Source organism: Heloderma suspectum, chromosome 1 (genome assembly GCF_057233095.1).
Source record: "Heloderma suspectum isolate Gila_16-S chromosome 1, 16-S_ref, whole genome shotgun sequence".
NCBI lineage: Eukaryota > Metazoa > Chordata > Lepidosauria > Squamata > Helodermatidae > Heloderma > Heloderma suspectum.
The window spans coordinates 130,509,315-130,581,050 of NC_139458.1; the positions used below are offsets into that span (position 1 = coordinate 130,509,315).

The following is a 71,736-nucleotide window of genomic DNA, read 5'->3' on the forward strand; positions in this document are numbered from 1 at the left end:
TAAATCTTTTCAGGTCCCCAACCTTTTTGGACGTGTGGACACATTTGGGAATTTGAGAAACTGCTGTTGGCACCACCGCAAAAATAGTTCCCACGGAAGATGTGGCTAGTCATGTAATCGCTGCCGTGGGGGCCTGGCTAGTCAAAAGGCAAGTATTTCACCCAAGAAGCTGAATACAAGCAGAGGAAGGGTCTGAACTCCAAAACCAGTCCACATATTTGACCCCACAAAAGCACAAAATAACCATTTAAGGTTGCAATCCTATGTATGTTTAAAAGGAACTCAGTGGGAATTACTTCTGAGGACTACCTAGGATTTTTCTGCTTATCCTATCTGCACGCAAACTTACACACCTAGCCCCAAAGGAAAGGAAAATGCCCCCAGCCTCAAAAGAAAAAAGTTTTCCCTACCTCAATCCCAGGCTCACCAACTCTGTTGCCCACCTGGCACTCCCACCTCCTCCTCTGCCATCAGAGCCCCCGCCGGCTTTGTGTGTGTGCGTGTGTGTGCATGTGTGTGTGAGAGCGAAGAATGAGAGAAGGTGCTGGGAAGGGAGAGAAAAAGAGCAAACAAGGAAGGAGGAGAAATAATGAAAGGGGTGAGAGGGAAAGAGCAAGGCCCATCATAGAATCATAGGGTTGGAAGGGGCCTACAAGACCATCAAGTCCAACCCCCTGCTCAGTGCAGGAAGCCTGATTCCCAGGCGGTCTCCCATCCAAGTACTAGCCAGGATTGACCCTGCTTAGCTTCCGAGATCAGACGAGATCGGGCGCATCCAGCCCTTTGCTCATATTGTGATATCACAATATGGAGTAATTCAGCCTTCCCCAACCTGGTGACCACCAGATGTTTTGGACTTCAACTCCAATCAGCCCCAGCCAGCATGGCCAATTGTCAGGAATTCTGTGAGTTGAAGTCAAAAACATCTGGAGGGCATCAGGTTGGGGAAGAGTCAGGTAAGTGATCCTGCAATGTCATTGCTATTTCATGGTACAGCCATGGAGAAGCTTGCCACAGATATGGCAAGGATGTTTTCATTGTCATTTGCCACACAGTGGTTCTGGACTGATATAAGGGTACAATCCTATGGAGATAGGCGACCACCTATCCAGTGCAGGGTGAGCGGAGCTCGGAGGGGATCCATGGTCCGGCTGCCCTGCATTTGCCACTAGACGGCCGATTTTGACTATCTAGATGCAGCACTTTGGAGTGGGGAGGCCAGACGATGCATAGGAAGCATCATAGGGGCACTTCCACGCTCCCTGCCCCGGGAGCACTCCCTTTTGCCCTGCTCCACACTGCTCTTCCAAGCATGGAGACTGGGGATGATCCCGCTGCCGGGAAGGCAGTTTTCCGGGAACCGACCTTGGAGCACAAACGCCGAGGTCAGTTCTCGAAAACCAAACATTCCTATGGCCGTCTAGCCACTGTCTAGCGGGCATAGGATTGCACCCTAAGAGACCCACAAGTTGGTTGTAGTAAAGTATATGGAAAAAGAACCAAAGACAGAAACAATGTGGTCTCTCTGAAGCCTATGGCTCCCTGCTCACCACAAAGTTCTTATGCCCTGTTACATCTAAGCCTTTTACTAACCCCACCATGTAACTGCAACAATGGCATATTCTTTCCCCGTTTACACCAGTTTCCCCTTCCTCTGGTCTGATCCCATTTTGATTTTTTTAGATTGTAAGCTCCTTGGGGCTTACAGTGTGTGTTCTATAGGAGCCACTTCAACTCCTCTAACAGACTTGGACGCAGCCTGCTGGGTCATGCTGGAGCTGCTAGATGGAGTGGCTAGAAAATTATTGATACTTTTACACCTGCCTACCTGACATTTTTAGGTGAGGTTCTTTTGCAAATCAAGCTTGTTTTGCACAATTTATTCAGTCTCTGCAAGGAATGGAGAGGGACAAAGATTGGGGTTGCTTCTCCTTGCAGGAGAACACAGCCCCAGGGAGCCAGTCCCTGTATATCCACCCCACCCCCACCAGTTGCTTGATGGGAAGGTTCAAGGGTGAAAAGTGGGAAGAGAATGTCTCCCACCTTCATTGCCACTCCCTTCTTTGGCCTTGTATTAACTCAGGAAAAGCCAAAAGGTAGGACTACTAATGTTCTGTTGGGCAAAAGAAAAACACACACACCAAGGAGTATGTGGATGGGTGGCAAATAAATCTTGATTCTGCTGTTTATTGTACAGACCTCCCAAATAAGCTGTGATAGGATACTTCACTGTCCTTCGCACAACCTCTTTCAAATAAATTTTAGCATGATGTACTTCCCAGGGCTTTACATAGTAGTTACAAACTGTAGTAAGCTCTCTCTTTTTAAGGGTTTTTTTTTTTAAGTAGCTCACAGAGCAAACCTAGGCATTTCTACCGAGAAGTCCTATTGAATTCCCTGTATGTAGGATTGCAGTCTAAAGAAGACTCCTCTATTTCACTGTAGCTATCAGGGTGTGGGCATTTCCGGTTCAGGGGATGGCATCCTGCCTCTGTTGTCGAGGATCAATAGAGCAATTGTTTGTTTTTCACTTATTATTTAAGCAATATGTGCATATACGCTCCTTTGCTATTTAAAAATTCCAAAGCAGCTCAAGAACATAGGAAGAGTCGTGGTGGATCAGACCAAGGGTGTATCTAGTCCATTCCGGGCACACAGTGGCCAGCCAGCTGCCCATGGGAAACCCACAAGCAGGACATGAGTGCAACAGCACCCTCCCACCCATGTTCCACAGCAACTGCTCTACATAGCCTTACTGCCTCTGATACTAGAGGTAGCACACAGCCATCAGGACTAGTAACCACAGATAGTCTTCTCTTCCAGGAATGCGTCAACCCCCCTTTTAAAGCCATCCAACTTGGTGGCCATCACTACATCCTGTGATAGTGAATTCCATAGTTCAACTATGCGCTGTGTGAAGTACTTTCTTTTATCTGTCTTGAATCTCCCACCAATCAGCTTCATAGGATGATCCCATTAGGTTCTAGTATTTTGAGAGAGGGAGAAAAATGCCTAGATAGCATCACTGATGCAATGAATATGGACTTGAGCACGCTCCAGGAGAGAGCGCAGGACAGGAAGACCTGGCGTGCTATGGTCCATGGGGTCACGAAGAGTCGGACACGACTGAAAGACTGAACAACAAAGCCACATTCTCCACCCCGTGCATAATTTTGTACTACTCTATGTCTCCCTTTACTCGCCTTTTCTCCAGCTGACAATAAAAAAAATCCAATTAAAATGCGCGCACACAATAAAATCAACAGCCAGTCAGCAGAGGAGTTCGAATGACACAGATGATCCGCTAGAACCACGTTGTTCTGTACAGCATCCTCACTGACTGGAAATAAATGTTATATAATTGCGCCAATCATGCAGAAGCTTAAGATCACCCTTGGGCCAGCATTTAAAAGCCGCTAGTGCAGATTTTTTTTGATGGCTTTAAATTCTGCATATTTAGATAATGTTTGATAGGACTTCTTAAAAATGCTGTTTTCAGGGCTAGGCGCCCAGATCCCTCACAATTGGGTGGGATTAAAAGGTCCTATACAAATAAAATACGCATGGGGCTCTCCTCTGTTCCCCTCTCCGCCCCGAAAAGCCGCTCGCGACCCGCAAGCCGCGCGGGAACGCGGCACACCCTCCAGCCTCACACGCGCTCCCCGGAGAGGAGGCCGCTCAGCCTCCACCGCCGGCCTCCCCTTTCAGGGACAGCCCCCGTATTGCGCGACGCGGCCCCTTCCCGTCACGCAACGCGACTGGCGAATGAGGCGTTCGAGGGGGGGAGCGAGTGTTCCGGGCCCTTCTCTAGCTCCGCAATCGCCGAAGGAGAAGCCATAACTTCCGGGTTCCCGCGGATGACGTTTCGTCGGAGGAGAATGGAATGGGAGGAGACGATTGGGCGTGGCCACGGGAGGGGGCGTGTCTGCTGCCCCGAAGGCGCCCGCGCTGAAGGGGCGGGGCGGGGCCAAGCGAGCCGAGGGGCGGGGCTTCGCCGAGGCATGTGGCGGGCCCGCAGCGGCGGGGCTGCCGTGTTTCGCTCGGCCGCTCGCCTGCCTGCTGCTTCGGTAGCGGCATCCTTTCCAAGCGGGCCCGGCGGACGGAGGTGGGATGCGGCGGCGCCTGCTTCGGGGAGGGTAGTGCAGCCTTCTTCCTCCGAGTTCTGCCTGGGGGGCGCGCGGTACCTCCCTGTGGGGGCGCTTGGGGGGGCGCTGGAGAGGGGTGGGGGGTCGTGCGTCTCACGGGTTCCGCTGCACTGTGCCGAGTTTGTGGGTAGCCAGGGAAGAGACGCCTCCTCGGCCCCTGGGATGCATCCCTGCCCCCTGCAGGGCGAATCATCAATCCTGGCAATGCTCTTTCCCCCCACTTTTCTTCCCCCCCCCCGGGACGGGGGGGTATCAGTATCCCTCGGGGTGTCGCCTGCCCTCTGACTCAGCTTCGCGGTGCTGACCAGCCTTCACCCTTTTCGCCTGGGAGGAGTGGCTGTGAACGTGGAGTTTGCACCGTTTCGTTCTTGCGCTGGCACAGGGCGGAGCCCAAGCTCGGCTGGACACAGGCGCTCGGCTGCTGTTTCCTGGCCGGGGGGGGGGGGGGATAGATGAGCCCAGTCATCCCAGCCCCCTTCACTTCTCTTCCCCACACTCCTCTCTTCCCCTCCTTTGAAATGGAGCCGCCAAGTACTTCTGAATGGAAGTCGCAGCCCAGCACATCTGGAAGGCACGGGACTAGGGAGGGCTGCTCTCAAAGAAGCGGGCGGGGGTCTGTGGTTGGGGGAACGATGACGGGCCTGCCGATTGGAGTCCTTTGCCTGGAGCTCCTCTGGCAGCCGCTGAGTGAGCGTTCTTCTACTGCCTCGGGATTGTGTCACTGACCGCAACTCTGAAAGTAGCAAATCACAGGTCTGTCTGTTACTGTTGGAATGCTATTTTATCTGACCTGTATTTTTCTTCCCTGTGCAATGGTTGGTTAAGTACCAATAACAGTACTTGGAAGATGGTGGTGGGTTGAGAGGTATATGCTAACATGATATACTAAAAAGGCATCTTCTCATTACTCAGTATCCTTTCTTTGCCTCACCAGTGGCCTGGGCATGCTGGCTATTAAGGAAAGCTTTTGTGACTCTGCTAACATCTTCTGCAAAGAAATCTAGTGGACAGTGTCTCTTGATTTTGTTTCTAGTGGGGTACCCATGCTAGTGTGTTGCAGCAAAACAACAAAGTCTTATGGCACTCTAACAACTTAGCAAGTTATGGCATAAGCTTTCATGGGCAAGAGACCACTTCATCCTGAGTTGGCAGATACACACATGGGTGTAGGGGGAAGAAGAAAAAAGTGTACTCGCAATTCAAGGCACACATGATTGAGTCGAACTTTGCGATAAGTGTTAGCTTAGCAGTTTCATGCTGGACTCTGTATTTCTTCTTGGCGTGTTCTATCTTTAGTTTTATTTTAAATGACATATCAAAAATAGCCAGCTATATAAAATCAGTTTGTTTACAGAGACTGGCATAAATGCAAGTGTAATCTAGTGTTTAGCCATATAGGATTACATATGGAATTATGGCGTGCCTAGCAATTATTCAAAGTTGTGGGTTTTCTTCCAGCATTTTATAAATTGAGGCCAGTCTGAATCAAATTCTTCCTTTCTCTTTTCTGCTTGGTCCTCTTGCATTCCTGAACTTCATTTTCTAGGAGCAGTGATGCTTTCACCTAAGGGCCATCTAAGTTGGGGCCTTCCCTGTAATCACTTCACAACAGGAGCATGAGAAGGGTGGCAACCACTGCAGCTTCTGTATTGGGGTGCAATTGACTCCATCTGCAGTGCAGGTTATTGCCTCTAACTGAGAACGGGGTAGCCATCCAGTCTGCCTCTCAGACAGACCTAAACTGTATCTAGGGTGGAACCATAGTGGCCAGTTCACAATAAATTTGTGCTTGCTTCCATTCTAGGCTCATTAAGATCATATGAGCATAGACCTTAATCTTGCGTTCCACTGAAAAACGTCCTGATGTGAACAGATTAGCTTTGTGTTAAGCTGTGGTCCGCATTTGTGACTAATGCCTGTTCATACAGTGTTTTTTCTACACGTGAAGAATGCAGAGTATTCTTGGGCATTTGCATGGGGAGAAATGTAACATGGGCATAGCCAGCAGTGATTTTTTTTATTTCTGCAGCTGAAAAAAGGGGCTGCTGTGATTGTTTGGAAATTCCTGCTGGCTACTTCTGTGATCAGGTGCATTTCTGCATGGCAGTGTGGATATGCATTTGCCTGACAGCCAGTTGCGATTATTTGTGTACGTAGAAAATATTGTTTGAACTGCTCCCAACTGCTGACACCCATCAGTTCAACAAAAGTATATCTTGCATCCAGACAGAAAATGATCCTCGTGCTTGCAGCGTGTCTCTTTGGAGACTTCATGTGTGAATTGCCCTTTTACATAACAAAAAAGGTGGATTTTTTGCATGTTGGTCTCTTTAGCTAAAAGGCTAAGAATTTCTGTCCATCTGCTTTCCAGCTTGGACCCCCCCCCCCTTAACTACAGTCAAAGCTGCTTCACATCTGTGACCCACCCACAAGCCCTCTTGGCCATCTCACATTATTCTATATATTGGATTTGTTTTGCCTTTCTTGTAGCACGCGACTTGGCTGGCTTACTTTAGTCATCTAGAGATAAGTGCCCACAAAGTGGACTTCCTCCCCAGAGCATCTGCTGGATTGTACCAGTTGATCAATAGGGGTGTGGTGTTAGTATGTTACTCACCTTGACTTGTGGCAGAAGGGTGGACTTGGTGGCCTCTTGGCTTTAATTTAAGAGGAACTTTGAACAATGAGGGCAGTTAGCACTATGAATATCTTTACCAAGGGATTTCTTATCTCAAGAGATATTTAAACTGAGATTAGATGCCTTCCTGAAAGATACTGGCTAATGTAGCACTATTTAGCTTCAGGTGCATATGTTCTGTTTTGATGTGTTTCCTCAAGACTTGTGAAATGGGAATGTTTGCTGGGATGTTTAGCCCACTCCTATCTCTGCAGGCACAGGGCAGGCACAATGGCCTCTATGTCTCTGACCTTCTGGAATGGCCCGAAACCTCTGATATGTGTGTTACAGTGTATAAGCATTTTTCTTTAAAAAGAGACAAACACTATATCCTCTTATATCTGATAAGCACAAAAATCTCTGTGATTTACAGGGCCAGTTCACAAGACACATGTCTCTAAGCCTATATTGTTTGTGTGTGCCGACATTTTCTTCACCAAAGATAATTCTCTCTCTCTCCTCTTTATTTCAGGATTTTAAATATTCAGAAGTTCCTTCAGGCTCTGAAAAATCATGTTGCTGCTTGTGATTAGTGATGTGCTTTTTGTCCCTTGTGATCTAGTGTGGGGCTGGGAAGAGGAGTGTGTGACTTTTGAAAACACACTTCCTCCCACCCATGCCTCTTAGCTGAGGCTTGTGTTGCAGAGTGTCAACGAGGAGAGAGAAAACCTTCTTCCGTTCCTATTGTGTAGTGTGTTCAAAGTGCCGCATATCAGTATGGTGACTAAAGGGTTGGCCGTGCACTGGGGGAACTCTGATTCAAGTTCCTACTCATCTACAAACTTGGGGGTAAACTGGACGTCACTCTGGGAGATCGACAGTTGGAATGCTGCAGTTGGTTTAGCCCTCCTCCGACTGTGGTGCGGTCCCAATCAGATTCAGGGAGTCCCCTTTTTTCTCAAAAGTTTAATAGCTGCTGGCTGTGGGACCCCTTGAGTCTGATCAGGAGTGCAGCACAATGGGAGGCGGGTTTAATCTTTTCCTCCTGCTCAGTTTCCCCAGTGGAAATCTCACACACAGTAAAGCAGCCATCTTCCCTGTGGTTCCAGGCCTGCAGCTTCAATTGATTAATCAGTTAAACATATCAATTCTGATATGACTAAAATAGTATTAAATCCAACAATAGGCTTTGGAAATGTGTTATTAATTAAGTACACAAACTGCAAATGGCAAGCACTATAATCAGAGAGGCATTCTGTCTCAGGAGGGAATGCCCCTTCTGACATAACATTTCATACTTCTGCAAACCTTGAGCTTGTCCTGAGTGTGTGGATGCTTCCCTCTTCTTTCTCATTGGCCCTGTTTTGGCTACAGTCCTGTTGGCACTCACCATTTGAGTTAGCTGTTAGAGCTAGTAACCACATCATTTGTTTGATACTGTAGTATTGAGCCTTGCCTCCTAGTTGGCGGGTACTTTGTTCACATTTCTAATAGTGGTTTCTTACTGTCAACCTTTCAGCTGATGGATGTTTCTGCCATGTTTAGAAATGGTAGCTGTGCAAGGCTCTGATCTCTGCGTACTTTGATGCATCTTAAAACTGCTGTTCTTGGGATTCAGCAGACAGTGTTCTGCTGTCACAGAAGGCTTTATGTGGGGGCTCCTTTTTAACACTGTTTCTATAACTGTACTACGCTGTGTATTTCTGTGTGTGTTGTGAGTTAATTGGGAGCCAAAACCAGACCCTCCTTGTGTTCAGAATCCTGTTGAACTTGTCTCATCTGATTGAACTTGTCTCATCTGGTTGAGTCTTATCACTCCACGCAATACTCTTTTCCTGTGGTGGGAGTCACAGCAAACATTGGACGGTGCTATAAGTGTGGCTACCAGAGCTTTTTATTATTAACATTATTCATATCCTAGATAATTTCAGCTTTTCCCTTTACTTCCATTCAAAATGGTCTCCATCCTCCCACATACATCTGGTGTTTGTCGCTGTGAACCTGCTTTGCAGAAGCCAGAGTATTTTTGTACTGTGATTTTTAGATACCCATATTATTATGCAGTGCTAAGAAAATAATCCTCTATACCAGCCTTCCTCAACTGGGTGCTTTCCAGATGTGTTGGACTACAACAACAGTAATCCCCAGCCATTATTGAAGCTGCTTCAAAAGGAGGGAGTCATGCTGTTGTATGCCACAACCATAGTTTTTACAGTTGAGTCTAACAATGCTGTGAGGGTCAGCTAGAAACGGTTTTGCAGGAGAGCATATTTTCTCCCATGGTGTGTGTGTGAAAGTGTCTTTATTTGGATAACCAAGAGAAGGAGAGAGAATTATCTCTTGTCATCCTGCAGATAAAAAACAGGGTGAGGATGCTGCACCACATCCAACTGCCAGCAACTAAGCATGGCATATACTTGCAGGTAGGAAAATACAGATATCCAGAGTTAGGGTGTGGGTGATAATGTCTGGAGAAGAAGTGCTGGATGCAAACTTGTTATGGAGCAGCAGAAATCCTTTTGAAAGACTTTCTGTTGGAAAGATGTTTTGGCATAACAAGATATTTGGTGGGCTGCTACCAAGAACCCGGGACAAGGAAGAAGTGGTGGCCTCAAAATCCGGCACACCCCTTCTGCAAACAAATTAATGTCAATATATTTAACTTGTTCTAGGAGCTCAGGTTCCCTGACCAAACTTTCAGATATGTTTGCGGTTTGTTTTGTTCTGCAAAATCCATGAGTAGTCTGCAATTGCCATGACTAGGTTTGTGCTCCCTCTTAAAAAGGGCCAGGTACATTCATGGTAAAGTTTCTGGCTAGCTGTCTTCAGCTGATGAGGCAATTTCTCCCAAGGCTATCAGGTGAACACCAGGACTGGGATATTGCCCTTCCTATTACTGGATGTGGGAGGCACAGTTATTAAGGCAATTCTGTGAATGAAGTTGTCATCTTGATGCCACGGGAGAGATGCTGTTAGCTTTTCATATACAGAGTCCATCACCAGTAACTGCAGAGAGGAAGACCTAATTTTCTTGGAGCACGGGAATTAAGTCTTAATCAGTTTTGGAACCCAGGTAGATGTGCCTGACCTTGCTGCCACTTGCATGGATCTGGTTGCTGTGCTATCATAGTTTGGTGAATTGGGCTGCCATCTAGTACGGAAAGGAAGCTGTAATGGACAGAGGCTGGTCTTCAGGGTTTAATTGCTGCTTGCCAAATGTGCTTTTTGATCTGCATCTAGCCTTTCATTCAGCATGTTTTTGGTTAAAGAGCACCATACGGGGAAGGAGATATTCCTCCACAGGTTTGTAAAGTGCTCAAGGGCTATAGAGGGAGCTCATGTGCTTGCAGTTAGGTTTCTTGACCCTAGTCCTTTGTGATTGCAGAATCCTGCATCATTGAAGCTATCCCTGAAATTTAAGGGACCTTTAGAAGCAGCCTCTGATGAAACATGAGATGTTGGGGGGTGGGGTAGTGACTTGCAGAAGTGCATACTTGAGCCTGCCAAAGGGATTCTGGGGACCAGCTCAGTTCTCCTAAATCAACTGTCCTTCTGTATCTTGTCTCACACGCCCCTTTCCTCAAGGAAGGCTTTGCAGGGAAAAGTTCTGAACTGCCATCGCCTTGCCTTTTCTGAGCCTTCTGTTATGATAACTCTCCCCATGTTCCCATCCCCATACTGCCTTTTTCCTCACACTCTCAACCCACCGCCCCCGTACAGACATCTGTGCTTGCCTTTCTTTCTGCCATCTAACCAGAGGCAGGCTGCCACTAGGAATGGGAGGGTGGCACCCGACCTGTGTTCCTGACCTGTGTCACTACCCTACAAGCCAGCTGAAATTTTAAGAAAGGAACCCTTCTCATGCTGCTGCATACACGTCCACATCCACTGACGAGTCTCACTTGGAGTCAGGCAAATGTGGCTTCAGAGGACTGCTTCTGTGGTCCTTTATGGGTCAGACACAACCCCCTTCAGCCCCCGTGTTTTGAACTCGTGCTCTAGTTGGCGCCCTCTGCTGTGACCCGTTGACTCTGCTTAATGTTAGCTGCTCTGCTCTTCACCACATGTGCCCCAGTGGGTACCAGCCGCCACTGCATCTAACTAAGAGCACAAGCTCTCGTGTCGTGTCACTCCAGCTCCCAGCACTTTGACCTTCGTGCTAAAAATATTAATGTTTCTAATTTGTGTATGTATTTTGTTGCTTTTGGCCTTTTATATTCAAATCGGATGCTTTGCCCCAGTATTCTGAAGGCTCTTCCGTTTTAAAACGCTGAGTGAAGCTCTTCTACTTTATATGCATGTATATAAAATAAAATAATTAAATGAAAACAAAGTTCTTCATAGAACTGTTTAGAAGGAAGACATTGGTCTGCATAATGGAGACATTACATGAGTACGTATAGGTCCACATCTGTGTGATGCTTGCCACTGCCAGCACCTCCCGCAACCACTCATTGAGGGTGTTCAGACAATTGCGTAGGTAGAAGAAGCCATTGTGGCTTCTCTGTCCGCCCCCGTGCGTGCTGCATGCGTGACCGTCATTTGCATAATTGCCCATGCGGGTTAGCGTGTTGTTTGAAGCCAGCGTGCAGTGGGAGTGGCGTCATACCCACCCTACAACCCCTACTGTAAGTCATGGGTTGTAGGGTGGGTACAAAGCTGCACCTGCCACACCACATGCTGGGTTTGGATGACACACACCCCGGGCTTCATTGCGGGGAATTATGCAAATGGCAGTTGTGGGGGTGGGGGGGGAGAAGCCACAATGGCTGCTTCTCCCTACGTGATCGTCCGAACCTAATCATTGTTTCAATAATTACCCAGTCATTCATCTGTGATTTCACACAAATTTTGCTCCTATGTTTAGGCATGCCAGCAGTGTTCTCTACCTGGCTGTGCCTGCAGCCACCACCAAAAAAATTTTATGTAGAACTCGGTTAACTAGAAGTGGTAGGGAAGTTGTTTCAGGGTGGATAATAAGTGATAATTTTAGTGGGTTTTTAAATGTAAATCGGATTTTAAAAAAAATTAAATTGCATTTTTTGATTTAGAAAAAAAGTAAGTAAAATACTAAATTTCTCTCTTAAAAAAATAGTTACAATTAAATTTCATCATAAATATGATAAACCTAAACTAGAGTCTCATAAAAATGAAGTTACCCACTACTCAAACATGGGCATTAATTTCAGCGTTTCCATCTCATGAAAGCAGCTCTGTGCAGCCTAACTACCAGTTCTTGCTTCTTGAAAGTTCTGGGCTTGTAGGGTAGTATTCAGTGTTAGTCCTCCTTAGAGCAGACTCATGGAAATAAATAGATCTTGAATTAGTCATGACTAACTTAAGTGCCATTCATTTCAATGGGTCTACTTTATGTTGGACTATTATTGACTCCCACCCGGAGGGCACAATCCTATTGGGATAGGTGGCTGCCTCCGAACCCGGAGGCGACTGCCTATCCAATGCAGGGCAGGAGTAGTGCAGAGGGGATCGCCCCCTCTGTGCTTCAGCTGCCCTACATTTGTGGCTAGCCGTGGGAAGTCAGAGCAGGGTGGTGGTGGACGCTGGACAACGCATAGGAAGCGTCAGAACGGCACTTCTGCCCTTCCCGCCCTGGCATGCCCCCAGGAACACCCCATTTTCGCTGCTCCGCACTCCTCTTCCGAGTGGGGGTAGGCAGCGCGGGAGTGAGTGGAGGTCAGTTCTCAGGGAGCCAACCTTGGAGTGCGGGCACCGAGGTCAGTTCCCAGGAACAGACCTATGGCCATCTAGCCGCTGACTAGCGGCCATAGGATTGCGCCCTTATTTTCTCTGACTGAACTATTGTGTGCAAAGACACAAGCTAGATAGGATTGTTGTTCTGTGCTTATGTGGTGGTGGAGCTGGGCCAAGCAAGGCGGAATAGTTAGGTAAGACAGAAAGACAATATGATAGGGTGAACAAAAACAGGTGCTTAAAAGATTTTTTTAAATCAGATTTTTAACATTTTAAATTGGATTTTTGCAGCCTAGTAACTGTCAGACCTTGCTTTGGCCTTTCAGTCATGGGCATTTCATGTTTGTTTGCTGCTTTGTTTTTTGTGAGGGCAAGGCTGGCCTGAGATAGAGTGAAACAGAAAAGATCAAGACTGGAAAGAAAAACAGAAGACAAAACTGTCCAGTGTGCATTTTCCTGTATTCTCATACTAAGTCTGCAATCCTGTACCCACTTTCCTGGAAGTAAGCCCCATTGAACTCAGTGGAACTTATTTATGAGGAGACATGTATAGGATTGTGCTGTGAACCGCAAACTTTCATGGGTGCTGATCATAAGAAAGACTTTATATGGGAATATCTTAAAGGGATTCTCTCTATAGGTAAAAAAGGAGAGCATGCAAAATACATACAGAAAGACATAGAAATGCAAAGCCTGCTTGCAATAAAGAAACCGTGTAAATAATTTCTTGTAGATTAACATGGCTTAGTTGTCAGATTTGTACCAGGAAATATATGAAAAAGTTTGAGTAGGAAACTTTATTAGGTTAGTGATTTAAGTCTACCTTTTTTCTTCTTGATTTAAATGTTTTCTTCCTGAAATTAAATCAAATTTCATTGATTGAAATCAACCCACCCTGGGTTGTATGCCTACTTTAGGGAGCTTCTGATTATAAGGAGTTCTCTACAAGTGCAACGTCTTTGTCATCTTTTGTAGCATTATTTTGGTTGTCAACTAAACGTCAGCATTAACTTATTTTTCCTCCTCCTCATTCTGGTTTGCAATGAGTGAAAAAGCCCTCTGCAAGGGCTGACTTGTGTGTTTTCTTCTTTTTCTCTGCTGCAGGACTGATGGTTCCTTCAAGAATTGAGAATGCCTTTTGCAAGTGCTGATATGGTAAGTGCCTGTATCAGGTTGTTTTGCAATGCAAATAAACTTGTCATGAGCATTGGAGAACTTAAACCAGGAGACCCTTGGGGCCCATTATGCGATCCCTTAAAGAAGACCACATATTTGGTTAGGGAAGTTCCTACTTGTCTTGACAGGGGCGGGAAGGTACTCTGCTCAACCAGGTGTATCAGCTTGGAAAGGCTGGTATGAGGTGTGGGATAGAGAACCCACACTAGGGACTGCTTTACGTACTTACAGACATTTCTTTATTTTATTTCTTTTTTAGTAGTACTTCTATCCCGCTTACTATAATAAAATCCCTAAGGAGTTCTAATGTCAGTTTCCCACATAATGCACATTCAACAGGGTGACACAGCCAATCCCAGCTCTCGTGGTGTAACTGTATGATGCAGATGTGTTCAAACACGCACTGATGGGATAGATCCAGACTGACTTTTCCACAAACAGAAGGCCTCCTTCGGTATGCATAAGGAAGGGATGCTCAGCATTTTTGGATTGGTGGACACATTCGAAATCTTGAGAGTGTGTTGTGGCTGCCATTGGGGCTTGCCAGTTCATAAAATGGCTGGCATGGTGGGAAGGGCCAGTCACAAATCGCTCATTTCCCAGAAGGCAAACTGGTAAGACTAAAAGAAACTACTTAGCTTCTTTGGAAAGTAAAAGGCAGAGGTGAGGGTCTGATCTCTAGAACACAAAATCACTCTTTTGAACCCAAGTGGAGATGATGCTGGAGGGCAGCACTTTGCTCTGCAGCATGCCAGTGTCCCGGCTTAAAAAATAAAAACAATCTTAAGAAATGAAATAAAAATCAGGAGGGGCACTGAGCACGGCGGGCACCAAGAAAGGTGTCTGCATGCACATGGGAGAGCCCAGGCATAAGGGCCTGAGATACAGTGGGGGCTTCTGCTGCAGGAAGGAGGGGAGGGATTTTTTTTTTTTTTTTGCAGATTATTCCTCCAACCTCCTGTACCACCTCCCACACTGTTCTGGAGGGCCCCCCAACCCTCAGGAGCAGCATTTCAGGAAGCTGTTGGAGGGAGGAGGAATTGGCAGCAGATGTGGTTGCAGAGGGTTGTTTCTCCAGAGCTCCACAATTAAGTTTGTGACATGCATTACTCACACTTTCACTGTTCTCAGCAGGAGAGGAGGGATTTACTATGTCTCTCCTGCCCCCGTTGGCCTCCAAAATGTGTTCCCCAGGAGCCTGCAGCACAACAGGCTGGCTGAAGGTTCACCCTTCCCCTACTATGCCATGAGCAGAGAGAAAGAGAGGAACACCAAGTGAGTTGCAGAGAATACACTTCACCCAAGGCTCACTCAGCGACCTGGTTAACCCACGATTTGTGGGAATGTGCGCTGCACGTGAGCTGCTTCCAATTTGCATAAATGTGATGTCAGAACCTGGACACTTTGGGTTGTTTATGGGTTAAACACCTTGGAGTTAATGTAAGATTTGTTAGGTTAACTCTGGATTGTTTAACCCTTAAACAATACAGAGTATCCGGGTTCAGATCTCATACTGACAACCTATGAATGTCACGCTGCCAGCCTACGTACAAGGCGTTCGTAGGTTGTTCATGCAAACTGGAAGTGGCTTGTGTGCATTCCAGCAAATTGTGAGTTAATCCATGATTTGCCACCATGACATGCCAACTGCCCATTGGATATTATTTCCTTATCTATCTCGGGTATTGTTAGGCTTGATGGCTGTATGTATGTATTTCATATTCCACCCTGTAACAAAGTTCTGAGTGCCTCACACAATAGAACAAATTAAAAACAAAACTATAATAAAAATCTAAAATGCCTGGGAGAAGAGAAGTACCTTTGCCAGGTGTTGAAAGGACAGTGTGGGCACTAGGCAAGCCCCCCTGGAGAGGGCACTCCGAAAGCAGGGTGCCACCACTGTGAAGGCCCTCTCTCTTGTAGCCACTTGCCTAACTTCATTTGGTGGGAGCAGCTGGAGGAGGGCCTCTGAAGATGATCAAAGGGCCCAGGGCAGATGCATATGGGAGGAGATGTTATTTTAGATCAAGGGTACAGGACCTTTCAGTCCAGGAGATGAGGGGTACAGAACTTCTTCCAGTCTATTTCAGAGAAGCTTGGCTTATTTCAGTGGTGGGTGGGGGCTGAAGGCAAAAGGAGCATGACCTATGTCAAAGGGGCTGGTCCAAAAATATCAAAAATACCAGCGTATTGTAGCTTCAAGCTCTTACTGCCAGCAACTCAGTTTGAAAGGCATTTCAAACTTTTAGACTGGGGGAAGGGACTACACAAAAAGCTGGGAAACCATCAAAGATTGGTGGTTGGAGAAAGGAGATGTGGCCATCTGGGGAATCCAGGCAGGCTGGATTTGGCTCGTGGGGCTGAGGTTCTGTGTCTCTGCTTTAGATGGAAGTAGGCAGTTCAGTGAGGCATCCAGCATAGAGCCAGTTTATGAGCAGCTCAGCCCCTCTTGCTCAGAGCGAGTTGCTGAGCCACAGGAAACCCTGTTGACTTCTTGTATCACCTGATCTTCACTGGACTGAAAAGCTCCATCCATCTGCACAGGCGGGCAGAGCACTGCTGTGTGAGTACCCTAAGAGGTCAGGCCAGAAGTTGCCTCTGCTTCCACACTGTCGTGGTGGTGCAGGGAAGGTATGAGGAGTTGAACTACAGCAGCAGTTTTCTCTCTGGATTATAGGTGGAAGAAGTCTGCAATAAACATGTGACTCTTAATCTATGTAAACAGACTGTAAAGCAAAGATGCAACCTCTGGAGCTCAAAGTGCACAGGCAAAGCCCTTGTCTGGAGGCTGTTCCTTTGGGACTGGGAGGTTTCCCTTCGCTTCAGAATTTGCATGTATGTTAATTTTAATAATTCAGACAAGCTTCTTTTTAAAAATGTTTCATTCGAGACAAGAATGCTGTACTTTGTAGCAACATAAAAGTGGTCCAGAAAGACTTTTACTACTTAATCTTATCCTAAGCCAAAGTAGGAGGAAACATGCATAACCCCAGCTAACCCATAGTTAATTAACCCATACTTAGTCAGGGCTGTGCAGGAGTGAGTACACAGCCTCTGCCTGCTCGCTGCTTCTGCTTTGCATTTGATCTAGAAAACAACCCAGGAATGCCCCGTTCCTCGGTTGTTCTGGGGGGTCACATGAACCTGGAGCTCGGGGTTGCTGAGGGGGAAGCAATCCAGAGTTTTAACCCATGATTTGTGAAACAACCCATGGTTGTTACATGCAAACCAAATCATAATCGCTTTAAAGCCAGCTCCATTTTTCCATTTGAAACCTGTAAATGGCTGAACTTACAGATTTGTCATGCACCTTCTCAACAAACCTTTCCCAACCAGGTGCCCTCCAGGTGTTCCCATTCTCCCCAGCCAGCTCAGAGATGATGGGGGTTGTAGTCCAGCACATCTGGAGGGCACCAGGTTGGGAAGGGCTGCTGTAGTGGCACATTTGCCTGTCTCATCAGCCTGCAGAGATTTTCCAGGAAGCTGCTACCACTGAGTAGATCCTTGGCATTGGCTACTGTGTCTTTCAGACATTTAATCAAGTGCACTTGGGTACTATTTTCTTTTCTAATGCTAGTTGGGTCTTGTGACTTTATAATGTGTATTAGCATTTTGTGAGTTTTTACAGTAATTTCAAGCACAATAATACAAAGCATACATGCTGCACTGGGAGACGTTTAAGTCTTCTGTAGGAATGCCTGTTACCCACATTCCTGGAGCCCAAAGACTTGAACAAAACAGCTGTTCTTGCATTGGGGAACATCCAGTTTTTATGCTCTCCTCATGCCTTTTCTTTGGCAAAACATCCACCACAGCCCCTACAGTTCTTGCTTTTTTCCTCTGTAGTGATTGGAGGCACTGAAAATTTTTAGTACACTTTAGAATGTGCAGCTATTTTTTTTAACATGTAGAATTGAATTAGGGCCCCCAAACTGCATAGGAGTTGATGGAACTAGGTGAGCTTACCTCTAAAAATGTGCACATCATTAAATTTGCACAAAAAGGTAGATAGGCAATGACGGTGGCAAATTATCTAAACCTGTGCAAATAACCTTGAGGTATCAGACAGTCCAGTAGGGGAAAATATTCCAACAAGAGTAGTTATAATCCCTTCTCCCTTCTGTTAAGCCCAGTTTAAAAAACACAAAGCAGTGAGCTAGTTTTTGAGGGATTCTGTGAAACTCAAAAGCGACCTCACTTTGTGATGTTTAGTTGGTCCTAATAAAAGGGTATTTGATATCTCAGGAACAGTGTTGTATGTGGCTCCTGAAATGCATCTACCCCACCCCTTCCTCAAGAAGCACAGAGGGAGGTGTATATTTTATAATTGTGAGGAAGGTTCGTCTAAAACAGTGACTTGCCCAAGACTGTGCAGTGAGCTTCATAGCTGAGCAGGGATAACCCTGGTGCCCACAGTCCAAACTGTACATAAATACATTATGTACAATGTACAATGTACATAAAGGCATAAATACTGCCTTGCTGAATTGGATTGTAGCCAGCATTGCACATTTAATAGCAGTCAGCCAAATGCCTTTCGAACAGGGATGGGGAGCGTGTGGCCCTCCAGATGTTGTTAGACTACAACTCCCATCATCCCTCACCATTGGCTATACTGGCTAAGGCTAATGGGAGTTGCATCTGGACGGCCACATGTTCCCCACCCCTGCTTTAGAAGCTCACAGGCCAGGCACTGGAGGTGACATTCTTTCCCTAAACCGAAAAGTTGGAGCGTGTGGTGCATTAGCCAGCCACACCACAAAGAAGCAGGAACTGTTTTTGGAGTACAAGTGCACAGAAGCAGTGCATCTCTTGGGTGATGGCCTACGATGACATGAGTGCCGCATCCTGGATCTTCCCACCAAGACGCATGTTGGTCATTATTTTTATCCTCAAAACCTTTAATCCATTTCTTTTGCTTTTCAAGTTTTCCCCCATTTCTGTTCTTCCTCCCCCTGCCCCACCCAACAGCTGTATCAACATTCCATCATTTTTAAAGTGCAAGCTATGCAGAGCGTTCACGTCACTTTTGCAGATGCTGCTGTATCTAGACCATATACAAAACATCCACTTAATACTGCTACTTAACTCTAACGCAAACCTCTTCAGTGGGCCAGGAAAAGAGAATCTTTGAAGACAGTGGCTTTGATTTGCCCAGGGTTGTCAGGTTTAGCAGAGAGAGAGAGAGAGCGCATGTAGCTTAAAATGCACACAGCTGCTTATAGGTCAGAGAATGCAACTGATGCGCTGTAGGGGTCTGAACACTGTACTTTTCTGCTTTGCACATTGTATTTCAGAGTTATAGAAATGGCAGTTTATAGTTAGGCACTTGTCAAAAATATTATGAGCCAACTTGGAGGCTAATTCACAGATTTTTTTAAAGTGAAGTCAGGTTTTTCTAATGTCTTATTTTAATGGAGTAATTGTCTGGTATGGAATTTTGCGCCAACAGCAAGCTCTCTGTGTGTAACACAATGCCCTACTTGTAGCATTGCACCAGCATCATTTGCAAATCCAGCCTGTCACAGTAGCCCACCAGCCTGGCATGGCATCACTGCACAAACAACAGCCACTATCACTAAGTGTGGGGTTGCTGTACTGCACAGAGCCCTTTGGTACAGGAGCATGGTGAGGGCAGGGTTTGCAAGGTGACTTGCTTATGCACCATCCTAAGGACTTTACAGTCACCACAGTCCAGCTATAGTGATACCAGTTTTGCAGTCTACATGAAAGAGGTAGGCAACTCGGTGCCCTTTTGGGCTACAGCTCACATAATCCCTGACCATTGGCCATGCAGGCAGGGGCTGATGGAAGCTGTAGCCTAAAATATCCGGAGAGTACCAGGTTGGGGAAGACTGCTATATGTCGTTGAACAATAGGATTACCACTTTTATAACATAGACCTGGTTCGCATGTAACTGCAACCCATCAGTTCAACAACCCATGGATGGTTGTGCACGAGTGGGGATGAGTTACTTTTATTTTACTGCACAGCCCACGATTGGTTTCTTCGTAGGTTGTGGAGTGTGATGTCTGAACCCAGGGGCTAAACACCCCAGTAGTTAACCCCACTTGTGCATTCATCGGTTCTTTAAGCGATGAGTTGTTGTTACATGTGACTTCCCTAGATTGCTTCATGAAAGCTGTTTCTTTAGGTACAACTGTATCAGCTGCTTTGTGCAACAACAAAGCTGTGCATGACTTGAAAAGCATTCATGAACAATTCAGATAAATTCTAAAAGTATTACTAAGATCTCCAAATACATCTAGGCACAGGGAAGTTGGTAACATAGCACTAAAGCTTCAATTTGAAGCAGAGTTCCGTAGCCCAATCCTGTTTATGTTTACTTGGATAGGAGAGTTGCATCCAATGATTACCTGTTTTGATTCTTGAACTGAAAGTAGTGCTGGGGTGGGGGACACCAAAAATACATCCTGAAGGAAGAATGTTCATCTGTCTGCTGCTACTTGTGTTCAGTACTTATTGCTTATTCATATGCTTGTGGTATTTGTCAATTGTAAAAAGGAGTTGCTGTTCCTAGCTTTGTACTGGGCTCTTAGAGAAGCAAGTTAATTTTGAGAGTAAAGGCACCAGATTTCATCAGAAGCCAACAGCAACATGTATCCTTCCCATGATATCTACCTGTTGGGTTTAGGAACTGGAGCTCTCTGGGCCAGTTCCTGAGGGGTGTCATTTGGCCCTTCAGTTGCCAAACAAACAGCAGGAAGAGTATGGTGATACTGAGGTCTACTGCAGTGGAAATTTTGGAAAGGGGGGAGGGTCTTTAGTCCCATCCACTCCCCACTCTCACATTTCTTCTCAAAGTGACCCTTTGTAGTAATTGAAGTAATTGCTGAACAGAGCTGTAGGTTTATATTGGGCGAATCTAAGCAGCACACTTGCCAAATGGCTAAAACAACATCGAATGGTAAAATAAATCTGTTGGTGTGGCACAAGATTCTCTGTTGCTTTTGCTGAAGCAGACTAACATGTTGATGCCCTACAGTTGATGCCCTACAGTTGTGTAGCTGATTGATACCCTTTGAGCCTTGCAAAGAGAAAAAAAAATTGTAGGGAGATCACCTCTGTGTTTATAGCTTGCTTGAACACAGACTTCACCAGGCACCCCTGGGGATCTAGGCTTTGAATTGCAGCTTTTTAAAGTTCTGTTAATCTCCAGCAGTGTGTGAAAAGCAAAGAACTCCTCTTGTTCCCACATGGAGACTGTGCATTTACAATTTCGCTTGTGACTTTCAGTCATGATTAGGTCCTGGAAGGCAACAGTGCAGTTTCAAGGCAGATTTTTTATTCCCCGGAGGTGTTTGCATTGACAGATTGATCATCCAATCCTAACTTTTATGCTGAGGTGCTTGGCAATTCATTTTTCTTTATATTAAACTTAATTTTTTCAGATTTTCCAAACAAAGTGACATTTCACAAATGGACCTGCAGCCTAGTCATTTTTCATAGGGAAGACTTCAAAGAGCAATGCAGTCTACCATAGCCGCTTCTAGAATGGGTTGACACACAAAGGTGTGTGTGTGTGTGAGGGAGAGGGAGAGGAAGAAAGAAAGAAAGAAAGAAAGGAAGGAAGGAAGGAAGGAAGGCGGGAGGAGAGCACAATTTTAAACAAAATTAGAGCTTGACATTTGCAAAGCCTTATACACATCCTCCCTACCAAAATGAGTAGAGGTCCCATACATCTCACATACACAATCAGTGTTTTATTCCACTGATAGCATTGCACTGTTTTTGTTATAAGGCCGAGTCATGCTGTGTTCAGTCGTGCATGTGTGTGTCAGTTGTCCACCTCTATTTCATTCTTGGTGTAACTTAATTATTATCCTTTCCAAAATGCAACTTGTTTACATGTACTTGGGGAAATTATGAGTGTTTCTCAAGTTCTCTTGAGATCTCTTCTCAATCATCCCAGAATGCAGGACACGGAATAATGGGCTCAAGTTACAGGAAGCCAGATTCCAGCTGAACATCAGGAAAAACCTCCTGACTGTTAGAGCAATGTGACAACGGAACCAATTACCTAGGGAGGTGGTGGGCTCTCCCACACTGGAGGCGTTCAAGATGAGGCTGGACAGCCATCTGTCGGGGATGCTCTGAATTGGATTCCTGCATTGAGCAGGGGGTTGGACTCGATGGTCTTGTAAGCCCCTTTCAGCCCTACTATTCTATGATTCTGTGATTCTATGATTCTAAGTTTTCTACTTCTCTTGCAACCCTTTATGTATGGATTCATCTGCTGAGGAACATTTGCTGCATAAATGGAGTGCATTGCAGAGGATTCTGAGACCTGCCTTAAGACACATGCTTGCTTTTCTAGGCCTCATCGCTAACTTGTGTGAACTGACTGTGCCCTAGAATACATGCAGTGCTTTTTGGCAGCTACAACTGGTTCACACATAACGCTAACCCATGGAATGCTTTGTTGAATTCTGGGCTGTTGTAATGTGTGAATGCAGCCGAACCATGATTTGTTAACCATGAACAATCCAGAAAGAGAACCCATATTTTGTTGCTGGGTTCTGAACTCTGTTTTATTTGAACCATGGGTTGTCATTACATGTGAACCCAGAACTGTGGGTTGTTCATGGGTCATTTTGCCAGGCTACAGAGGAGGGGGCAAGAGCAGTTAAAAACACCAGCCACTCTACATGCCAATATTACAGTGCCATAAAGGCATTTGGGTTACCGGGAGAGAGCAGGTGAAGGAGGAGGGAAACAGACAACCCAGGGATTTGCCAAACTTTGGGTTGGGAAAAAAACATGGGTTAAATAAAACATGGGTCAGCATTACATGTGAACCAGGCCATTGTAGGGGAAGATGGTGATTTGCAGGCTTGCTATCTTTCTTTAAGGGAGGCTTGTCTGTCAGTTCTGATGATGTTCTCATTGAAGAACCCATGATAAGCTTACAAGGAACCCCATGGTACACTATAACCCATTTGATGTGTGTGTATGTGTTAATCCCCATGGTAGCTACTTCCAAGGGTGAGCAATTTGTATAAATGTGTCTCATTAATGTCTCCTGCCCAGCAATCACAGGGTTCATTGTAAATGGATGCTATCTGCTGTGTACCTACCAGGCTAGCACTTAGTCTCTCTTAAGAGATAACTTCCATGGAGAAAGAAGCAATTTAAAGTGACTAAATGCATGAAATCTATTTTTGAAGAACATCTCTCTGAAATTGAATTGACAGTAGGTCATCATATGTCACATTCTGTTTCAAAGAACACACACTCAAATATGAATTTAAACATACTTCCCACACTACCCACAGTCCAGTTGACTGCTGGAAAATGGAGTAAAGAGGTTCAAGCTGCTTTATTCTTGTTTTCTGTGCAGTCTGAGTCTGATCCTTATTTCGCCCTCCTTGAATTGGTAGGACAGTCCAAGTAATTCATAGGCTGTCCTCTGATTAACCTTTTCACAAAAAAACATGTAAGGGCAAGAAGTCTGTGTTGCTGAAACAGGATTATGGTGATTCTGGGAGCATGTAGATTAGGTGCTTCTTCACGACAACAATCACAAGCTTTTTTAAATAACACACTATATTAGTGTTAACCCTGTTCTGGGGGAATGGCCATGGCCAGGTAATCTAAGAAGGTAGAGTTCCATCACCAGTTTGCTTGCACCTGGTGAAACAATTGTGTTAGTTCACACCTGACTGGCTTGTGCTACAACTGTGATGGAAGCTAGAAAAAATACAGCCACAAAACCAAGATGGCAGCAGGGAAATGCAGTAGTGCCGTGGTGTGCTGTGTGGTGTGTGGTGTGGTCATGTGGTGGGGTTTTGTGGTGTGCTGTGTTCTTGTGGAATTGAACATCTGCTTATTTATAGTGGCAAATAGTGTCTAGAAAAACTTTAGTGGTGTCCCAGAAAGTTGCTTTTCATTGCTAAGAGGAGATCGCTTTAGTGAGGGTCTAAGGAGGCGAGTGAAATAGAAAGCAAAGGAAACTATGGTTGAGAAGGGCTTGGAAAGGCTGCTGAAGAGCCAGCTATTACCCAGCACCTGCATGAATGACATGTGCCAGTCTCTTCAGTTGCAGAGAAAATCTGCAAGGATAACTAAGAAATGCTTGAAATATAAAATCTTGCTGAAAGAACGCTAGATTAGTCAACGCTTGTTGACTAGATTAATTACAGTTGACTACATTAATTAATGTGATGTTTCTTTTGAAGGGTGCTGTAGGATGCTGTATCTGAGATGAGGCTTTGACGTTGATTTTTTTTTTAATTGGTCTGACTGTGGAAGGACCCTCTAGGTTACATGCCCTGGCCTCTCTCCCTTTGCATGTGTGCATGCTTATAGTGGTTGCTTGGTTTGGTTTAGCATACAGAGGTATATGTTTATAACTACACTTCAGCTACCACCTCTGCAGGGGAAACTTTGTTTTATGGGTTTACACCTTGGCGTTTAGAACAACATGTCACGAGGCAGCTTTAAAAAAAATAAAGAATCAATAACAATAAAATAGTACAGTACTTCACTCCAGTGGGAGCTCTCCTTCCCCCATGCAAATGGCAGTTGAGAGGATCCAATCTGGATCAGAACCACAGTGGGGGGCAAAGTTAAAGCTGTCCTACCTCCATGCCAGGGTTCCAGTACAAATTCATCCCCCTCCCCAATGCCTGCACTTTACTTTTAAAAAAGCCATTTGCATGCTTACTAATTGCAAGACTGATATCGCATCTAGTTTGGCCCTTACTGAAAAGGTGGTAGATGACATAAATCGGGTGGTAGTGATTTGGACCTGGAATGGGAAGGGACCAGATGACCAGTTAAACCCTTGTATGCCAGCCTCACCATACAAGATCCAGCACATGCTGTGCCGGGGTTGGAAAACAAGTTCATCACATAGTGGTGCTAACAGAGCACCATTTCCGATGCCTTAAGCAACAGAGTCAAAGGGCATGCTGTGGGGAAAGATGTGAAGAGGGGTTTCTCTGCTTAATCTATGATGTGCTAACCTGATGCCAAAAAAGGCTGCTCTTTGCATAGGGGGTTGGGAGACTCCATTTTTGTCAGGGCTGTGGTGGCAGGGCGGGTTCAGCTCTCCCTCTGCACCAGTCTGTGGTCCCAGTGCTGTTCAGCCTCCCCCATCCTGACATCCTGACGCAACATGCATATTAATTGCCTTCACACAACTAATGTTATTGGCCCTTAGTGTTTCCCCACAGCAAAGATAGGGAACTTTTTTATAGTCAAGGGCTGCATCTAATGAAGCTGATTGGTGGGAGATTCAGCGCATACTTAAACTATGGAATTTGCTACCACAAGATATAGTAATGGCCACCAACTTGGATGGCTTTAAGAGGGGATTAGACAAATTCCTGGAGGAGAAGGCTATCAGTGGCTACTGGTCCTGATGGCCATGCGCTACCTCCAGTACCAGAGGCAGTGAGCCTATGTGCACCAGTTGCTGGGGAACATGGGTGGGAGGGTGCTCTTGCACTCGTGTCCTGCTTGTGGGTTCCTGGTCAACAGCTGGTTGGCCATGCTGTGAACAGAATGGTGGACTGGATGGACCCTTGGTCTGATCCATCATGGCTCTTCTTATTTTCTTATGTTCCCTTGGGAAAAAGTGGCTAGGGGCTGCATTCTGGCTGGGGGCAGGGAGCCAAAACCCAAAATGAGTGGGTCAAAGCCAGCACACAAGCCCTACGCTTCTCATCTGTCCATGTGTGTGCGCCCACACAAACATGTACCCCATCCATTCCCTTTTTTTATTTACACAGAAACCCAGGCTGGCCTGAGACAGCTCACTGCAGAGCCGAGTGCACAACAGGGCGGCTGCCCAGGGAGTCTCTGCCTTCCCTGCTCTCCTCGTGCCCCAGGGGCAGGGGCAAGCTCAGAGGCTCCGCCATGGAGTGCAGCAACTAGAGTGTCTTTCTGAAGGACGCCACACCATTCTAACCACTGCACAATGTAGTTGGCCTCCATCCTTGCAAGTTGCTTGCATACCTGCCAGGGTTGCTCTCATTCTCCTTGCTAGAGCCAGACAGAGAGAGAGTGGGAGGCCAGTTATTCGCTGGTAAGGAGGGGGAAGGGGCTCAAGAAAGGATATGGGCCTTGGAAGAGAGGTGATGGGCCAGATGAAAAGGTCATAGAATCATAGAATAGTAGGGTTGGAAGGGGCCTACAAGGCCATTGAGTCCAACCCCCCGCTCAATGCAGGAATCCAAGTCAGAGCATCCCTGACAAATGGCTGTCCAGCCTCGTCTTGAATGCCTCCAGTGTGGGAGAGCCCACCACCTCCCCAGGTAATTGGTTCCATTGTCGTATTGCTCTTACAGTCAGGAAGTTTTTCCTGATGTTCAGCCGGAATCTGGCTTCCTGTCACTTGAGCCCATTATTCCGTGTCCTGCACTCTGGGATGATCAAGAAGAGATCCTGGCCTTCTTCTCTGTGACAACCTTTCAAGTACTTGAAGAGTGCTATCATATCTCCCCTCAGTCTTCTCTTCTCAAGGCTAAACATGCCCAGTTCTTTCAGTCTCTCTTCATAGGGCTTTGTTTCCAGGCCCCTGATCATCTTTGTTGCCCTCCTCTGAACCCTCCCCAGTTTGTCTGCATCCTTCTTAAAGTGTGGTGCCCAGAACTGGACACAGTACTCCAGATGAGGCCTAACCAGTGCTGAGTAGAGGGGAACTAGGACTTCCTGGGATTTGGAAGCTATGCTTCTATGAATGCAGCCCAAAATAGCATTGGCCTTTTTTGCAGCCACATCACATTGTTGGCTCATATTCAGCCTGTGATCGACAACAATTCCAAGATCCTTCTCTCTTGTAGTGTGGTTGAGCCACGTATCCCCCATCTTGTAACTGTGCATTTGGTTTCTTTTTCCCAGGTGCAGAACTTGGCATTTATCCCTATTAAATGTCATTCTGTTGTTTTCTGCCCAGCGCTCCAGTCCATCCAGATCACTTTGAATTTTGTTTCTGTCTTCCAAAGTATTCGCTATCCCGCCCAATTTTGTGTCGTCTGCAAATTTGATCAGCATTCCCTGCACTTCCTCCTCCAAGTCATTCATAAAAATGTGGAAGAGCACTGGGCCCAGGACTGAGCCCTGCAGTACCCCACTCGTTACCTCTCCCCAGTTTGAGAAGGTCCCATTGATGAGCACTCTTTGAGTCCGATTCTGTAGCCAACTGTGGATCCACCGGATCGTTGTTTCATGTAGCCCACTTTGAGCTAGTTTGCTCATCAGGATATCATGGGGCACTTTGTTGAAAGCTTTGCTGAAGTCGAGGTATATGATGTCTACAGCATTCCCACGGTCCACAAGGGAGGTTACTTGATCAAAAAATGAGATCAGATTCGTCTGGCAGGACTTGTTTTTGACAAATCCATGTGGGGTTCGAGTAATCACGGCATTGTTGTCAAGGTGCTTCCAGATGGATTGCTTTATCATCTGCTCCAGAAAGGTGTAGCAGTCTGTCGATTCTCCATGCCTGTCTTCATGCCTTTATTACTGTCCATTATGCTAGCACTAGCTGAGCCTTTCCCTAGTACGCACCCTCTTTCTCTGGGCAGATTAGGAAAGACCAGTCAGAATTGTGGGTTTTTTTAAAATAATCAGCAGCAAAGACATATGTTCTGCAGCCTTTGTAGGCCTGAGTTATGTGACCAAAAAATTACTGCTTAATTTGGGGCATGTTGGAAAGCTGTTCAGGGCTATTTATGGTGAATAAGAATTAGATCTTTCCAAAAACATTTCCACATAATTGTGCTACATGTAGAGGTACAGCTTTAGCTATAGGGGTACGTTGGACTCCACACAGGAGTTTGAAATATTTCGTGCTGCTAATACATTCTCCATTGTGGAGCCAAATTCCCGCACAGCCCTTTAGCTTCTCTTTCAGCACTGCTTGGCGACCCACAGGATCTCACCTCCTCCTGGTGCGTATACTGATTCTGCTTGTTCCTCAACTTGAAGCTTTTGTGGCTTTGCCTGTTCTGCAGGAGTAGGTCAGTTCTGTACTTTGAAAATGCATCTGGAGCCCTACTTAATATCGCAGCTGTGGACTGCACTCACTTTGTTATTTTTATTTTAGTTTTGTTGACCCTAAGTTCTATTTGGAAAAAGAGCCAAACTTGCCAACTCTATAAAAATCTTGAAAATGAGGTATGCAGTTAATGCAGCTGTTAATGTTTAATGCATTAACCGCATTAAAGCTGCGGTTAATGGCAGCTTGAGAACACCAGCGCCTTGCACATACAGAGTTGGATCCAGCGTTGCTTGAGCTAGTGCAGCGTGACCTCCCCGCCCCCTCCTTCTCCTTGCAGCCTCCCACATATGTCCCAAAGCTGCTCTGGAGGGTCCCCCCAACCCTCCAACAGATTTGGGGCACACGTTGGTCTGCAGGGAAGGGGAAAACAGTTCCGCTAGTCGATGACCAGCGTTGGATCCGACCTTATATATCTATATCTGAACTGCTTTCACACCTTGTCTTTATCATGCAACCATAAGGGTTGGAAACATTTTAAAACTGCAAGAATAAGATCCTAAAAGGGAGATGCTGCAGCTCAAGGGCACAGCATGTGCTTTGCATGTGAAAGCCTCCAGGTTTAATCCCTGGCATCGCCAGATAGTGCTGGGAAAGACTCCTGCTGTAAACCCCGGGAAGCCACTGCCAGTGAATGTAGACCAGCCTTCCACACCCTGGTGCTCTCCAGATGTTTTGGACTTCAGCTCCCAACAGCCCCAGCCAGCATGGCCAGTGCTCAGGAATGCTGGGAGTTGTAGGAATGCTGAGAGTTGTAGTCTAGAACATTTGGAGGGCATTAGGTTGGGGAAGGTTGCTGTAGACAATACTGCATGTTAGATGGACCAACGGTCTGACACCATATAGAGCCGCTTCCTACGTTACTAAGGGCCAGCTTCCACTACCCTGAGAACACTGAAATGCGGGCTACATTTGGGTGCATAGTTCCAGTCTGGTTTGCGACAGAATTGGCCTTGGTTGCCCTGATGGATGACCTCCTTTGGGAGAGCGACAGGGAAAGTGCAACTCTGTTACTTCTTCTTGATCTCTGAGCGGGTTTTGATACCGTTGACCATGGTATCATCCTGGACTGCCTCCGTGAGTTGGGAGTTGGAGGCACTTTTCTACAGTGGTTCGACTCTTACTTGCAAGATTGGTTCCAGAGAATAGCATTGGGTGACTGTGCCTCAGCCCCATGGCAGCTGAACTGTGGGCTACCACAGGGCACCATATTGTCCCCAATGCTGTTTAATATGTATATGAAGCCGTTGGGAGTGGTCATCAAGAGATTTGGGGCTAGTTGTCACCAACAGATGACAAACAGCTCTCTTTCTCTGTGACATCTGAATTGGGAGAGGCTGTGCATGTTCTGAACTGGTGCTTGTATACCCTATGGGTTGGCAGTTCCCAGGTCCAGGAATTGGGGTGTTTTCCTGTTCTGGGTGGAGCTGTGCTCCCTCTGAAGGAGCAGGTCCATAGTTTGAGGGTGCTCCTGGATCCACCTTTGTTACTGGAAGCCCAGGTAGCCTCGGTGGCCCAGACCGCCCATTACCAAGTCCGGTTGGTCTGCCAACTACGTCTGTTCCTGGATAGGGATAGCCTAACCACGGTGATCCATGCACTGGTAACCTCACAATTAGACTACTGCAACATGCTCTGTGTGGGACTACCTTTGCGCATGATTCAGAAGCTGCAGCTAGTGCAGAATGCAGCAGCTAGGGTGCTCACTGGGACACCTATGTGTTTCCTTTTCCTCATGTGCTCCAAATTTCATTGGTTCAGTGGCATTATTCCATTACAGCCTCTGACCATCTATTTGAAGCTTTTATAACATTTACATTTCACAATTCTGGAATGCCCACATGCAGTGTGAACTCAGTTTCTGGGCAGAGGCATGGTGTTAAGCCTAATTTTATCTTTGTAGACCGTTTGTTTGGCAGATATGGTTTGCTTGCTACTTTTGTATTGTCAAGGAGTGCCCCATTGTTGCTTCCAACTGTATGCCTCTGTGTACTTGGGGACAATTAAAACTGATGGCAAAGTTCTAATCCAAGGATTCATTCCATTCCATCTTAAGGCTAAAACATTTTTCAGACAGATATGCAGGGTTTAATACCAAGCCTTTCCCCCTTTAAACCCCTCCCCTAAAAATGCTTTCGTTCCCTTGGACATCCAGCTCCAGCAAGTTCTTTTAAAACTTTTTAAAAATTGCTCTGTGTCTTGTGAACATTAGAACATAAGAAGAGCCATGCTGGATCAGACCAAGGGTCCATCTAGTCCAGCATTCTGTTCACACAGTGGCCAACCAGCTGTCAACCAGGAACCGACAAACAAGGCATGAGTCAATGTTAACAAAAGTTGGGTCTCTAAATAAGAGGGTAGATGATTTCTTACTACAGGAAATAAAGTGGTTTATCCTAATGCCCCATTAAGACTGAAGCCTCTGTAAGATGATCCTACTCTACTTGAATTCAAGATAAGAGTCCTGTAGCATATTTGCACATTTATTATGGCATAAACGTTCATAGACTAGTTTACACAATAATAAATTTGTTCGTCTTTTAAGGTCCTACAAGACTCACTGTTTTTGCTGCAACAGACTCACATGGCTACTCCTCTGGAAATTGAATTCAGGTTCTGTCTTGTGCAATTATTTATTCTCTGCTCTTTAAGATACTGTAGGCACTCCACCCGAAGAAAGCTAGATCTTTTATTCCAGAGTCTCACCCCAGGCACAAAGCAAGTGCCCCTACTTACATCATAAATGTTAGCACAACTTGGTGTTCCTCATTTAAAGAAAGCATAAATAAGATTGCCAGAAACATTATGGTAGGGTTTAAGGTGGCAAGCCTGCCATATATAGAGGAAGAGGTTTTCAGAAATAAAACCAGAGGCAGACTTTATGGCAGAGTGGTTTTCCTGCCACACATATGGTAAGAAAATTTAGTCTTTATCATCCTGTCTATTATTATGCGGTTGTCAGTGGGAAAGATGGCTTTATCTCGTAATCCATGAAGAGACTGTAATTTGTATATTGTAATCCATGAAGAGATTGGCACCTACTTAGAGATCTAATTTTTAAATGTTATTAAGGATCTGTTTTCTGTATTAAATCCTAAATCTGCTTCTTGTGTTTTTGTTTGCTGGCTTCTGTTTTTGTTTGCTGGCACAAAGTTTTCCAAGTGATGTGAACAATCCCAAAGAGAGTCATAAAAGTATCAGTATTACGGGAAACAGAATGACAAAAGACTTTCCTATAATAGCATGTTTGGTACAGTTGATGTTTCCCAGGTGCTAAGGAGGTGACTGTAAAGCTGCCTGTCATATAGTGAGATAATTCTACTCCCTGGCCAGCAGCAAAACTCATTCTGCAGTGTTTAAGCCAAGGCAGTGAAGTAACAGCTCCAACTGTCTCCGAGGCATAAGGTGTGTAACTGTAGATTTCCAAAAAAGGGTAATCATGAAAAGGGTAATCGTGAACATTTCATCTTCTGTTGCTGGCTTATGCATGTCATTACATATTATATATGAGGAGTTCAGGCGGACCACAAACCTGACAAAAGATGGCAGAGGGGTGGGATGGGATAATAGGAAATGTGAAAGGAGTTGCAAAATGTTTCTGTGTATGAGAGTTGCTAGAGAGCCAAAGGATAAAGCAGTAAAATGAGTATTCCTTTTCTGAAGCACTAATTTCAGCAATAAAAAAAAAAAAAAGCGGAATCCATATTAGGACACAGGGCAATGGTGTCAGGTGTTTTGACAGAGTTTTATTTGAAGATGGGCCACTCTGTAGTTCTTATCCTGGCCTACTTTATAGGGTTGTTGGGATAAAAGGTGAGGGTCAGTTAGCTTCCTTGTGGGGACACATGCCCTCCCTTTCGGGCACCCAATTTTTTTTTAAATTAAAAACAATATATGTACATGGATTTGTATATATCCATAGCAATGAATACATATGAAATGCATACAACCTTCTAGGAATTATACATAGGCTTCAAGAAAAGTGGATCAAATATCCAAATAAGTATCTATTTGAAGGTGGCGTCTATATGCCACTCATTCAGATACCGAAAGCGTTGTAAGGTCCTCGATCCATTGCATTATAGGAGGTGAGTTTATCCTTCCAATATTGTAATACCAGTCTCTTTGCTGTCAAAAGGGTGCAGAGAATCCATTTACGCCAACCATTTGTTAATTTCCATGAAGCAGGTAAATAATTTAAAAGACAGTGTACATCAGTGAATGTTAAAGACTGTTACAGTATAAAATTTATCTGTGTAATAACCTCCCCACAAAAAGAAGAAACTACTGGAGATTGCCAAAACATATGTTTAAAAGAAGCATTAGCTGTGTTGTATTAAAGAGACATTGCAGTATCCAGTAGACATGAAACAAAAGCTTTTACTGAATCAGACACAGCCTAAGATCCATAGACACTTTATTGCCCAGCTGACAGGTGCTGGGGAAAGCGCCAGTCAGTCAGGTAGGCGAGAGGTCTGCGGTTTAACTGGGGAGGGAGGCACGCTGGGATAACTCTTCCTGCACGCCTTCCTTCCCATCTCAGTCGCACTCCAGCCAGCCTGTCCGGTGGGTTAGCTAGGGAGGGGGCACTCAGGGGATGACTCCCCTCATGCATGCCTCTCCCCCCAGCCTGCTGAAAAATTGAGCTGTAGGCGTACAAGGGGGGAATTGGGCACCTGCTTGAAGGCTACAGCCAAGGCCTTCGAGGGCTGCATGCAGGTTGCAGGCAGCCTACCTCTGCCATAGGCCATTCTATTTGCTGGCAAGATATAGAGAAGTGTTCTAAGCTCAAGTAACTACAGTTGTTGAATCACTTGTGGCGTCTTGTCTTATCAGTGTATACAGCCTTTTAACACTTGTAAAAGCCTTTGGTATGGTCCAGCTTGAGGACCCATAAAAAGAGAGCTGTAGCAAAAAACCAAACCAAACCCTGGACAAAGCCTGAAAGTATCTCACAAACATTTGGATAGTATACATTGGTATTTTTCCTTGGCAGATGTGTCACCTAAGGTCTGACTGATGGAGGCTGGTAAATCTGGAGAACACCAGCCAGAGAAACTTGGCTTCCTTCCAAGGCAAGCCTTCAAGATGTGGACAGCTGTTGTGTGTTTCCTGCTGGTTTCCTTGTGTTTGTCCAAAAATGGGAGTTCCATCTTAAAAGAGAGCAGAGTCCAGGTAACCCATGTGCATGTGCTCGGCAGTGAAAAACATTGCGAACAGGCTTGTAAAGGCCCAACTGTTTCAGGCAAGTCTACCTCACTGTACCATCACTGTTTTCCTTGGGGGGGGGGGGGTGGCTAGGGTTCTGCCTACATCTTTCACAGCATTTGTAATCATGGCTTCTCTGTTCAGTAGCTAAATGATTTCACAGCTTTCGTTAAATTGAAAACAGCATCAGTTTCCCAGGGACTGGCTCAGGTTTTACAATGCACCAAGCATAGAAGAGCCTTTGTGCATATTACTAGCATGGAAATGGTGTTATACTACTTAACTTACTCTACGGCCAGATGCATCTAAATCTGGGGAAGTTTCACATCTTGTGTGTCCTTGTAGCCATATTATCTGAATACCTTGTGGTCCTGGAAAGAACTTAGAATCAAATTTTGACCTGGGCTTCAGGGGTCACTTTGTCCCACCCAAGGATGTTCTAGATTTAAATCTTCCCTGACAGAGACTCATCATGTTTTTTCCTCTTTGAAAGTTTAAAGGTAGGGGTGGGCAACTTGTGGCCCTCCAGATGTTTTGGCCTACAAGTCCCATCAGCCCTAGCCAGCATAACCAACAGAGTTGCAGGCCAAAACATCTGGAGGGCCACAAGTTGGCCCTCCCTGCTTTAAAGGAAGAAGACTTCACAGTTTTCTAGAGCAACTGTTCACGTTGTCTGCATTGTGTGGGGCTGCTATTGGCATCTGATAAGGAGTTGCTGTCTTATGCCAATTTCTTCAGTCACCCCTCTTCATCCCTCTATCCCCAATCTTCTTGAAGATAATCATTTTTCATAATAAGATAAGCCTTTTCATAATAAGACTTGAGTTCCAAATCCTTATACATATAGTTTGTCTGTCTAGTCCAGGCTTCCCCAACCTTTTTGGGCCGGGGGGGGGGCACATTTGGAACATTGAGAGTGCTGTGGGTGCTCTCACAAAATGGCTGCTGGGGAGGGCTGGCAATTCACAGAATGGTGGGTGTGGCCAGTAACAAAACACCCATTCCTAGAAGGCAAATTGGTGAGGCTAAAAAAAAAAAAAGTAACTTACCCAAGAACAAGTACAAGGCAGAGATGGGGTCTGAGTTCCCAAACACAAAACCCACAGTTTTCTGCACAAACTGATGAGGCTTGGAGGCAAGTAACTTGGCTAAGAATGCCATATGGGATCCAGATGCCCTCTTCAGAATAAATATGTTGAGGGAGACCAGCACTTCAATTTGCAGTATGCCAGCCTCCCAGTTAATTTTTTTAAAAAAAATCTCAATAAAATAAAGATCAGGAGGGTCAGGGAGCCTGGTGGGTGCCAAGAGAGGTCTTCACAAGGCACCACATTGAAAACCCCAGGTCTCTTCCAACTTGCAGAGGGTCTCCAAGGGTTCAGGTATAGTCTTTCCCAGTCCTGCTACCTGAGATGCTTTTAACTAGGGATGGGTGAGAAATTCATTGGGCTCACATTTTTACCAGTTCACACCTCCTGAGCACAAAAGCAATTCGCAGTCGGAAATTTGTACATTTCCAAGTTTGCGATGCATTTCAGAAAACAAAGCATTTGACAATGTGCACATTTGAAAAATGTGCACTTTTCTAAGAAGTACACAAACACACTTTAGTCATTGGGCGCATGAGTACAAAAATGTGTACATTTGAAAATGTGCCCTGCACAAAAATACATATGAATCAGGACAGAATGAGCCTAGTGGTGGAAAACTGAGAACCTGAACAATCTCGAGCTTGACAGATTGATCCATGCATTCTCTTAACTGGAGACACCAGGGATGTTCTTGCATGCAAAATGTGTGCTCTACAACTGAGCATTGGCCCTCTGCCTCATGGCTGAAGACATTTCTTTGGCGCTTGTAAGTGTTCAGTTTACAACAAAGTGTTAAAGTTTACAGCATTATTATATCTGGACAACTTCAGAGCCTTTCTGCTTGCTTCCACACTAGCCATTTTCTCAGAATTGGCCTTTATTCACTCGCTCTTTCCAAAGAATGTAGGCGATATTGTTGTCGCATTGTTGCAGTCCTGTGTTTGTGATATATATTCCGGTCTTATTTGTGGCAAAACAACAACAACAACAATTCCAGTGAAATACAGTCTGGGTACGCGAAGTGGTATTGAGGGTCAGCTCCATGACATTAATTAGAAGTTTCCTCCTTGTAGGCTCTGCCCATTTTATTGCTTCCTGTTGATAACGGCAGTCCAATTAGTAATGAATAGCATCTTAATTCTCCTTCAAATAGCCTCTTTTAATTGTTCCAATTCCAGTTTTGAGGACAGGGTTTTAATTACTGATTTCTCCCAGTCTAGTATGAAGTCCGCTATTAAAGCTTCTCTCCTCCATTGGAAGAGAAGCTGACAATAAAGGGCAAATTTGTGATGGCTATTCATCACAAATCTTCCTTAATCAACAGGCAGGACCTAAAAGGAAGAACTTTTTAATTAACATTACAGTGGACCTTGCACTGAAGAAGACTTGCTTGTGAGTAATCAGCATAGAAAAATCTTGTCCACGAGGAAGGGCTTTGCTGGATAATACGGTGTCATATTTGTGTGGAACATCCATTTTAATTCCAGCTAATTACAGAAAAACAATTCCTCGGAGGTTCTAAAAGGCTCTAGTGTGGACATTAATAAAGACCTGAAATAGGAATGGTTGCTTGTTGTTTAAATCCCAGTTCTGGTAGATCAGCCTTCCCCAACTTGAGTCCCTCCAAATGTTTTGGACCATAACTCCCATGATCCCTGGCAATTGGCCAAGCTGACTGGGGCTGATTGGAGTTGAAGTCCAAAATGTTGGTAGGGCACCAGTTTGGAAAAGATTGCTGTATAGGATTCATTTTACTCCAGTGCTGATTTGCTTTCCCTGTGATGTTCTAGGTAATCACTACTGCTGGTCAGTGCTGTATCAGAGTCACTGCGTCCTCCTGCGTTGTCCTCAGCTGAGTGCTTGTCAGAATGCCAGCACACAGGATGTTAAGGAACTACTGGGAGGTAATGTGGATTTCCCCATCTACCCACCTCAACCCCCCCCCCCCAAGTTTTGGTTCACAAGTCAACATTCTCTTCTATTTACCTTCCCAGTGTTTAGAGTGTTTTAAAAGGGGCTCCAGCAGATTGCCACAAGTTTGGCCAGAGGTAGTAGTCCTAGAGAGACGTCAAAAAGCTCTGCTGTTTCCCCTCTGCACTTTTTGTTTGTGTCCATGTTTGCCCAGAGACAGAAGGAAGCCTTGACATTAGTATTCTGTTGGCTCTCAAACTAGAAACTGGAGGCTGTGGTGTAATCAGAGTGGTTTTAGCATCAGTGGCTAACACTGGATTTTACAGCAAAAGCATTTCTGTTCTAATTAAAAGTGACACCATAACAAAATGGAACATGTTAGAAACTGGGGAAACAGCCTTGTAAAGTGTGTAAGAATTCTACTGTACATGTGTTTTTCAAAGAGCAACTTTTCATGGTTGTTTCTTGTCCTCAGAAGGCTTTTCAGGGACTTAGCCACCATGTTAAGTTGAACGGGTTCTTCCAGCCAAGAGCTAGCAGTACTAATGAGAAAGATGTTCCTCCTGTTTTAGCTCTCTGTCTCACTCCCTTTATCTTTTTTTAAAGTGATTCTTATTCAAATATTTAGGTCAGGGATAGGGATCGTGTGGCCCTCCAGGTGTTGCTGAACTCCAGCTCCTATCAGCCATAGCCAGCGTAGCCAACAGTGGCGTATGGTGGAAGTCAAGGCCAACAACATTTGGAGGGCTGCACGTTCCCCATCCGTGATTTAGATGAATTGGATGCTGTTCTAAAAAAAGGCTGTTTAAATGTGATTTGAGGGCGAGTGGTAGAAGGATAGTCAAGTTGTGCCCCAGGAGCTCAGTCCACTCTCTAGGGCTGTTCCTCTAATCCCCAGTATATCCCCTGATTCCAAGATCCCCACCTGCTTGTACAACTCTGTCACTTTCTTCTGCGGAAGCAGAGGAATGGACAAAGAGACCTTTAAAAACACCCAAATTCTTCTCCAATACAAATGTCAGAAGCTTTGGCCTCTTAGGCATCTCTTTAGTGCCTCAGTAGCTCACTGTGAGCAGACAGACATGAGCAGGTTATGAGGAGAGAACTCCAGCAAATACTTCTTTGCTGTTCACCCTGAAGAAGAACTGGGGTTAAAGATCCACTTGCCTGTGTTTTGGCTTGTGTGGGAGTCAGTGGGAGGAACCAGTGTTACTGCCCCTCCAGTTCTTGCTCATTTTCAAATACGACCCCCGTTAAATGTTTTGCCAGTCCGACGTGGATGAGAATGGTATATCAGAATGCAAGAAGCCTGCGTGCAGCTAACCAGTGGTAATACCAGCAAAGTTGTTCACTTCGGTAATTGCAGAGTAGTTGATGTCCCTTGTGGAAGTAGAACATAGCTAGTCTGAGAGAGCCGTGTGACCAATTATTTAAAAATCTCCAATATCTGTTCCCTTACCACAAGTGGTATTTGGTTGGGTATCCAGGGTCACAGGAGCCAGGGGAAATAACATTGCTCGCGGTGCCCTCTGCGAGATCATAGATCCAAATCAAAAATAGATGTATTGTGGCTGGTTGATTCTGTGATTCTCACTCACTATAAGGAAATTGGAGGCAACACCACGAAAATAATTTGGCCTTTACATATAGCTCTTGTGACTCCTATGTGCTGCATTTTTGGAGCCCATTCCTGACCAAGTCTTTGGGTTTGTTTTGCTTTTGTTTTAAAGAATTCATGATCCGTAAAAGAAGAGACCATCAAACTAATGATACGGAAAAGTCGAATAACAAGAAAGGGATGCTGACTGATACAGAGTTGTCTCAGACAACTATAAAAGTGCCTCTTCCATCAACAACTCAAGTACGGACGAGAGCTGAAGAAACTGCAGTCAATACAGGAAACAACACGATAGTAATGATGACATCCATTGCCAAGAAGGCTGCCACTGCCGCCCCTGTGACCACTTCCCTCTCTCAAGTTGGAGTAGGAGCAACAGCCATAACTAACAGTAGTAACAATGTAACCGCAGTTCCTAGGAACACAACTGTTAGCACCCCAAATATCTCTTCGGTTCCCAGCATCCCTCCTTACACCACCACATCATTAGCTGCCACATTTTCCCCTTCAAATGGCACTGCTGCTAATGTTAACCATACAAATTCAAAAGGGACGCAGGCCAGCGTGTTATCTTCAGGAGTCTCCGAGAAAATGAGACCAACAGAACTTCTTTCTAGGACGATTGCTGCTTCTTTGCCCACAACGGCAAAATATTTAGTGCTTCCCACCTCCCACAAAACAGTTACTGCATCTAGCACTCTTACAGCAGTGAACTCCGACAGTGTTGGAAATGGCTCAGAACCAGTAAGCTTGTCTCTGGCTGCAACCACCCACAACCCACCAACTTCAACAGTCATAAGCATGACTGGGACAATGACAAGTTCCACTGGGGCAGCAACAACACCATCGGCTGACTTCACAACAGTTGCATCAGTCAAGGTAAAGGCTACATCAGGGAAGGCAACTCCTGCTGTCACTACGAAGGGTGCTGAAATTTCCACTACCACACAGCAAATGGAGTCTACCAGTCAACTGGTCTTGGCAAGAACTTTTATAAATTCCTTGCCAGTATTTAAAACTACAAGTCCAGCGACGTCGCCCAAATCGACAACTGTAAAAGAAGGCAAGGATCAGCAGGACATGGGCAGTGAGAATAGCTTTCAGCAGCAAGATGCCAGTTTGCTCTTAGCAGCGCTTCTCTTTGGAATCCTATTTTTTGTAACGATTGTAGTCTTATTTGCCATACAAGCCTATGAGAGCTACAGGAAGAAAGACTACACTCAAGTGGACTACCTGATCAATGGAATGTATGCAGATTCAGAGATATGAAAGCAATAGAGATGCAAAGGAAAAAGCTTAATATATACAGCTGTTATTGAGGGAAGTCTAAAGCCAAGGGGGGCTTATCTTTCAGTTCCCTGTTCTGCCTATAAGACCAATTGAAAGTGCTTCCAAATTATTTTTGGTGCAATGTAGGAGGAATGCCATGTATTCTACTTTTTAAAGTATTTTTTTAACTCACGATCACAGGTTACCTTGGATATATCATTTCTCGAACTGCAGCATCGCTTCTGTGGTGCATGTTCGGTTTGCCGTGGTGAAGGAGGGGCAGTGCTGCAGGCCACCCCCCTCTGAGGACCGTGTCCTGTCCTAGGCCTGGTTCCTCAGGTCCTGTTAAGGCCCCGCCTTGGCTTCCCCCCACCTGATGGCCTCCAGATGTGTTGGACTACTACTCCCAGCTGTAGCCCGACTGGATTCTGTAAGTCATCATCCCAGCACATTTGAAGGGCTCCAGGTTGGTTGGTGAAGGCTGCCCTACTTGTTCCTCTGCGAGACATGGTGAAAGGGGGTGTTTCCGGCTGGAGGGTGGGGGTGGTTTTGGGGGCATGCTGGCATTCCTGACACCTGCGCGTCGCATGGGGGCTCTGTCCATTGCTGGTAGTCCAGCTGCCTGACCAAGGATTGGCAGCACTGGTGCAAATGGTGCAACCCCAAAGAGTGCCGAGTGCAAAAGCTCCTTTGAGAAGGTTGGAAGTCTTAGTTACGGTACATGTAGCTTCATTTCCTCTGACTGCAGTGGTAAACCAGCCGTTGGGAAAGCTGCTGGCTCAAGATGCAACCCAGGAGCGATGCATGTCCATGGCTTATCAAACGCCTCGAAGTCTCTGGATGAAAAAAGCTCCCTAAACTGCTGGGTGTTCCCACTGTTCCCTGTTGGGTGTGACATTGGTGGAGCAGGCATCTTGTTTCAGTGAGCTCCCTGCTTGTTAAAAATCCGTTTACTAGACCCTGTTAATGCTGTGCTGTTTCCTAATCACGATGGCTCTTCCTTGAGGGGCTTCTGCACCTTTATATGATTTTATTTTTGTACCCATTCACTTAATAAATGAGGCCTGGAGGGCAATGGAAGGTTCACTGGATCTATTTTCCCCCTCCTCCTCTCCCCGTTTTCTCCAAAGTCATCTGACAACCTGAATTCACAAGCAAACTGGATGCTCTTCCTCTCTCTCAACGACTCGTGGAGTCCCTGTCAGCTTGATCGAGCCATTCACACTCCCCATTTTTCTCCATAGTTACGTTGACTTTTCTCCAGCCACAGTGCATCTCAGTCTTGTGAATTGTTCCATGTGCGTTGAGACCACAGACTCAAGCAACATGGATTTGCAAGCTCCTGAACTTTTGTTGGCCCACAGTCCCAGTTCGGGCTGTCAACTGTATAAACATGGAATGTTCCAGTCTTGTGAATGGTTCAACACTTATTCACACCACAGGTCAGCATACATCATGCAAAAGCCAGCTCATGATAAGGGGAAATATTGTTATGAGAAACTACTGTTTGCTGCAGACTTGGGAGTAAACTCCATGACAATAAGTCCAAACACTGCTGGATAAAGATCTAGGTGAATATTCTGCATTGGGGGTAAAAGTCTGGATGGCCCACTTGGATCCTGCATGCGAAGTCGGTAATCCATCTAGAAAAAAAGCCGTTTCCTTGAGACAGTTTACACCAGAGGAAAGCTTCCTTTTGGGGCCCGTGGGCACATTTGGGAATTTGAGAAACTGTCCTGGGCACCACCATAAAATGGGTGCAGTGTGGATGAAAGCACTGGCGTGCAGCCGCCTACCATCTTAGTTTCCTAAGGATGTCTGGGAGCCCATGTGTGGCCCAGAGGCATTCCTGGGAAAGACGGTGGGAGCAGCTAGCGGCCCCCACTTTGCTTTGAAGCGATCCCAGCTGCCATTAAGAAAGTTTGTTATTAAATAAGAAGTAGGAAGGGTAGGCAGCTTGGTGGGCACCAAGAAACGTGTCTGAGGGCACGTGTTTCCTATACCTGGTTTACACTGCGCATTTAACAAAGAAACACTCCACCATATATTCAATGTCCCATTTTAACTGAGCACAGTGAAAAGGAGCCCAAGGTAGCATACATGATCCTCCCCTTCTCTATTTAATCCTCACAACAACCCTGTGAGGTAGGTTATGCTGAGAGTTGGTGACTTGCCCAAAGGCAACCAGTGAGATTCATGAACATAAGAAGATAAGAAGAGCCATGCTGGATCAGACCAAGGGTCCATCCAGTTGAGGAATCTGTTCACACAGTGGCCAACCAGCTGTTGACCGGGAAACCATAAGCAGGACATGAGCGCAACAGCACCCTCCTACCCATGTTCCCAAGAAATTGGTGTACATAGACTCACTGCCTCTGATACCGGAAGTAACACATAACCATCAGGACAAGTAGCCATTGATAGCCTCCTGGAATTTAACCCCCTTTTAAAGCCATCCAAATACTCCCGGAATGTATCTAAGCCCCTTTTAAAGCCATTCAAATTCATGGCCATCACTACTTCCTGTGGTAGCAAATTCCATAGTTTAACTATACACTGTGTGAAGAAGTGCTTCCTTTTATCTGTCCTGAGTCACCAATTGGCTTCATGGGATGACTCCACTGGGTTCTAGTATTGTGAGAGAGGGGGAAAAAACGTCTCCCTATCCACATTCTCCACACCATGCAGAATTTTGTACACCTCTGTCATGACTCCTTACCCTCCTTTTTCCCAAGCTAAACCCAGCTGTTGCAACCTTCCCTCGTAGGGGAGATGCTCATGGGTGAGTGGGGACCAGTACACAGGTGTCCCTAGTCCCAGTCCAATGCTCTAAGCATCTTGTAGTGCATGTTCAGCCCTCTTCTGCAAGGCAGAATGATGGGAGTGGAGGCTTGGCTGTCCTCAAGCTCAGGAACAGAGGCAAGCCACTTTGCTCTTCCGTATAGAAGTTTGGGGAAATAAGGGACTGAACTCCCAACTCCTGTGTGGGACGCAGCAAGAGAGGAACGAAGCCATTGCCGCCACCCTTGCAGTGTCAAGAGGCATTCAGCAGTGGAACAGTCTGCCTTGGGACATGGTGGGTTCTCCTTCACTGGAGGTATTCAAGCAGAGGCTGGACAACCATCTGTCAGGGATATTCTAACTGCACCCTGCAGTGCAGAGCCTGCATTGAGCAGGGGGTGGACTAGATGATCTCTGAGGTACCTTCAAACTCTGTAATCTCCATTTGTATCTATAGACCATGCTGTTAGGAGAGAGCTGCTCCCTTCATTTTAACGATTGCAGCTCCGAGCAATGACGGTGGCTAATTTGTATTGTCAGTTGTTTCTTGCAGCTACAGGGATGTGTCAGTAGGGTGTGCTGTTGTGCTGCTCACTAGATGTATGGATTGGATTCCACATCCCCAGAAATTCTGGAAAGCAGGAGATGCCTCCAGAACTTCCAACTTCCTCCATTCTCTCCGTATGCTGCTCCTCTCGTTTCCTTGACTGAGGATTCTTCTCTTCCCTCTTCTCCTTTCCTCCCTCCCGTCTCCCTTGTGAACTATGTTTGAATCAGAGATATTCTACTGTTGCATTGAGATGACCCAACATCCTGCTGACCCCAATTAAAAAGAAGGAAACTATTTGGGTAGGAATGTACAGCTTTTTTAAAAAAAAATACAAACAGCAAACATTTGTGTACATGGTTTATTTACTGTCTAAAGCACTTAGCTCTGTCATGCTGGAACAGGCAGAAGTCATTAAGTATGATAAATGTAAAAAACAAAACAAAACTGTGCCTGGAGCCTGCAGAGAAGTAGATTTTCTCTCTCTCTCTCTCTCTCTCTCTCTCACACACACACACACACACACACACACACACTCCTTTTCAGGCTCCAGCTATGTATTATTTTAAGGTGGAGTCCACTGCACATTTAGACCAAAAAAGTCCTACAACTCCCAGCATTCCCCAGCCAGCAGTGCTAACTGGGGAATGCTGGGAGTTGTAGGACTTCTTTCTGTCTAAGCACGCATGGGACTGTGTCCTTAGTTTATTTGTTTAGCACTCTCAATGTGCATGGAGTTTTTACAGAGTACAAGAGGTCAGGTCCCTCATGCTCTCCGCCCCTGCCCAATTCTCTTGATGCCAGTTTTAAGAGTTTTCAGTGTGAGTGTTAGCACTTTGAACTGGGCCCAGTGAAGATAGTAGAATACTAGAAGTTGGCACCATACCAGAATACTAGTACAACAGTAGTGCCATATTCTGGACAAGTTGTTTTGGGATGCTTTACAAATGTAAGTCTGTCTAGAGCCCACTGTGGTAATCTAGTGTGGAAGAGCATTCCCAGTCTCCTAGCTTGACCCTAAGGGAGAGTGTAATCTCATGCAGAGCAGGTAAAACACCTAGCCCAAATTGAGCCATCTTGTCTGGATTGATCTCAGTTTATTTGTTCTCATCCAATCTGAGTGATCCCAGACACCTGTTCAAAACCTCAGTGCCACTCCTAGACCAGGTGAGAAGGAGAAATAGAGCGGTGTATCATCAGCATACTGATGACACAGGACCCTGAGTCCTTGGATGATCTTAGCTGGTGTTTTCATGTTGGTGTTAACTAGCATGGGGGATGAGGTGGAACATAAGCCAATGGCCAGGGCATAGAGCGGAAGTCTCCCAGAACCATTGCCTCAGATCTACCCACCAGGAGAGTCCAGGGCCAGTGCAAAACTGTCCCCCATATTCCTATCCCAGCAAGGCAATCCCAGAGGATATGAAGCCTGATGGTATTAGCCACTGGGCTCCCTTCCCATCCATCTCCTAATGTGGTCACCCATCAGGGTGACCAAGGGAGTCTGCCCCCTTTATTTATTCATTTCATTTCTATACCGCCCAATAGCCGCTCTCTGGGTGGTTCACAAAAATGAAAACCAGAAAGCAAACAGTAAAAAAATATAAAATACAAAAACATTAAAACCACAACATAACAATACAACCAGAATTAACTAGACTGACGGGATATAGATAAGAAGTACCACCCAGGAAGGTGCAGAGCTGGACTATCTGCGAATGCTTGGGAATGGTACAGAGGGGCTAAGGGAGGTTTTCTTTCCTGGAGTGATCTTCCCACAGCCTCTTTCAAGGTGGCAATAACTACCCCTCTCACCATGGAGCATTCATTGTCTCCCACAGTTGAACAGGCCAGGGGTCTTCCTCCACTATTTTAATTACCAGGGAAGGCAAGTGTTGAGCAAACCAATGGTAGGCTTTCCTCCTCCAGGCGCAGGGGTGTAGTGGTAAATTTTGAAATGCAGGCGCTCATCAGGACAGCCCCCATAGCCATGCCCCCCAGGAGAGTCCAAAAATGCAGGTAACTGTGTTGTTCTATATCTAGATATGTGTGTGCCCTATTATATACCGTATGTGTGCATGGGACAGTTCACCACAATATACTGATGCTGGGAAAATCCATCCCCCCCCCCCCAGCTATTGTGAGGATTGCAAGCAAGCTCGGAGGGAACACTGTAGTCTGAGGGGGTGGCAGATTATGTCATCATCCTGTCTAATCAAAAAGTTGTGTTACTTCGCCCTTGTGGGCCCTGGCTTCACTACACCACTGTTCAAACACCCTGCCCACATCCAAAGGCTGTAAGTAAGTATGTATGTGTGTATATGTATATGCATATGCATGTGCATGTGTATATGTATGTATGTATGTATATGTGTGTGTGTGTGTGTGTGTATGCATGTATGTATGTGTGTGTATGTATAGATAGATAGATAGATAGATAGATAGATAGATAGATAGATGATAGGTAGGTAGATAGATGGATGGATGGATGGATGGATGGATGGATGAGAGAATGACTGTAGGGGCCAGAAGAGCACTATCTGCAACCAAAGTTTGAAGTGGATGTGAGCCATTTTTATCCACAAAGTGCCTTGGCCATCAAAGGCTCCTTTGGGGTGTGTCCTTCCCCCTCCCCACCGCCCCCCAGCAATCAGCATATAATAAGCCATTCACCATCGTGCACAAACATGATGGTGGAAGAAAAGTAAGCTTTCTTTGCCTCTGCCACCCTCTTAAAATGAGCTCTAGCCTGCTCAGCTGGGTTCATCCCATGTCTTCCCCCACTCATGGTTTAACCATCACCTGAGCTTCCTAGCATACCAGTGAGTTGACCACAGTTTTGTCAGGTAGAGCACTGTGGCAGTTGCTTGGGAGTTCTGCCTTGGCAGGACCACCAGCCACGCGGATAGGAAACTCCTCAAGAGCAATCAGGACACAGTAGAGATCCATTTCTGGGGGGTAGGAACATAGGAAGCAGCCTTATACCGAGTCAGGCCACTGGTCCATTTAGCCCAGTATTATTGACACAGACTGGCACCGGCTCTCCGGGGTTTTCAGGCAGGAGTTTTTCCTGCTCTATCTGGAGATGCCAGGGATCGAACCTGTGACCTTCTGTATGCAAAGCATGTGCTCTGCCGCTGAGCTACAGCCCTGGTCTTCCAATCTTGAGAGGTAAGAAGCCTATGTAATTGCTCTGTCTGGAACGAAGGAGCTATAGAAAGATTCTGCCATCCACAGATCACTATTGTCCTGCCCAGTATAGACCACTAGGCCAAGTCTATTTTGAGCTGCCAAATCTGTACAGCTAGATACAGCTTGGAAGCAACCCATGCTTAATAATGGAGGCCATGAAATCCAGAGCTGTGGCCTGACAAAGGGAGGCCTCAGCATGGATACCCATACCTCTCAGAACTAGGGATGGACGAAAGGCCCTTACCTGATCCCGCAGCTTGCTTCGTGGTGGGGGGGAGGCGCTCCGTCCCTCCCCCCGAAATTCTGGGCGGGGGGGAGGCACCCCATCCCTCTCCCCCGAAATTCTGGCGGGGGGCAAGGTGCCCCGTCCCTCCAGCCGAAATTCTGGCCGGGGGGAGAGGCGCCCTGTCCCTCCGGCTGTGAAACCTCCTCTCCTGCCGGGATGCAAATGGCGGCGGCTGTAGCCGCCGCCGCTTGTGTCCCTGCAGTCAGCCGTGATAGGCTACATAAATGTTTACGTAGCCTATCACGGCTGACTTTGAAAAAAAAAAGCGCGTATGCAAATGGCGGCGCCCATGGGCGCTGCCATTTGTGTTCCTTATTTTGGCACATGTAGTCTACGTAAACATTTACGTAGACTACGGCGAAAATAAGGGGAACGCAAATAGCTTGGCTGAGCACAGCTCCTCCACAGAATCACTTTGCACATCTTTTTCATGGCTAATGGCTATAAGTCAGGGCACTAAACAGCCAGAAGAGAGTGGTGAGTGAGAGATTTGTATATACAAATAATGGTAAGATTGCAGATTTATTTTCAAATGTGTTATATCATCTCTGACAGACAAGTACTTCACCAAAATAGCTCCTAGAACCCAATTATAGACATCCATCAGTGATGAGTAATAACTTAATTACATAGGACAGTAATTAGTCTGTGTAGCACAGTGTGCTCATTACTCCCTGAGACATGATGACCACTAAGATTAGGGGAAAGCTGCTTGAGAACTGAATTGTGACAGAACAGGCTTCGCCACGGAGCAGAGTCCTGCATGCCGGATCTTCCGCTCAGACAAGGGCTTTGTCTACATTCAGAGTCTACTGTGGGTCAGTCAACTGAATCAACTGGGCTGACCTGCAGAAGTGATACCAAAAATAGCTGAGAATTTGTGGGCATAAACTGTGTTTGCTGTGGTTAAATTGCACTACTTGAAAGAGGGATCTATGGCTCTGGTAAAACGTAGCAAGGTAGGAAAATGGATAGAGATGGATATTGAGCCATCATTGTTTCAATCTGGCAGCCTATCCCATGTCCCTCACCTCAAACAGTGACCTGGTTTGCATGATCATGGTGTGGTTAACAACCCAGGATAGCTTGTTAATCCCTTAGTGTGTGCCAGCCAGATTTCCATAATTACCCTTACTAGTGTGGCTTGCCATGTTGTCTGAACCCAGGTGACATGGGTTGTTGAGGTGGGGGGAGAGCAACCCTCAAATAATCCTTTTGTCCCTTCTCTTTGACATGTTACTGATGAAGTTCCAGGCAAACCACTTGGGTTTGCCTTGCTTTTGGTGAAATTGCACACTTCTTTGTGCATTTTTCACAACGGTGCAGTTCTTCCTGACATGGTTAAAATACGATGACCAATTTAGGGAGAAAGGGTTTAAAAAAAACAAAAATACCCCCCCACACACATACACACACTCACAAAACCACCAACACCAAGGAACACGTTAGCAAGAGAACAGCCATTTTGGCATTAAACCTGTTGTTCTGTCTATGTTAAGAGTGTGGACAGCGGGCCCACTTTTAATTCAGCAGCAGTTTACAAACGCCAAGTTACAAAGGTGAAAGAACACAGTGCAGATGACATCACAGTAGTCTAAAGAGCAGATAAGCTCTTACAGACTTAGCATTTTGCTTCTGGGTTGGGTGCAGCTGGCATAGCACGTTGCTGAAGGCTGTACTCCCCAGTTATCCTTTGCTGAGAGTCAATTTAGCAGCACTCAAGGTTTGGAGTGAAGCGGCGTTGGGCCCTCCTGGTAGGCATGTGGGTGGGGGCACCACAATTCACTGCTCCTCCCACTGCTGCCTGATGCAGGCACCTCACCCTGCTTCAAGGTAGGGCCATCCCTGCAACCTTCACAGACTCCTCGTCCCTCTGAAGTCCTCTGAAAATATGTCCACAGGGTTGGGGGACTGTGCAGAACAATGGGGGAAATGGTGCTGGAGCCTGCAGAGGGAGGGGGAAATTCCACCAACAGGAGTGTTCCGGGCAAAGTAAAAACTGCAGATTTCATTTCCACCTTTTAGAATGGGGGAAGAAAGGGCACCCAAACCAGGAAAGCACCAAATGATCAGTGGAGAAAGGGGGGTGGGGCTTCTTAGATGGCCACACCCTCTTCACCTGGCCACACACCCTTTCTTCCAACTGCTGATCCACAAGTGGTTTCCTGGTTTTTGTGCCCTTTTTTCCCCATTCTAAAAGGTTGAAATGCCTCTCTGAAAGCTTAGTTACTCACAGTAAGAGCTTTCAGTTAAAATATGCTTGTATGTTTGGTATTTTAGGCCTGCCCCTTGTGCCTTCAGGCCCTCCCACCGCTGGCACACAGCCCCCAAAAGCTTCTCCAAAATGGTTTTCAGCCCTTGGGCTGAAAGAGGTTCTGCACTTTTGATATACAGAATACCTCGCTCCTACAACAATCCTATAATATTATCCAGAGACTGGGGGAAAGGGGCTGATTATAACAAGAGAGAAGAACTTGGGTCAAAACACATTGCATGTGCAAGGCCGAGACAAGGTCCAGAGATCATCAAATTCTGTATTTCCCAGGACCTTTCTGTTTCCAGGCTGGTTTCCGGAAGGATATTACATCCCCAAGTTTGTTTGTAAATGACATTAATAAAATACTTGCATTATAGTTGTTGTGAAATGTGTTGGGGTATGTTTGCCAAAATTGTTCCGGTCCTTTCCTCCCGGCTCAGATGAGGAATACCCAGGGAAAGCCAGGTGACTGGGTGCCTTCCATCCCCTTCCCACCCATGCTGGAATTGGAGTGCTTTGAGCCCTGCGTGGCCCGGAAAGAAGCGAAGGCAGGAAGGCAAAGCAGGCCTGCCTATTTAACGCATACAGAACCGCCTACCGTTGCCACATGTCAGGTTTGGGCCGTCGGCAGCAGCCTGAGGTGAGCTGGGAACCAGGAGCTGTGGGACAAAGCCAATAGTCAAAACCAAAGAGAAAGCCAGAATCAAAGGGCAAGCCAGGAGGCGCGGTCAAGGGGCCAGCTGGAAGTCAGACCCAAAGGACAGACAAAGCTTAGGAGCACTGCCACTCCGTTTTAGTGTCTCTTGTTATTGTTTCTTTTTATCTTACCTCTGTTGTTGACTTTTGAAGTGTTATATTGTATTACATATGTACTTTTAACTGTGATTTTTAAATATTTTTGTATGTAAACTGTTTAGAGATTTTATTAGATGAAGGGGTATACAAGTACTACTAATAAATAAGGAAAACATTTATCAGACATTTTTGTTCAAGCAAAGCTTAACTGGAATTGACCTGCCATAAGTTACTTGTGTCAGGCCCAGCACCAGCAAGTGGCATGGCTGAGCAAATGCCTACCACCACTGCCCCTTGCCTGTGCACTGGGCCAGGTGGACCCTTTAATACAGACAGACAGACAGACAGACTCTCCCCCCCCCCCGCCCTTCCTAGTTGATGTTGAGGACAATGCCAAAGGGCTGCAGCAAGGGCGTCTCACTTTAATCCCTCCCCAACTCCTGATTTAAGGTTCCTCCAGAGTGATGCTACATTGACACGTGGGGTGGGGATGGAAATGGTGTCGCTTGTTTGCTGCAGCCACCTATCAGTGACTGGGCCAAGGGAAAAACACTGTAAAGGGCCCACCTTGGCTGTTGTGGGCCTAGTGGGGTCCTTTAAGCATTTCCCTGCTTTGCCGCTTGATGCGGAGAGGAGGTCTGAGCAGCTGCAGCGAGGGCAGGAGCTGCTTAATCCCTCCCCAATGCCCCTGATGCCCGGGTGCTATATCGGGGCTTTGGGGGGATTCAAGCGGTGGCTCCCTTGGTGCAGCCGCGCAGCACTCCGCTCAGTGTTATCGCTGCTGATTGCCTTGCCCCCGTTGCCACAGAAGCCCGCCGGGGGCAGGGCCCCTACCAAGCTGGAGCCTGCCCTGCTTCCTGCCCAGGAGGATCCGGTGCCCAGCCTTGCTCGGCGGAGTCAGGCCAGGGCCTGAAGATGCTAAGCTCCCTAGGCCTGTGCAGCAATGCGTAGTTTTGTGGCTCACCACGCGGGGCACTGCACACAGCCACAAAAAGAGCTCTTGCCGTTCTCCACACCACCTCAGACTAGTTTCTTTGCTGCTGGCACTTGCGTTGTGCCAAAACGTACGCAGGGCAAAGGGGTTAAAGTTGAAATGCTGGGGTGCTGTGCGGAAGTAGGGAGGGGTCGTAGCTCAGTGGTGGAGCACCTGCTTTCCATGCAGAAGGTCCCAGGTTCAACCCCTGGCGTCTCCAGGCAGGGCTAGGAAAGAATCCTGCCTGAAACCCTGGAGAGCCGCTGCTGCCAGTCACTGTTGACAATACTGGGCTAGGTGGACCAAGGGTCTGTCTCAGTATAAGGCAGCTTCCCATGTTCCTATGTAAGTGTGACAGAGGTTGATTAGTGGGTTTTCCTATAGACAGTGGGGTCGGAGGCTCCTGTACGCGAACTACATTACTGTGGGATGTTGAATGGAGATACCTTGCATCATGAGACAATGATGCAAACTATTTTCACTGTAATTTGATCTGCGCTGGCCTCTAGTCCATTTCCAGGCCCAATTCAAAGTGCTGGTAGTAACTTTCAGAGCCCTATACAGCTCGAGGCCAGGTTACCTGAGGGGCCATCTCCTCTCATACATACCTGCACAGACCCTAAGAGCATTCTCAAAGGCCCTCCTTTGCATGCCCCTACCAAAGGCAGGTGACTACTAAGGAGAGGGCTTTTTCATTGGTGGCGTCCCAGTTGTGGAATGAGCTTGTTTTTGGATTTGTCAAAAACAAGTCCTGCCAGAGGAATCTGATCTCATTTTTTGATCAAGTCACCTCCCTTGTAGACCGTGGGAATGCTGTAGACATCATATACCTCGACTTCAGCAAAGCTTTCGACAAAGTGCCCCATGATATCCTGATGAGCAAACTAGCTCCAAGTGGGCTAGATGAAACAACGATCATGTGGATCCACAGTTGGCTACAGAATCGGACTCAAAGAGTGCTTATCAATGGGACCTTCTCAAGCTGGGGAGAGGTAACGAGTGGGGTACCGCAGGGCTCAGTCCTGGGCCCAGTGCTCTTCAATATTTTTATTAATGACTTGGAGGAGGAGGTGCAGGGAATGCTGATCAAATTTGCAGATGACACAAAATTGGGAGGGATAGCTAATACTTTGGAAGACAGAAACAAAATTCAAAGTGATCTGGATGGACTGGAGTGCTGGGCAGAAAACAACAGAATGGCATTTAATAGGGACAAATGCCAAGTTCTGCACCTAGGAAAAAGAAACCAGATGCACAGTTACAAGATGGGGGATACGTGGCTCAACCACACTACGAGCGAGAAGGATCTTGGAATTGTCGTCGATCACAAGCTGAATATGAGCCAACAATGTGATGTGGCTGCAAAAAAGGCCAATGCTATTTTGGGCTGCATTCATAGAAGCATCGCTTCCAAATCCCGGGAAGTACTAGTTCCCCTCTACTCAGCACTGGTTAGGTCTCATCTGGAGTACTGTGTCCAGTTCTGGGCACCACACTTTAAGAAGGATGCAGACAAGCTGGAGAGGGTTCAAAGGAGGGCAACAAAGATGATCAGGGGACTGGAAACAAAGCCCTATGAAGAGAGACTGAAAGAACTGGGCATGTTTAGCCTTGAGAAGAGAAGACTGAGGGGAGATATGATAGCGCTCTTCAAGTACTTGAAAGGTTGTCACAGAGAAGAAGGCCAGGATCTCTTCTTGATCATCCCAGAGTGCAGGACACGGAATAATGGGCTCAAGTTACAGGAAGCCAGATTCCGACTGAACATCAGGAAAAACTTCCTGAGTGTCAGAGCAATACGGCAATGGAACCAATTACCTGGGGAGGTGGTGGGCTCTCCCACACTGGAGGCCTTCAAGACGAGGCTGGACAGCCATTTGTCAGGGATGCTCTGACTTGGATTCCTGCATTGAGCAGGGGGTTGGACTCGATGGCCTTGTAGGCCCCTTCCAACCCTACTATTCTATGATTCTATGATTCTATGATTCCCAGAGAGGCTCGCCTGTCTCCTATATTGTGATCTTCTCAGTGCCAGGTGAAGCCTTTCTGTGGAAAGTGCCCTTTTATTCTCGCAGGCTTTTTCATCCTTCAAGTTTTTAAAACAAGTGTTTGTGTGATTTAACCTTTGTATTGCTGCTGGCTTTTACTCTGTTTTTTTCCTCTAGTTTAATTCTGCTTTAAACTTTTTAACAGGTTTACATTATGTTCTTGTTAGTATATGGTTTTGCATCTTTTTTGTGAACCAGAGAGCTTAAGCTAGTGGGTGGTTTAGAAAAGGAGTCTTAGCATTAGTAGTAATAAGAAGGACTGGTTAATATTTGTTGCACATTTACCCCAAATCCAGTCAGCTGTGTTCATAGTGTAGGCTAGGATGACTGATGCAGTCTGATACATTTGAAAAGACGTGTGCATGAGCCAAGAGGGAAGGGAAGTGTGGTGACCACATGGGAGCCTGTATCCCATGGAACATTGCATGTCTCTCATGAGACATTAACCACAACACCCTTTTCAACTTGTGTGGGACTGGAAGGAGAGAAGGTTGCTTCAGATGTTTATCACTGAAACAGGGCTGGGCCTGTGAGGCTTCTGGAGAACATCAAGCTGCTGACTACCAGGCTAAGTGGACCAAGCCTCATGAGCCTTTAAAAACAAAGAAAACACTAGAGCACAAGGGAACATTTTTCCCTGGCAAGAGAATATACTTGTTGAGCAGATAGCTGTTCACTACCCTGAATGTCAATGGAGACAGAGTGTGTCTAGAATGACTCAGAAAGCAAGTTAAAACCAAACACAGATACTTTGGGGGCACAAACTGGTTGGTATCTTTAGTGCACAATACCATGGCAGAACAACATTGCACAAATGAGTGCAAGGAACATGCACTCTGAAATATCAGGTATTTCTGTCATTTTTGACATCCAGAGCAATCTGTCATTTTTTGACAGCCAGACATAATAGACATTTATCTTGTTTATTCTGTCCTACCCAACAAAAAGGAGGCAAAACCAGATGGGAGTAAATTCTAAAAAACAACTCATAGGGTGGCTTTACAGAGGGCAGTCCTCTATCTGAAGGGCTGTCAGAGGACAGTCCTCTGTTTGAAGGGCTCCTCTATTTGAAGGGTTGTCCAGTGTAAGCCTGGTTTAAAGACAAAGAACCATCAGAAGGGAGAGCACGCAGGGGCCTTGGAGTTGCCCATCCACAGTTAGCACCTGGACAGCAGACTGAGTGGCCACACAGGTCACCTGGCCCCAGTTTCCCCCACTACGGTGAGATGTCTTGCATTTCCATTTAAACTATAGAGATTATTTCTATATCTGCACCTATACATATAAAGTTTGCAAATATAAATTTTTATACAAGCCTGTGTCCTCTTTTGTCCTCTCTTTTGGCAATGTGTAAGTGGCCACCAGACATGCCTATCATATGACTGGCTTAAGGTTTCTTCACACAGAGCTTTTATCCTGCTATTGTGATTGGTTACTCATGGAATTCTGCAGGTCCTTTAGATGATGTCATCAACCTCCAGGGTGTCTCCCGCACCAAAGGACCTTTATTTCTTTTTTGAAAGATCAGAGATAATATGCTATCGAATTACCCCGCTTGAGTTGCGCTTGAGTTCTCTCAGGGAAAAAGGGAAATCTGCAATAAGAGGAGCTAGACCACAGCGCCATCTAGCAGCTGTACAATGAAATATATGAAAGATTCAGATAAAGGGGAAAAGAGGGGGAGCACGTGTAAAGGGGGTCCATGGTTATCCTGCATTTAAAACAGAAGCAGAAAGCCCCGTTTTAAATGCGGGACTTTAGGCTGATGCAGAGATGTTCTCAGTCCTGCATGAAAGGTTTCATTTCTCAGTCTAACCTGTCCAAAATAAAAGGGTGAGTATGAATTCAGGCCAGTGAACATTGAATCCTTATCTGTTTAAGGACCGATAACTTGCCACAGTGCAGGGAATGCCAAACAAGGTTTTGCCTTCCCAACCCCTGTATAGGAGGGATGCTCTACTACATTCAGTTATATTCAGCACAAATTCTGGTGAAGATCTGTTAACTACTTTTCCCCATCAGTTATTCAGAAATCAACCAGTTACTTATTTATACATACATAGATACGTACCTACGTATCTATATAGGTTGCCATAAAACTGAAGTCCTTTGGGTGATTTATGCAAAATAACTCCTGCAAATTATCTCCTGTACAATGTATTTAATTGCATATTTTATGCAAGTTGCATAATTAGCAAATTACCACAGTTTAGAGAGATTATTATTTTCCTTTACTGTAAAGAGCCCTAAGTAAACCCTCTCAAATGTGGGAGAGGGCTTTACCCAAAGTCCCAGTGAGCTCAAATTATAAACTAGAAATGTCATAGTCACCTATTATTATCCAGAACAGCTTGGAATTAAGTTCATATTGTCAACCAGCCACATGCTATTTACTGACATCTGCACACACACAAAAAGCAGCAACCCAAAAAACTATTTCCATGCAACCTTTGGCCAGGGCTGGCCTGCCACCCACCCACAGGCCATGGATGTAGGAGGCCTGCTGAACAGATTGAGTCTGCACATTTTGTTCCCCAGAGACTCATGTTCCTGATAGATAAAACACTTACTATTTCTGGGGGAAAGAAGCCATTATAAGAATGTTTACTCCCAGTTCAGTGAAATAGTTGCAGTTTCCATGTGCAGGGGTCATAAGATATGCTGTCACCAAAAGGGGGCTCACCCTACTTCCCCGAGCATCAAGAAGTGAGAGGTGGCCTCTTCACGAGGCCTCACTCCTTGTTGTAAGGACACTGGAAACTTCTCAGGTACTATCAGTCTACAGTTTTTTATGCTGCTGAGGCATTGCCCTGGCACAAGGAGCTAGAATCAGAATTGAACCGTGGTGCCGTCACACTGCACCTAAAACAGCACATTATCTCCCCTGCACCATGGGATTTATCGGGGAGGAAAGGGTATCATGTGGGGCTGTGTAAGAAGTCGTCTTGTTATTTGTGCCTCTACACACCCTCTTTCTCTCCCTCATCCTCACCAGGAGTCACCACCCTCTCTGAACCATTTTGAAGCTCCAGCTAAGGGAAGCAGAAGCACCCCAATTTTGGATAAAAAAGTCATTGTTCCACTGAGCCAGAAAGTCCTACTTGCTCTGCCCCTTCCCTCTCCTCTTCTGACACTCACTGAACACTCAAGCAGCCTCTTTCAGCAGCCACAGTTCAGGTGTCCCCTGAGCAGCTTTACAAGTGGGAGAGCGGGCATGGAGAGAAAGGACATAGATGATTTTCCCACTGCACACTGCCTGTGGAGTGGGACAGTGAAGGGGCTTTGCCTAGGCAGCCCAGATCACGGTTTAATGCGGGGATAGGCAACCTGGTACCCTCCAGATGTTTTGGACTACAACTCCAGTCAGCCCCAGCTAGCATGGCCAATGTTCAGAGATGATGGTACCAGGTTGCCTTGTTCAGTCGTTCAGTCATGTCCGACTCTTCGTGACCCCATGAACCATAGCACGCCAGGCCTTCCTGTCCCCCGCTCTCTCCCAGAGTGTGCTCAAGTTCATCTTCATTGCATCAGTGATGCTATCTAGCCATCTCATCCTCTGCCGTCCCCTTCTCCTTTTGCCTTCAGTCTTTCCCAGCATCAGGGTCTTTTCCAGTGACTTTTCCCTTCGCATTAGGTGGCCAAAATATTTGAGCTTCAGCTTCAGGATCTGTCCTTCCAATGAGCACTCATGGTTGATTTCCTTTAGGATGGACTGATGTGACCTCCTTGCAGTCCAGGGGACTTGTAAGAGTCTTCTCCAGCACCACAGTTCAAAAGCATCAATTCTTCGGCGCTCAGCCTTCCTTATAGTCCAGCTCTCACAGCCGTACATTACTACTGGGAAAACCATAGCTTTGATTAGACGGACCTTTGTCGGCAAGGTGATGTCTCTGCTTCTTACTATGCTGTCTAGGTTTGCCATAGCTTTCCTCCCAAGAAGCAAGCGTCTTTTAATTTCATGGCTACAGTCACCGTCTGCGGTGATCTTGGAGCCCAAGAAAATAAAATCTGTCACAGCTTCCATTTCTTCCTCTTCCATATGCCAGGAAGTGATGGGGCCAGATGCCATGATCTTCGTTTTGTTAATGTTGAGTTTCAAACCAGCTTTTGCACTCTCCTCTTTCACCCTCAACAAGAGGCTCTTTAGATCCTCTTCGCTTTCTGCCATTAGGGTGGTATCATCTGCGTATCTGAGGTTGTTGATAATTCTCCCAGCAATCTTAATTCCGACCTGTGATTCATCCAACCCAGCGTTTCTCAAGATGTACTCTGCATATAAGTTAAATAAGCCGGGTGACAATATGCAGCCTTGTCGTACTCCTTTCCCAATTTTGAACCAATCAGTTGTTCCATGTCCGGTTCTTACTGTTGTTTCTTGACCCTCATACAGGTTTCTCAGGAGACAGGTAAGGTGGTCTGGTACCCCCATCTCTTTAAGAATTTGCCACAGTTTGTTGTGATCCACACAATGAAAGGCTTTAGCGTAGTCAATGAAACAGAAATAGATGTTTTTCTGGAATTCTCTTGCTTTCTCCATGATCCAGCGAAAGTTGGCAATTTGATCTCTAGTTCCTCTGCCTCCTTGAAACCCAGCTTGTACTTCTGGTAGTTCTTGGTTCGCATACTGCTGAAGCCTAGCTTGTAGGATTTTGAGCATAACCTTGCTGGCATGTGAAATGAGCGCAATTGTGCGGTAGTTTGAACACTCTTTGGCATTGCCCTTCTTTAATGCGAAGGAAAAGTAAATTTTGGAGAAAGGTGCTAGTGTGCTTTTTCTTCCTGAATTGCATTTCTTCATTCCACAGTTTGGAAGAGGAAAAGAGCAGTGTAATTGAGGCTAGGGAGGAAACAGGAAGCAATCAATTAGGCAGAAGCTGCCAGGAGAAGGGACAAAGCAACAGAACAGTAGCACTAAAGGAGATCTGCATCTGCCAGGATTGTGCCGCTCTTCCAGTCTGTCCAGAAGATATGGAATTTAGAAAATAATAAAGAATAATGGAGAACATGATAAAACTATGCATGGTGTGGGAAACTGGATCGGCAGAAGTTTTTCTTCCTCTCTCATAATACTAGAACCTGGGGTCTTGTCTTGTTCCTGGCTGGAAGCTCTCCTCCTGCCACTCCTTTAATTCCAGAAGGGAATTTTCAGGAATTAGTTCTTTGCTTTCTTGTCCCCATTCTGGGTCTTTCCGATGCAAAGCAAGAGCCTCACTAGGCCTAAGCATTTCTTCTGCAAAAGAAGTTCTGCCCCTGCTCCAGCCGGGAAACCAGATCCTGGTTTGATCAGCAAACTATGGACAAAGTAAAGTATGGCTTAGCACAGCTTCCCCCACCCTGGTGCCCTCCAGAGGTTTTGGACTACAACTCCCAGCATTTCTGACCATTGGCCATGCTGGCAGAGGCTGATGGGATTTGAAGTCCAAAACATCTGGAGGGGACCAGGTTGGTGAAGGCTGGCTTAGAATTATGTCTGAACATAGGCCTATATGTTCATGGGCCACCAAGCTAGTAAGGTTTTAATAGTGGGGTGGCCACTTACGATTTGCCAGATAACGAGGAAATGTGTCACCAAAATGGAGGACACCGGTTTGCATAAAATTTACATAATCTATATCTATATTCACACACATGTTTAGAAATGATTATTATAATTTAAACAGAAATACAGTACATCTCACACTAGTGTAGAAGACTGCGACCAGGTGACCTGTGGGCCTGCTCAGTCTGCTGTCCAGGTGATAACTGTGGATGGGCAACTCCAAGGCTTTTGCTCTCCCTTCCAGTGGGTCTTGATCTTTAAACCAGGCTTGGTCCCTACAGCCCTTCAAATAGGGGGCTGTCCTCTGAAAAAGAGGACACATGGCCACCCTACAAACAATAAATCTCCACTGGTTTCCAGTCTGGGTACTGATTCCTCCATCCATTCCTCTTTTTAAACTGTAATGTAATGCAATTAAATATGTATTGCATCTACTGCTCCCTTTCCTCTATGCCTTGTGTATGTGCTATTATGAATTTCATGAATGTTGTCACTTTTATTTGTAAGATTTGAGGTATATAGGCTGCAACCTAACCATGTGTGTGAAATTTAATAGATGTGTGTAGCATGTTACCACTTTCCTTTGGACTAGGGCCAGCCCTACCATTAGACAGAGTGAGGCACTTCCTCAGGCAGCAGATGCTGAGGACTAGGAAGCTGACAAAGCTGTGTGTGCCACATAGCCAGCCCTGAGCCCCCTAAGCTGGCCTGCTGCACTCAGGTGCAGTGGAGGATGCTGTCCCGTGTTGAAGTAAGATCCAACAGCCTGTCTGGTCAGCTATTGTACATGGAATGGAGGGAGGTACCATCTTGTCTTTTGCCTCAGGCAGCCAGTCTTCAAACAATTCCATACCAGTATGTTCTTTGCACTCCCTAATACATTGGGCTGGGGCTGGGGGATTAAATATAGGGAATTAAATAAAGCATCCTTCATGCATCTAGTGAAAAAATGAAACATGAGCTTTGCAGTACTTCTATTTATTTCATTTATAAATTTATATATTGCCCTTTCATTTTTTCAAAAGCATACTTCTGTACTTTGTAGTACAAATTGCAACTTTTAAAAAGAAGTTAGTTATTTTAAATCTAAGCATTCCCTGAGCTTAGTCAGAAATGTTTCAAGGCTAGTGCATGGTGGTTTCTTGGCCTTTGTGCGTCTGCCCAAAAGACGGAAATGCCTCTCCTAAGGCTGAGTTCCTGGCAGGAAGAGCCTTAGCTGCAATATGCTGGTATCTTGGCCCCGCCCCTTTGTCTTTGGCCCCGCCTACAATGGGAATACAACCCCGGAGAGCTTCTTCAAAACTCAGTCTGGCTCTTGGGCTGAAAGTGGTTTCCCACCCCTGCTTATCCAGTCGAAACGATCTTATATGCATGCCAGTGGCGTTGACAGCTCAGGCCTAACATACATGAAAGTACATTTAAGTCTTAAGGGCAGTGGAGGCTGGTGGTTCCAATGTCAGTGGGGTAGTAAATCCGCTCTGGGTTTCAGACAGAACTCTAAAGGAGCTATCCAAGGGGTGAAGTACTGACTGGTTCTGACTGAAACCAGGAGTGGATTCACTGCCCCACTGACATCAGAGCCACCAGACTCCACTGATTGTTTTGGCACCTCATGACATGAGGAACTTTTATTTGGGTCAGTCTGTCCAAGGTCTGTTCCATGTAAGGAATGTGAGTGTTACCACAAAAGCCACTTTCCTTCTCCTCCCCTGAAGCTCATAAATGTCATTCTTTAGGGAAAGTCTGTGTTACCCTCTTGAGAAAGGATGAATGACATCTGTTATTCACACCCCCAGCACTGGCCACAGCTGCTGTGCTTTATTAGCGTCACGAATGGGTCCTTGTCTCTGTATCTTCTGCTCCTAGTGATGATGGTCTCCTCTTCCACCCCTCCTACTCGCTCCCCACAACCTGTCTTAAGCTGCTGGCTTCAGCGGAGGGAGCGCGCATGGTTGTGAGCTTTCTTCCCCAGGGCTCTGAGCAATGGGGGTGTCGCCATGATCTCAGGGCCTTTGCCTGAAGGGGCTATGGCCAGAGCACGGAGGAAGGGAGCTGTTCTCATCTGTGAGCCAGAAAGCCTGATGGCAGGAAACCAGGTGGAGGATGTCGCATGACTCGCCAGCAGCAATCCCAGCCTCAGCTGGGACTGAGTCATGCCTGGTGCAATAAAGGGGGCTGTGGAATACCCAGTAACCTTTGCAGAACAGGAAGGAGGGGAACTCTGCCTTCCTCTTTGTTCCAGCACTGCTAATTTGCAGTGAATGGCACCATTAGTCTGATCTACTAAGTAAGAATCCTTTTTGTTCTTTCTCTGAGAGAGGCATCTGTCACCAAGGAATGGACAAAGAGATATAGATACCTAGTGAACTGCAAAAATAGAGGTGGGAGAGGATGGATTGTCCACTCTTGATAAGAACACAGCATTCCGATGTAACCCTAAACCATGATTTAGTGTTATGAGCATGAGTCGCAGCCTCTTCCCCATCTCTTCTTTCCTTCCCTTGCAATTGAATACTGCTGTTCCATGGTTTAGCAGCAAACCATGGTTTGCCATTTTATGTGGGCCCAGCAACTATGGTTTGTACACAAACCAGGATTAAACTGCTTTGTGATCCTGTTTTACAAGCCAGCTATTGTTTGTACAAACCATAGTTTGCCAGCTTTAGATGAGATGGCACACTGTGGTTTGCCACTAAACTAGGAATGAACAATTATCTGTACTCTTACATCTGAAATACCCCATAAACAACTACGTTTACATGTGCTAGGGCTGTGAGCCTCCACTCAACCATCTGCAGAATCCCACAGGGATGGGTTGGCAACCCAGGAGGGCTGAATTTGGCCCCCAGGCTGCTTTAGGGTGATGGTTTATAACACACGTGTAAAATCTATACTGACCAGAAGACTCTGGTCAGAAATGCTTCTGTTCTGCTTCCTCTTTTGCATTAACCACACCTAACCATTCAGCTTAACAGCAAGAGAGGGAGGCTCAAAGTCGATTTATACCCTGTGTAGGCAAAGGCTCTCTAAGTTCTCCACAAGGTGTCAGTTTCTTTTCGAAACTGACAGTGCAAAATAAAACTGCCCAAGGGCATTTTCTTACTGTGCTGCAACCAGAATTGAGTAGAACACTGAACAGATCTCTTGGAGTGGTTTGGAAGAACAACAAGCTGGCTGCCAGGAAACACGCCTTTGTTTAGTGGCTGGCAGGGCAACTTTATGCACGGCTCTAGCAGTTTTACTTGTCTGATGTGCTGGGTATTGTAGCTAGTAGCCAAATGGTTACCGATTGTAACCCGTCAGAGTTCAGGCTGCTGCCAACAGCTGCAATTATTTTAACTGTGGTGTTTAGTTAAGCTGCTGAAGTGATACTGTGCTAAGCTCCAATGAAAGACACTGAGACAAGAATAAAAGTTAAAACCTTTGCTGAAGGAAAATAGATGACAGATAAAGCAACTATATGATGATTACATGAGATGCAAGTTTGAAGCAAGATACACGACTGAATGACTTGAATAAAACATCTCCCTACATACACATCTGATGAATCATTCCCTAGGTCTGCCTTCCCCAACCTGGTGCCCTCCAGATGTTCTGGACTACAACTCCCATCAACCCTAGCCAGCCACTAGATATAGCTAGATGGGCATCTTTAAAGCTGAGTTTATGGTGTAAGGTGAATACACTTAAGATGAATACCATACCCCAAATTATTTACGTTATACGAGGGATCCCTAGACTTATACATGGCAAATATTTCCAAAAACTCAATGCTTTGTTTCATAAATTCTTTTGGGGTTCCTCTCCACCAAGAATACCTTTAAAAAGGATGCAACTTCCAATTAATGAAGGTGGATTCGGTTTTCCAGATCTAGCTATGTACCATCAGGCCTATTTGCTGACCTCTACTAAATTTTGGTCTTTGCTACTCAAATTAGATTTTCCTCTGTGGTCAGTATTGGAAACTTCTTGTCTGGAGCCTCTCTTTAAATGGATGGCATTAGGTTCTCGGCATATTAAGGTAGACAGAGCTCCTCCCAAAATTTTGGCAGTTAGAGAAGTTTGGCATATAATGTCATGTCAATTACAGTTTGATCCATTTTCCCATGCTAAATTGACTTTATGGGGAAATCCATATTTAAGAACTGGCAAGAAAATGTTTTTATGGCGGACCTGGACAGATAAGATGATATTTACTTTAGATCAATTAGTGGGGGGTGATGATGAGTTTTTGGTATTTTCAACTTTGCGAGATCAATTTGATCTGCTGGCTTCAACAGAATGGCAATACTTGCAATTGAAACATTTGTTGGTATCTAGATTCGGTCCTGCTGCTTTTACTGCCTCAGAGGCTCCTTCGCTATTGAAAATAGTTACTGAAGCTGATCAGATGTATCAACCTAGGATTCATGTTTATAAACATGTATTATCAATGAATAAATATGACATAAGTGGGTTACAGCAGGAATGGAACATGGAATTGGAACTTCCTATTTTGCTTAATCAATGGACTGCTGTTTTGGCGTCAGTATTGGACATTTCAATGGATCTTCAGTTATGCCTTATTCAGCACAAGCTCTTGTTTCGGGTCTATTGGATGCCACAATGTGTTTTTACTAAAGGCTTGTCAAATTCAGCTAATTGTTGGAGGTGTAATGCAGTCAATGCTTCTTTTATTCATATGTTTTGGAGGAAGTTCTTCTTTTGGGAGGAAGTTATTGTATGGGTAAATTTTGTATTGGAAAGCTCTTTAATATTTACTGATGTAAATGTTCTTTTAAACTACTTACCTGCTTCTTGGAATGTAACACATGCTCAGTGTAAATGGTTTTTTTGTGCCCTTTTGGTTGCTAAAAGACTGATACTGCGATACTGGAAGGATAAAAGCTCTCCGCCTATAACGCAATGGACTGAAGACTTAACAACACTAGCAACATTTGAAAGAGTGGTATATAGGCATAACTTGCAAATAGACTTAAATGTGGATATTTGGTCTGCTTTTACTGATGTTTATGTGTAACCTTTCCCCCCACTTTTTTGTTCTCGAATATTGTAATGTTCGAAACTGAGGATTTTGAACATGTTGTATTTTTATTTTTATTTCATTCTTTTTTCAGGTTTTGTAATGTTTTCAGTTTGTTTTGTTTTGTAAAAATTCACAATAAAAGATTTTAAAAAAAAACCCTAGTGAGCATGGTTAGTGGTCAGGGATGATGGAAGTTGGAGTTTAACACATCTGGAAGGCATCAGCTTGGGGAAAGCAGACCTAGGGGATTCGTCCTTAAGGAGAGAAAATGCATTTGGTTATTTCCACAGAAACAAGGGCCCTTCTGTCCTGATGATGCATGGTCTTTCTGCAATCAACTGGACACCCCATTATTAATTTGTTTGTTTGTTTGTTTCATTTATATCCTGCCTTTTTTCCTTCTTAAGGAACCCAAGGCAGTGTACATAATCCTCCTCCTCTCCATTTTATCCTCACAACAGCAACCCTGTGAGGTGGGCTGGGCTGAGAGTCTGTGACTGGCCCAAAGTCACCCAGTGAGCTTCCATGACCGAATGGGGACTAGAACCCGGATATCCCAGCTCCCAGTCCAACACTCTCGCCACTACACCACACTGGCTCTCCAACTGCAATTCCGTTACAACCAGGGCTTCACACAACTGAGGAAACAGCACTATTTTGTGCATTTGCATCCTGCAAATTTCCATCTATACCAGTGTGTTGGTTGGTGGTCCTGTTGTTCCCATCCCTTAAAAAAACCTTTAAAAAAATGCAGGGAAGTGGCACCACCTCTGTGTGCCTGCATGTGCACTTCCTCGCCCTTAACCCTCCTCACGGGTGACCGGGATAAAAATCCCTCACCCACATGCTTGAGGAATTCAGGGTGGGGGTGCATAGCAGAGCAAACTCACTTGATCCACATCTCCCAAATTAATGTGCCGTTTGGAACATGGACTGCTCTGAAATCTACGCTCCTGCCAAATTCTACAAAGTGGTCCGAGAACTGCTTTAATATCTATCTATCTATCTATCTATCTATCTATCTATCTATCTATCATCACTATCCATCTGTATTTCAGTTTCTAGCCACTTAGAGCAGCTACAAAGCATGGCTCCTGCTGCGCACATTGAAAATGCTCCTGTGAGTGGCAGTATGTCATAATCTGATGTCCCTCCTGTTTGTTTGCTTGAAGTTTTTTTATGCCTCCTTTCAAAGACCTCTCATGGCATTGTATATGGGAAAATGGCTGCCCCCATGTACCAGTGGGGACAGCCATCTTCCCCCCCAGTACAATGCCTGTGGGAGGAGTGGCACATCATGATGTACCACCATTCACAAGGGCATTCTCATACACGGTTTCAACATGCGACCACTGTGCTTTGCAGTAGGTCCAAGCACCTAGAAATTGTAAAAGAGCAAAACACTAAAAGGCAGCCCTCGGACTGCCTCATAAACATATGAGTGCCTTTTTTTCAAGAGAATTTTGAAAGCAGGATGGAATGAACTGCCTATCAGTCATGTGCAAAATCATCACAAACTGCATTAAGATCGATCTGTCCAGTGCTTTTTTCCTGGTGGAACTCACCGGAACTGAGTCCCAGCACCTTCTCTCAGAAAAAAAGCACTGGATCTGTCTATCCCTACCTCCATCCTGCTAGGAGGTTTAGGGTGCAATCCTATGTATGCTTAGACAGAGAAAAGGCCTACAACTCCCAGCATTCCCCAGCCAGCCATTCTTAGGGGGGGGGGGAGTTCCCATCCGTGCCAATGAGAATTTTTTCTAAGCCTCATACCTGGGGTGGGGTGGGGTGGGGTGGATTTTTGTCCTGATTGCAGCTGGGGAGAGAAGAGGTAAACCTCGCTCCCTTGCATTGCAGGCCTGATAACATTACAGGCACGGGGGCCAGATGAAAGAACCTAAGATGTAGCTGCATGCCATGCATTTAGCATTCCATGTAGATTGACCCTAAGAGGCCCATATTAGGAACACAGGAAGCTGCCCTATATGGAGTCAGACCACCGGCCCCTCTGGGTGTCAGTGGCTGTCCAGGGTCTCAGACAAGGGACCTTTCCCAGCCCTACCTGAAGATCCCAGGGATTGAACCTGGGACCTTCTGCATGCAAAGTGTACCGCTGAGCCGCAGTCGTTCCCTAGCAGAATAGTGCACACGGTGTTTACACAAGAGTCGCAGGTCCAATTTTGCCCTACAAACCCCCAAACTGTTCTTGCCGCTGAGACTTTCTTCTTATCTGGGCTGACGCCCAAATACTGGATACAGTCCCAGAATCTCTGGGTCTGTCTTATGCTCAAACAGCAGACAGCATTCTTAGTCTGTGATTCCAAGCTGAGAAAGTTGAACAGTTCCGTAGGGAAAAGGGAAAGTGGCCAGTCAATATTTCTATCCATAGCATTTCTAGTCAGGTCCCTTGGGCTTTTTTACACAGGGCATTTATTGTGCGTTCTTCATTCCCTACTCACAGTTGTTTGCAGGTTCTTTAGATGACATTGTGACCCTCCAGTTTTACTTCTGTGTCTAAAGAGCACTGTCAGCAAGTTGTTTGTGTTTTTTTTGGAACAGGGAAAATGCAATGTTTATTTGAAAAAGCCAAAGAAAACACTTTTTTCACTTGTGTATTTGTGCTATTCCACTATACCACAGTGCCACCTAGAGGTTATGTAGTGGAAAAGCAGGAAAGGAAATGGTCTTCACGTAGTGCACGGATCTCACTTCTGTGACAAAGCTGAAAGTTGATACAGCCGATTAACAGCCTCACGTAGAAAAGCTCACAGTGGAAACATAGGTGACAATTAAGATAATCACGAAGAAAAGACAATATGGCAAGATGGGCCATATTATGTTCACCAATGTGCAAATCTAAAAAATAAGTACAGCTGAGTTTACCTAATTGAAAATTTGAATGAGAATCTAGTTTTAAACAACTCCCAGTCTGTATTGCAATTCAGTAACTAGAAATTAATTGAGGCTGTCTGATGTGCTGCCTTGGAAGATTGGATGCTGTTTGGTTTAGCACAGTAGCACAGCCAAATAAAGTTCAAGCATATTTTTGAATACATCACAGAGTTCTATGTTTCCCTCAGAAAATAATACAGGGTCCAGTGTGGTGCCTTTTACTTAAAGGCAAAACTGAAGTACTTTGACCACATAATGACAAGACAGGATACCCTGGAGAAGATGCTGATGCTAGGGAAAGTGGAAGGCAAAGGGAAGACCAAGGGCAAGATGGATGGATGATATTCTGGAGGTGATGGACTCGACCTTGGGGGAGATGGGGGTGGCGACGGCCGACAGGAAGCTCTGGCGTGGGCTGGTCCATGAAGTCATGAAGAGTCGGAAGCGACTGAACAAATAAACAACAACAACCAGTGTGGTGGGCTTAGCGATAAACATTGGCTCTGATCCAGCTAAATGCAGTCATTACTGAGTTCCATGATTTCATTTAAAGCAAAACAACTTGAAACAGCCATTATTACCTTGTTTGATTGCTTTCAGTGAGACACAGAGCCCACTCCTATGCATGTTTACTCAGAAGGTAGTCCCATTGAATTAAATGGGGCTTACTCTAAAGTAAGAATGCATAAGATTGCAGACTTAGTCATGGCTAACTATTATTGGATGAGAGCCATATATCTTATTTTCTACTTCTGCTATAATCTTCTGTGCTGGCATCTTCTGTGCAGACTTTATAAAGTGATCATATGGCAGCATCCATGTGAAAATTTTTGTTTGTTTGTTTGTTTAATTTCATAAGCGCCCATCTGGCCAAATATTGCATAGTGGCTGGAAATGTTTCTGAATGGATCCAAAGCAACCTAGATTTCTTTTGGTCCCTATTTTACCTCTATTAAAGTTGCGTGGATAAGCAGGCCCCATGTAAAATGGTTCCACATGGAGATGCTCATATGACAAACATATCATGGTTTTTAAAAGTCTGTCCGTGTGCACAGATGATGGCAGAAGCAGCCCTGTTCTGGGATCATAATTCAAACTCTTTGTGACTAAGGACATATTTACATGTCAGAAGGATGATCCTGAGAGCAGTGTGTGGTGACCCAGTATGGTATAGCGACTGTGTTGGACTGGATGACAGTCTTCTCTGGAAAGAGTTGCTCTCCCCTTAAAACAGGGGTGGGCAAACCTGTGGCCCATCAGCTGATCTTGCATTTCAATTCCTATCAGCCCCAGCCAGCATAGCTGATGATGAGGAATGATGGGCAATGAAGCCCAACAACATCTGGAGGGCCACATGTTCCCCACCCCTTCAGGTTCATAACTTGGGAGAATTCCTGTCTCTGGCCTTGCTATTACGTGCTCAGGTGTGTTTTTGCCCAGCACTTTGGCTGATGTGCTAGCTGTGCCCATTCCAGGTATGGTTAAGCTTGGCCATGGTCCTACATACATTAGTTACATCTTGACTTGACTACTATAAGCCACTCTCTGTGGGGCTGTCTTTGAAAACTGCTTGGAAACGTCAATTGGTGCAGAATGCTGCTGCTAAAATCTTGACAGGGCAAAGTGCTGGGCTCATGTGACCCCTTTCTGATATCACCTGCATTGGCTTTCAGTTTGGCTCTGAGTGCAACTAAAGGTTCTGGCTATTACCTTTAAAACCCTAAACAGCTTGGGACCAAGGCCCTGTTTCCACAACAACGGAAGGAGAAGGGAGGAGTGGCTCACCTGCATTTTTTAGGAGCCGCTTTTGGTCCGGGCAGGGCTCCACGAGGGTGTACATCGCGCCATTCTAAGTGGCTTCACATAACTGACTTCTGGGTAGGGTGGGTGTGTGGGTGTGGAGTGAATGCCATTTGAGTGGCAGGGGCTGCTCAACCAATAGGAGAGGCTCCCCCCCCTCCATGCTCCATAAGGAAGGTGTGAAGTAGTTACCTCCCCTTGTGTGCATTTGTAAGACAAGCCTCCCAAAGAGCCCCAAGCCTCATTGAACACAATGGGTGTTACTTCTGAGTAGACACACATATGCTTGTGCTGGGAAAGGCGGGGGGAGAACAGAGGGATGGGAAACCAGCCCCCTTTTTAACCAAAGCGATACTGCACAGGATCTCTATAACAAAGCTGTGAATTAACTACTTCCTAAGGCAATAAAGCAAACAATGGAGAATCAGAGTCTCAAGATTGCGCTTAACCACGCTTAGGGAATTGGGCTTTAAACTGTGTCATTTCAATTGAGAGGGATCTCTGTAAGTATTGATGTGGGCATGCAGAGGGCAAGCCTCATTGACCACAATGGCAGTTACTTCTAAGGAGACACTAATTGGTTTGTGCAGGGAGGGGAAACACACAGGAAACACCCCTTGACCAGGGTCACGGTGAAAGGCACCCCCCTGGGCAGGGCTAGCATCCCCGAGGTCAATGCGGGGGTTGGGGCACACAGCACCTAGACCGCGGAGAACCCGACTTGAGGAAAAGAATCAGACTTTAAGCAGTCTCAGGAAATCTGGGTTTTCCCTGATAAGCTCCAGGGTGGGTGCAGGATAGCCACAATGTCATGTATCCCTAACAACCTCAACACGCAGCCAGCTCAGAATAAATCGCTGGTGGAAACACCCCTCAAGTTACTGGAAGGACCGTCTTCTCCCATGTGAACCTGCCCATTCTTTGAGATCAGTTGCTGCAGCCCTCTTGTGTGCACCGTTGTCTTCAGAGGCGTGGTGGGTGGCAACGCACAACAGGGATTTCTCTGTGGTGGGCCCCATATGTGGAACTTCCTGCCTCAAGAGGTTAAGATGACTACCTCTCTATTTCCACCAGTAATTGGACGTTGGGCCAATTCTCATGACACAACAGCCCATTGTGGGTTAATTTACCTGCGAGGAGCTGTGGCACGTGCCAAACACCATTATGAGTATGGAAGCCCTGGCCAGGGGTTGCTGTGGCTTGTTGTGATGTCCAAACTCAGGCAGCAGGAGTTATTTGAGGGTTAAACAGCCCTTGCACAACCCTAAAAGAGACCCCATGGGTTATGTGAAGGTTGTTTATCCCTCAAATAACCCCCACAGACCATGTTTGGATGATACGACAAGCCCCGGCAAGCCCACTCATATCATATTCATAATGGCAGACGGCATGCACCATGGCACCCAAGGGTTGATTAACCCATGGTGTCCTCTGAACCAGGACATTCTATGTAAATGAGCTTTTGTTTCTGAGTTGCTTCATTTAATTATTGATTGTTAGTTCTTGCTCTTTCTGTTCTTGCTTTTTGATACTGCTTTTAGTCTAGTAATCAGTTTCTAATAATGGATTATTTTGTTATTTTGATCCCTGTTTTTACATTTTGTAAGCTGCTTTGAGCAACTATTTTTGGAGGGGAGAAGTGGGGTATAAGTGTCTATATAAATGAATAATCATTTAGATCAGAGATATCTGGATTCAAATCCCCACCCAGCCATGAAGCTCTTAGCTCAGTTTTTCCCAGCCTGGTGTCCTCCAGATGTGTTGGACTGCAACTCCCAGCATTCCCAGCCAACATGCTGGGAGTTGCAGTCCAACATATCTGCAGGGCACCAGGTTGGGAAAGGTTGTCTTAGTCTAACTACCTCATAGGATTTTTATGAGAACAAAATGTATGTGTGTGTGTGTGGGGGGGGAACTATGTACATTTGCCTGAGCTCCTTGGAGGAAGGGTGGGATAAAAGTGGAATAAATTAATTCCCCATATTAAAGAAAGATGAGTGTTCTACTTTATGAATGCTGTATGTGGCTAAACTGGCACAATCATGTCATTGGACATTGCTTCTCCATTTTACACAAGTTTTTCTCATGTTAACAATATTAAGTGGTTGATGAGCACTTGGAGGGAGCAATCCTATGGCCGCTAGACAGCGGCTAGATGGCCATAGGATAAATGATTTTCCAGGAACTGGCCTCCCCCCATTTCTGCACTGCCTCCGAGGCAGCATGGGATAGCCCTGTCCTCCGCGCTCACAAGAGGAGCACAGAGTGGCCGAAAAGGGCGTTCCGAGGGGTGTTCCAGGGCAGGGAGGGCGGAAATGCTTGTATGACACATCCAATGTGTCGTACAGCAGCCTCCTCCCCCGCTCTGTCCTCCCGCGGCTAGACAGCTGCAATCGGCTGTCTAGCTGAAAATGCGGGGCAGGAGAAGCGCGGAGGGAACAATCCCCTCCGTGCTTCTACTGCCCTGCTTTGGATAGGTGGTCGCCTCCGAGTTCGGAGTACTATCTGCATAGAATCCTATCTGCATAGGATTGTACCCTAAGTCAGCTTTTTCACGTAACGAGTGAAGGGTTTAGAGCACTGTTTTGAGGGCAGGACATATTCATGGGGATTCACGTAGCGAGGGAGTGATGCCAAGTTGGACAACACTCCCTAATTTAGGGTGCAATCCTATGCATGTTTAGTCAGAAAAAAAATGTCCTACAACTCCCAGCATTACCCAGGCAGCTATGCTGGCTGGGGAATGCTGTGAGTCGTACGACTTCTTTCTGTCTCAACATGCATAGGATTGCACCTTCAATCACCACAGAATATTGTGCTCATTAGTGTAACGGTATGTGCAAGTTTGCATATATCCCATTTATGAGATGGACCAATGAGGCCCACTTTTATATTGTGATGAGAATGAACGTCATTTTTTATTTTGTACTATTAAGGCTAGATGCAAATATTTGTGTAGCCTATTGCGTTAATGAAAAGCATGGCCACAAATGGCATCCAGGACGCCATTTGCGGCCGTAAAGGCCTTAGTTTAAGGTAAATGCAGCTATTTACGACTGCAGTCAGTCCTCTTCAGCCAGCGATACGGCACGGCGGCCGTATCGCTGGCAATCCGGAGCCGGAGGATCCGGCTGAAGAGGATTCCACACGGAGGCGGTGGTAAGTCTTCCGTAAGTCTTCTTTAGAATCAGCCTCATTGGAGTCCGTAATGGAATTCTCCACCATCCCTAAGAAAAGCTGAGTGTACCATACCTTAAAAATCTGCTTTTCACGGGTCACACCGCACTTGAAAGCAACATTCTTCTGGGTTGGATGGGGGGAGTAGAACTGAATGTCATCAACCCAGCAGGTGCTGCTCAACCAATGAGAGAGGCTTGTTCCCCCCACCCCATGTTCAGGCTCCCCCTGGCTACCATGTTATTATCCGTGACAGCATCTGAAGGCTCCCCATGAGAGCACCCCATCAGCACAATTCCACCCCATTCCAGCCAACAGTCAGGGAGTTAAAGCTCCCACCCTCTTTCTCCTTTTCCAGGGAGTAAATACAGGGATCTAGCCGCTTCACCATTGACAGTCTGCAGCCTGTGTTGTGCAGTCATAAAACCCCAGTTGCACACTTCCAGGGAGTAAATACAGGGATCTAGTTACTTCACCCATTCTCAGCCTCCAGCCTCTGTTGCCAGCTTTCCCCCCATTGAGACTCTGTAGTGTCTTTTTCCCATTGAGAAAATCAGAGCTGCACTGTCTCAAGTACTAGCTATCTAGTGAGAGGAGGCGGCCAGGAGTGGGAGCCTGCAGTCCTGGTATTTTGCTGTATCAATAAGGTGATACAGTGAAAACTAAAGAATGCAGGAAAGGGGGGAGAGGAAGTGGCCAGCAGAGGCAGCAGCAGCACTAGCAGAGGGAGGTAATTCCAGCCAACCCTTTCCCTCCATGCATAGGAGCAGCGAAGTAACGCAAGCATCAGAGAAGTGCATAATCACAGCTGTCAATGGGGACAGGCTGGGAAATGGAGGCTAGTTATTCCCACTAGCGGAAAGGACGTACAGCGCGATTCTGAAGGCATGGAAGAGCGCTCTAGCACTTTGAAGAGCTGGAAAGGCAGGTGAGTTACTCTTGTTACCTAGGTTACCGAGGTCATGGCCAGTCCTAGGAATGCCCAATCATACCGAATTTAAAGCGGAGGGATGGGCACACAGCAGCTGAACTGCAGGGGAGCTTAATTAAAGAAAAACAACAGCATAAAAGCACTCTGCAAAAATGTGGCTTCCCCACAGGTAAACTCCAGAGTGGCTGCAGACTGGCCACGGCATCATGTGCCACAAAACACCTCCAAATGGTCCCAGTCCGCACCAAATCATCCATGAAGACAGGCCCCGTCATTGTTGCCATAGCCTGCTTCCTGACTCTTTATGTTTGCCACGTATTGCTGCTGCCCCCTTGTCGGGGCTGCAACTTCCTGTCTGCCCGTGGCAAGTGACTTTGCTTGGTCATCACCTGGAGGAAAGCACACTGTGGTTATGAGGCACCTGTTGGCTGTGCGTCCCAACTGCTTCTCTTTGGCCCCAGAGGTGTCTGGGAACTGCATCCTGTGACTGCTTAGTCAACCACAGGCTGCTTCCCCATGATCCCTCAGGTCTTGCCACGTAGACTGTCTAGCTGTAGTGAGGCAGAACGGGGAACGACATTCGGATGAGAAACTTTCTCCCATCTGTTGACTGAGATGGGCTTGTCTTGCCAGGAGCTATTTATGTAAGAACACTACAAAAAATAACAACACAGATTTTAAACTCTGGAAGCAACTGTTGTCATTCTTGCTCTGAAGC

The 71,736-nt window shown here is 45.9% G+C and overlaps 1 protein-coding gene and 1 non-coding gene across 3 annotated transcripts; both read left to right on the top strand.

The window, feature by feature from the left end:
• The first annotated feature begins 3,978 nt into the window (after positions 1–3,978).
• Positions 3,979–42,425, top strand: C1H11orf24 (chromosome 1 C11orf24 homolog). 2 transcript variants are annotated; one of them, XM_084857460.1, is made up of 5 exons: positions 3,979–4,105; positions 13,579–13,629; positions 32,674–32,922; positions 35,767–35,880; positions 37,618–42,425. In XM_084857460.1, the coding sequence occupies exons 3-5, from the start codon at positions 32,697–32,699 to the stop codon at positions 38,772–38,774; spliced, it is 1,497 nt and encodes a 498-aa protein (XP_084713586.1). In that variant the 5' UTR covers positions 3,979–4,105; positions 13,579–13,629; positions 32,674–32,696; the 3' UTR covers positions 38,775–42,425. The 2 variants fall into 2 exon arrangements, with proteins under 2 accessions (XP_084713586.1, XP_084713595.1); XM_084857469.1 differs by having other exon boundaries at positions 3,979–4,136; positions 37,618–42,419.
• A 7,328-nt stretch (positions 42,426–49,753) lies between these two features.
• On the top strand, positions 49,754–49,825 carry TRNAG-UCC (transfer RNA glycine (anticodon UCC)). The gene has a single exon. It is a non-coding gene; the product is annotated as a tRNA-Gly (tRNA).
• Positions 49,826–71,736: the final 21,911 nt, after the last annotated feature.

Excerpts from the sequence above, each read along its gene's own strand:
- C1H11orf24 (XM_084857460.1), top strand. The coding sequence starts at position 32,697 with ATGGAGGCTGGTAAATCTGGAGAACACCAGCCAGAGAAACTTGGCTTC. Across the intron at positions 32,923-35,766 it reads TAAAGGCCCAACTGTTTCAG|GTAATCACTACTGCTGGTCA; the intron begins GCAAGTCTACCT and ends GTGATGTTCTAG. Across the intron at positions 35,881-37,617 it reads TGTTAAGGAACTACTGGGAG|AATTCATGATCCGTAAAAGA; the intron begins GTAATGTGGATT and ends TTTGTTTTAAAG.